The sequence below is a fragment of the Podarcis raffonei genome, chromosome 6 (assembly GCF_027172205.1).
Source record: "Podarcis raffonei isolate rPodRaf1 chromosome 6, rPodRaf1.pri, whole genome shotgun sequence".
In the NCBI taxonomy this organism is placed as follows: Eukaryota; Metazoa; Chordata; class Lepidosauria; order Squamata; family Lacertidae; genus Podarcis; species Podarcis raffonei.
In genome coordinates, this window is record NC_070607.1 from 51,515,130 (window position 1) to 51,587,218 (window position 72,089).

Genomic DNA, 72,089 nt, shown 5'->3' on the forward strand with positions numbered 1-72,089 from the left:
GAAAGAGGGAGACACCGTGGACATTCATTATTAACACTCTGCAAGCTGAGCCCTACGTACCAGCTCATGCTAGTATTTATTCATGTGCAGAAGAAAACCTTCCTGAACACTATGTGGATCTTATCACTTTTACCTTCAGCTTGTTTAATCTTTTAATGAGCTGATTTTTTAACAAAAAACAACAACCTGTAGTAGGGTAGTTGTAAGGACCTTAATAAAAGCACTGTACAATCTTACCTTATCAAAAACATTGGCAAAAGCCACAAATGCTTGAAGTATACACATGTGATAGCATCACTGGTATATCTGTGATGTAGCACTGGTGGGATAGCCTTTCACTTGCCTGCTACTTGAGAATATTGGGGACCACCAACTAGTATGCACATGACCAGGCTACTAAAGTATTAGTAGCCATATAGAAGCAGAACAGAAAGGTGTGGTCGCAATAGGAACATCTGAGATTGAGGGAGTCCAACGGAATCAGGGATGGCCCATTGAAGGAAAGGATTGTAGATAATTGTAGAATGCTTTAGGCCATATTCAACAATTTAACAAATAGAAAGCATTAAAGATGTGAAATGTGTTCATGAGGGAACAATATGAACTGCCTCTGCCTACCCCAATGAGAAGAGTTTCTTGGACTACAGCAAGCAAGATCAAGATGTCTGGTATATCCATACACTCTTTTACCGACTGTGGACTTGTAGGGATAGAAATAATGTTACGTACCATTTATTTATTTTAAAAAACCAAATAGTTCAGTGTAGGTTGTGTTAATGTGAACTCAACAACTAAAGCTTGCATGGAAAGCCTAACACCATCACTATTTTATTAGCAATGGGAACAAGCTTAGGTTTGTTTTGCATCCAGTGTGGCTAAGCCATAGAAGTGTGTTTGCTTCTGGAAGCTTGGATATAGGATTCTATTTCAACAGAGTTTCTAATGCTAACTTAATGGCAGTTATTCCCTTCCTGAAAAGTAGGGCTGGGGCCATATCAACACACCAATCACACATTCTTAACATATACAGAGGCATACAAAATGGTATTTCCTATGAAAACAAGGGGCTTTTTTCTTAGCAACTCCACTCAAATTTACATTTTCTTTCCATTTTCTTTCCATTTTCTCCATAAGCTTTTAAAAAAAGTTTTAAAAGTGTAAAGCTCCTAATCACTGTTGTCTCTATGCTAATTGTGCAAAAGGCAAAGAGTAATCAGTAATTCCATCAGAGAAATGCAAGCAATATTAAAGTACAGAGGAACTGCAAAGCTGTGTCTTACAGCTGTTTGAAATCTAAAATTTAAAAATGCATCTGCATCCTGAAAATTGCATGCGTGCAACTGCAGATTGCCTGGACATTTTTTGCATCTTTGCAAGGAACAGTAATCTACCTTTCTGCTAAAACACTTTTAAAATTTATTTTGATCTTCTTCCAACAGATCTTACTTCAGAGGAACATTTTGAAAGTGTGCATTTCACCCAACAAAAGCATTTACCCTAGTTAATTTATACAGAATTTTGTTTTCTCATAAAGATTGATAACATTTTATTAGGACTTACTCATATTTGCATGGTGTATATTTTTGGTATGTTTTGTTATGTTTTAAAAAGCCATGGCATTTCCCCCCTCAGCTGCTTCCCACTGAGCACCCCTGAAGGGCCAACTACTGGCCACATCTAACTCACAGAGTAGGGTTTCTCCATTCCTGCTGTAAAGTCTACTTCGGGGAGAAAGAGAAGCAGGGATACCAAGCTCTTCCTTGAGCTCTGACATCAAGGATTTGTATATCTTCTAAACCCATAGACATCCTATGAGATAAATGATTTGCTTTGTGGATGGAATAAAACTGGCATCTTGCAGTTGAAAGTGTGCTGGCACTTGTTTCCTTGGACAGCACAAACTGTGGCACTGATTATTTAGAAGATTATTTAAAAACTCAAGCCAGAGGTATTTTTCTAATCATTTTATTTAGATTTTGCGTAATGATTTATTGCTCATCTGCAAGGAATAATATTGCATTCATTAAAAATCATTCATATACAAAATAAACCTATCCCCACCTGGGTTGATGCTATAACATGCTCCCTCTGACTGAACTGAGGTGTTGCCAGGCATGAGAATTTATTCCATGGCTTATACAGAGATGAAGCCCTTAGCTAAGGTATCTATTGACACTGCAACACAGAGGCAGACAAATGGAATGAAGAGGCCCTCCCTGAGCTTCATGGAGGACATTTGGGAGCGCACTCTGTTTGGCTTAGAAGGATCCAAGCCAATCCCGGGATCAGAACTTGTAGTATTAGAGCTGTGAAATTGAGAAACAAAATACTAAGATGCTATCCTGATGAAGGAACTGAGAGGAAGCACATATGCTCAGTTCTGAGATCACTTCAACAAAAAGGAAGAACAGAGTTCATTTGGCCTGGCCAAATGTAAGTCAGATTCTGGAAAAGGGGGTGGGCAGGAGGAGCTGGAGGCAAAGGGATCTCCCACATTCAAGTCAATCAATGGCCTGCAGCCTTTCTGCAAGGCCAAGTGGCCACCCTGTAGCTGCCAGAGAGGAACCAGACAGCTATATGGGGCCAAAGGTACAAGAGAAAGGTCGCCTAGGGCTCTGAGAAAGAGAGAGCAAGCATGAACGTGCAAAGGTTTGGTGGCTCAGACTCCTCATCAAATCACAGTTAAATTATTCTCCTCAGTGAAGGATATCAGGAAGGACCACAGCCAATGCCATACAATAGTGGAATAGATTTCAAGAAGATGGAACTAGGAATGTAATCTGTATTTACATCAAGTTTTCTGCAAAGGTTACATAAAAAGCCACAGAAATTCAAGGTTGATCATATATTCACTATGATTCACAGTAGTCTCTAGCTTTTCATCACTGCCCCTTGAGACTTCAGCACAAGTCTGAAGTGATCAGATGCAGGCAGCATTTGCCTGAACCACCTTCCTTAGCCTGATGTTTGCCTCTCTAAAGATGAGCTCCCTCCTCTTTCATGGCACTAAAATGTGAAATCTGGCTGCACCGTGGTTTCGCAGGAGAGGTACCAGTGCATCAAGGTAACCAGACAGAATAGGCTAGCCTAAGCCAAGGTAATTAAAGCAGCAGAGCACTTAAAACAGCAGTGCCAATGGGAAGGGATTCCACCTTCAATATTCATTTGCTACAAATGGAGCCTGAAGATGGAGGGAAGGTGCTTTACACAATGAATAATTCTTTATAGCAGGTGTGGGCAGCAGTAGAGGGAGGACATTTGGCCCTCCAGTTGTTTGCTGAACTACAACTCACACCATCCCTTGCAGGGGCTGATAGGAGTTGTAGTACAGCAACATCTGGAGGGCCAAAGGTCCCCCACACTGGCTTTGTAAGATATGAAAAGCTAAGCTACTACATCATCCAAATATCCCCGGTGCTGGACAAATGAAAGGATGGAGCACAGGAGATACCCATCTCAGCTCAGAAGGACTGATTTGGTTCTTAGTGGCCCCTACCAATTCTGCAATGTATTACTGATATCTTCATAGAATTCTATGATTCTACCTTAAAAATGTCCAAACTCGAAGGAAAAGGAATTCTCACCCATTGCCTTTTAAAATATGGTTCTGGTACATCTTCACTTAAAGAAAGAAAAAACATAACATATAAAAGCTATGGAAAAGTGAAGACATTGGATAATCAATAGCCATTTCAATTCAGATTAGCACCCTAGCAACTTAAAAAGAATGTTAAAGTCTACCTAGGATTGGTGTAATCAGGCATGCAGCTACATATTTCATGTAGGAAAAATAGCCTAACTAAAAATAAATAGTATTTGAAATTGTCCCACTGTTTCTTCACAACACAATATTAGGCATTTGTTGAATATACACCTAACTGGCCACAAGATATAACTCTGTTCCAGTACAGGAAAAGGAGCACTGATCTAGCAGCTAATAAATTGGGGCTCGTTAAGGCAATTTAGAATTTGTAGATAATTCCACACAGAAAAAATAGTACTCTTAATATTTTGCAGTTCTACCAACTACAACTAAGGTGCTCCAGAAAGTTTTAAATTAAAAAATAAAATGAACAGAGGACAGGAATGCCCTTCATTACCCAGGGAAATCCTTTCCTTAGTAATAGAGCTGAGGAGCTGAAACTGTACTATTTTAGTGGTGATGCAGCAGGGAAATCCCAGGTTGTCTGTAAAGTCAGACACAAAGACAGAGGAATATTCAAGAGAATAAGAGAGGGCAGTAAAATCACATGAATAAAATAAAAAATAAAAAAGTTTTTAGAAGTAACACAAAAAATATGTTCTTTAAAAATATTCTTGCTAAAGCTCTTGTGTAGATTATGTAGTCTGGTCCTTCAGCATTATGGTCCATCAGTACCTGCAGTAAAGGAGAAAGAAAGCCAAAGTCAAGCCCTGGGCGCCCACCAAGACACAGGATCAAGTGGAGGCACTCCTGCCTTAGGTTATCAGAACTGCCAGTCCAATTCTAGTCTTCCCTTGCCTGGTGTATAAATCCATCATTAGCTGGCACTAGATGTTTGTATTTCCATTCAAGACAATTAAGCTAGAAGGGTTTTCTATTTTGCCTGTATTTATTACTATTATCTGAACCCCAATCTTCCATCCAGGATGTTCAGAGAAGCCTCACAACTACCCTGCTCATCACACTAACAAAACTATTCAAAAAATTACAATTCATGTTGTCGTATCTGAATAATAGGCAAGTCCCTATATGTTTCCCAGTTTCCCCCAATGGAGAAGGTTACCTATAATAGTTTGGTTTAAAGGGTCCATTTTTATTAAGCCCCAGATACTTCGCTTGATCATCTGTTAGCTCTGTCAGATGGGCATCAAATGAAGGCAGGTGCAAGCTGGCAACATACTCATCTAGAAAGAATACAGGAAGACGTGTTAGAATCTCTAAGGTCCTGTTTATAGCGCCTAGACATATTTAACCAGTTACTCCTGAAAGCTTTCCCCACCAATTCTAGGCTCAATAAGGAAGGCCACTTGCAGGTCTAGCAAAGCTCATCTATAATTATTTCACACTATGGACAAATATCAGTGATTACATGAATACTGATGCAGAGACAGTCAATAGGTGGCGTATATTTTTGGCTGTGTGTTGTCCCACAGCATTCAGTCTGGAACTTTGGCTTTTAACATTTTTACCCTGAATTCAATCATGAGACAAGTTATAACCTAAGAGGTGAAATGGCCTTGGAATCTCTCATTCTCAACTCAATCTTTAACAGTTGTTTTTCATTTAACAATTCTTGCCAGAGGGTACAGTAGATGCTTCTGCCTTGTATTTTTCATATTCAAGACATTCAATAAATGTACATGTAGAAAGAAATAACAAATATATGTCCCCTGAAAAGTATATACCATATGATGTAGAAGAATGTTAAAATTCAATGTAGTCCTTTTAGTGGATTTTGTATTTTGATACTGGCAGACCCCTGGCATTTTTAATTTTATTTCAAAGGTTTATTTTCCTATCTTTTGATAGTATTATCCCAAAAATGGGACATCCCTAGCTTATATACCCAGGATTACAATCACAGCAAACAGACTAATAAAAATATAGCTATTTCAGACAAAGAGGAAAGTTATCTAAAAACATCTAAATTTCAACTCTGAAGCCTGACATGAAATGGATGGGCATTGCCCAAAAGGCCTCAATATACTAAAATTCTCGATATACTAAAGTTCTTTAAATTCCTTCCGATTCTCAAAGCATGGCTGGGCCCAGCACAAACATGTGGTGAAGAAACTAGGTTTATTACAGTGGTACATGCTGTGCTAGCCTGGTGTTCCAAGAGAGGAGGCTACCGCTCACTGATCAACAAGCAGCAGCTAACAATTCTACCATTGTTTGCTCACCCATCTTTTTAGGCAGAAGGTACACATCTTGTTTGTATCGTCCCTCAGGAGCATTGTAAAGCTCAATCAAAGCCAGAGCCTGTGAAGATCAGAGAGATGCTGGAAGTAACAACTGCAGGCTTTATCAATTCTTTCCAGCACACTCTGAAAAGTTATCATTGTAGTTTTGACACGCCGGGTGGCTAACCTATTAGTCTATGTTCAGCACCGGTACTTTAGACATTGAGCTTAGAGGTGGTTGTCCAAGCTTTTGGGATAAATGACACAACAGTTCTGTGGATCTAGCTTCTTTTTTGAAACTGCAGCGAGGAGTTTGTTGGTACAGAATACACCGAGTTAGTGAAAAGGAAATCTATGTGTTGCATCTTTGCTGAGCCAGTAGGAAAAAAAATAGGGAATGTAAACATGCTAAAATGTTATTAAGACTCACCCTAGTGCCTAAACAAACTAAGGTACATAGAGGCATTTTACTGAGGGGAAAGGCCAATCTCCCCTGTATGTGTGTAACACTATTCAGCTGAACAAACAATTCATCTGCTCTGTTTCCTTAGTTTTTAACCTCTCCAGACTGCAAACTCTGTTTTCAAAGGCATAAACAGATACCAAAACAGTGGACAGTTATGCTGCTTTTTTAAAACTGAAGAAGGCATAATAATAAGTGAGAAGCAGCAATTCTAAGTATTTCATTCATTTATAGGTTCACTATGAAAGGACACTGGATTTGGTGATCTTGAGAACCTTGATCTTTCATTGTGGGGGGAAACCTGAAACACATGTAGGGCCATAAGAGAGGAAAAGTTCCGAAACGAATGGGAGATCTAGGCAGGGCTTCAAGTTGTAAAGGGGTGTGGCTTCAGCAATCGACACAACTTCCTCCCACGGTGAACCGTTTGCTCAATTGATCATTTGGCTCAGTTCTCCATGTCATTCCCTTATAGTTGAGCCTTTGCTTCAAAATCCACATTTTATTTAATTTCATCTATGATGAATACTTCAAATAAATATGCAAGTTCATATGCTCTGCATTATCTGTCTTGAGCGCATAATATTCTCTAGAACTCTAGCTGACAATATTTTTCAATGCCTCTATTTAAAGATCAGAACTAACAGGCAAAATGCAGTTCAAATAAATCCTCTAACTAGGCTTTTACTCAGACTTGAGTTGGAAAACTAATATAAATATGGTATCTTATATTTTCCATCCCTACAAACACATTATAAATACAGCATCAAGCAAGGCAGGGGAACCTGCAGGCTAAATCATGTACCTGAGTGGTAGCAGTAATGGACAGAACAAAGGTTGGAACTGTTGAACAGCTCAGATTCAGAAGTCTTCCCTAGAATGACAGGGAAACAACAACAAAAAAACTTTTTGAGAAATCACCTCTTGTGCACAGAGAGCACCATCAAACAGAAATGCAATATTTCAGATTCAAGTGCAATGCTAAACTCTTCAGGTCCAGCAAACTTGGGATATAACTGCACAGTTTGAACCAGAAGCAATGTGGCCTGACCAGGACTAATAACCACTGATGTATTTAGGTAGTTAATGTTTCCTTTCCTGGTGAAAAGTTAAGATCTATGATGAACTGAAAAGCACAGGCATGATTTAGCAGTGAGGAGGATAAAATCTGTTTAGCAAAAACTTTTGAGATCTTCATATTCCCACTGGTCTGGCTAGCTTTGGAACTCTGCTATAAAGCTCAAGTCAGACAACAACTCTGAACTACCCAAATGACACCTGCATCATCTTCTCTTCTCAGCAGAACAGCTTCTCCTTGATACATAGCTAGCCGCCCATTCGATTAGCCTTCCAATACCCTGGGAACCTGAAAATAAGAGATACAATTCCTTATGATGAACCCTATAAAGCCCTCTGTTTAGGCTTTTGCCAACATACCTCAGCTAGCAGAACAACTCGTTTGCCATCAGGCCAGATTATATGATCCACTTGAGAACGTACACGCTCCCAGGTTAGCTCAGGGGTACGAAGACTAGCCTAGGAGAGATTGAGGCAGGGATCAACTACTAGGACTTATTAAGATGACTGAAAGCATAATTAAGATTAACAGACACTCACCACATCAATTTCAGTGTTGGAATGGCCCATGTTACATACAATGCAGCTATTTTTCATTCGGTCCAAGTGCTCTCTAGTCACCACATTTTTGTTTCCTGCAGTAAAAAGAGGCAGCTAAAGCAAGCTTCAGCCAGGTGAGCCATCAAATTTCCCCTTATCTATAGCTACAACTTTAATCCCAACACAGTGAGTTGAATCCCACCAAGTAATTGCATGAGTTACTTGCACAGTGTAATTTTCCCTCCCTCTTCTCGCCCGTGCAAATGTTGCCTTCCTCCAAATCTGCTCCAGAGGGTTCATGGGGAGGAACTCAGAGCAGCTATGGTAAAGGTGCAGGGGGTTACATGAGCAGAACTCATTCCACTTGTATAATTACTTATTTGGATATACAACCTACAATAGAAAGCGATACAACTTATGTCCTCTTTATATCCTTTGCAGGTTTCCAGTTTGAGTGGGGAAATACTACTACTTGTTACTGAGCAAAAAGACAAAATTGGAAGGATTTCAGCATGTGGGGTGGGTAGGAATAATATGAATAATACATGTGCACAGTCCTTCCCAGATTGGTTTACCTGTGCAAGTTATGACAACATCCACTTGGCGAATGATTTCATTGAGTTTCACTACCCGAAACCCATCCATGCTGCCAAAGAGAAGGTAAGAGATTAAAGGGACATCAAACATGGCAACGTGAAACTGAACAAGCTGCTCTGGCTATTTAAGTTTTAAACCTCAAACTCTGTTCCCCAACATTTGATTGATGCTTAGAGAATCCACTGACAATGTCACACTGTAGTTATGTACATGCATTCATATATAGCTGTTTGACTAAAACTGCTGCAATAGTTTATTTTCATGAATAACAATAATTGCAGTTTTCACCAATACATTTTTCAGAAGTGTTTTTTCAGCTAAGCTTTGAACAGATATTAGGTGTGAAGATTTTGAAGAAAGGGGTCATTAATGTGCATTTTCATTTTATTGAACTACAAGTTATATTGTTAATAATAAAACTTGCTAGATACCCATTCTACAATAATTGAACCTCTGCTTCTTTAAAAGCAAGACACAGTTAAAATGGAGATCATTATCTCCTTGTCTATATTTGGAAGAAACAGAGGGAGAAACACATGATTTATTTAAGGTTCATACTTTCAAACATTTCATATAGATGTTTCACTTATACCTCACCCTTCTTTTTACCCACTGCCAATAAATTAATCCTTTTCACATGTATTATTGAAATAACTGACACTGCCTGAAACAACAGTAGCAACAGAAGAAATAAAGAGAAACAGGATATGCCATTTTACTAGTTGAGAGCAGCTGATCTTAGGGTAAGTTACAGAAGATTGACTTATTGGACACCGAAGCTCTTCCTATGCTCAGTAGGCAGGGACCAGAGAAATAACTTCGACATTTCCTGATATCTGTAGCAGTTCTGAAAAAGGACAAGTTGTGTGGGGCATTCTGAAGAGAAATGGGCTTTCTGGAGAAAGATCAGAGTGTTCAGAGGTAAAAAGGAAAGTTCTGCAAGATCTATTAAAAGCAGCATGCTATTAATCTTTATGAGTTCAAAATTTAAAGTAGACATTCTATCCTACTTTTTAGAAAAACCCTGCAAAGTAGTCAAATGGCTTATCCAGTTAAATTTTACTGCTTCTATTCATCTTACTGGAGTTTCACATGTTTATTTCCTCCCCCCCCCCCAATATTCTTCTTATTGACAAATGCATTTCGGCACACTATTCATGAGCCATTATTAACAGATCAGTGTCAAACTTATGAAGGAAAGGACTCTTACATATGGAGGTACAAGGTCACAATCAATTGTGGAACCCTCAAATAAAATGGAAGGAAATGGAAGATTCCCTGAAGCTTTATGCCTTCTTGCGTATATAGCCTCAGAATGTGAAGTTTTGGGTAGGGAGAGGCTCTTCTTTAGTAGGCTAATTAATTTTAACCTTTTGAAGTAGCCCAAAAAAGAACAGCAAGCAATACAAGAAAAGGCTTGTTCTCTCAGACAGCAGCATTTCTAACACCTCATTTCTCACCAGGCTTGAAGAGCACAGATAGGATCAATCTCTGTGATGCAAACTATGGCTCCCAGGGCCTTCAGAGCTGCACAGCATCCCTTTCCAACCTGGAATACACAAAAACAACTACAAAATCTAAGCAAATACAAGTGTTTTAAAAACACAGGATTTATTGAGAAACATTGTTGGATTACAGCCCATCTCTGTCTTCTCTCTCCCCCCCCCCCGCACTTCTACATACACACAAGTGTAAAGAGAGAGAAAATGTAAGCAATGCAGCCAAAGGACCCAGAAGTGTGGTACAGTGGTACCTCTGGTTACCTACTTAATTTGTTCCAGAGGTCCGTTCTTAACCTGAAACTGTTCTTAACCTGAAGCACCACTTTAGCTAATGGGGCCTCCTGCTGCTGCCGTGCCGCCAGAGCATGATTTCTGTTCTCATCCTGAAGCAAAGTTCCTAACCCGAGGTACTATTTCTGGGTTAGCGGAGTCTGTAACCTGAAGCATATGTAACCCAAGGTACCACTGTATATGATATCTGTATGCAAAAATTAAAATATATACAATCAGTTGATTCACTGATGGACAGGGTGAATTCAGACCAGTTTATCACATGGGAAATTGCTGGAAAGTTTGCTGACTTCTGTATATACTCAACTATAGTAATACAGTCACCAGTGACTAGCTTTGTAGTATTCTGGTTTTAGGTTTGCTCTTCCTCCACCCTTGTTTGCTTCCCCCACTGCTTCTATGGCAGGGTTGGCTAACCCACAGCCCAGATCCAGCCTGGCAAGCTGTGGGAAGCGGCCCACCAGCTCCTGCAGCTGTAGCTTTAAGCTATAGCTTAGCACTGAGAATAAAACTTAAGTTTACCAAGCTTTTCTGGTCCCTGAGCCTTACTAAATTTTTAAATCCATGTTTTGTATAATGCTCAGTTTTATTTGTGATATATATACTTTTCTTTTTATCCTGTCTGTCTAGCTTTCATGCAATATTACCATATTGCCTTTTTTTCTTATTTAAATGCGTGGAGGAATAAATAAACAAGCCAACAAATAAATACAGCGCTCTGCCTGCTCTTTGGAGAGTAATCTCCAAGGGCAGACATAGCCCTTTATCTCCTGATCTCAGAACTGTGGCAATCAGCTCTGAGATCAGGAAACAAAATCTCTGCTGCCTGCTCTTTAGAATCGCAGGCAGAAATCCTAGTGCTCAGATTGGGAGATAAAAGCTATCTGTCTTCTTTTTAGAGATGCAGAGTGAAAAGGCAGCATTTCTCCCCTCTCCTATCTCAGAGCCAAATAGGCAGGAATGGAAATGCTGTCTTTTTCTCTTCACAGAGTAAAATATAGCATTTCCTCCAGCTGTAAAGAAAGAGAACGATTTGTGCATGTATGTAACAGAGCGAATGTATGTGTGTGAGGACTGCATGCATGCATTTGTATGTGTAATGGGGATGACTTTGTAAGAGCTTTTATCCTTCCAGGGTGGTTGGGTGGGGAAATGGTGTGTGCACGCACACTTGAATGTAAGTGTGTGGGGGCATGTATGACACTGTGTGGATGTAGTGAGTGTGCATCTTTAACTACACACTGATCATGCCCACCTGCGGTCCTCAAAGGGCTGGTTGACTGTTAATGAGGCCCTAAGGCCGAAAAAAGGCACACCTGCAATGTGGACTGAATAGATTTGTTCTATGTATCCCTACATGCATACGGCACCAGTGTTTTATCTCTAATTCCTGGTTTGTTCTTCATGGAAGCTGGTGGTTTTGGGAATTGACAGATAATGTTGCTTGGTTTCTAAATGTATATTTTAAAACAGTATATTCCTATTTATTTTAATTGGAGTATCCACTGTCTTCAGATCTCCTCAACTGAGGCATTTAAAAAAACAAAAAAACAAAAACCTGAGAAACCAACTCCCACCTTCAATCACTTTATAGTCAATATTAATAGCATACAGACACAGTCTCTTAACTTCAGAGGCATCATAGCACTATTTCTCTGTTTTAAAAAAATTCCTCTCAACCATACCAGAACAGCAAATACTTGAAGTATATAAATCCTCTGAATTATGAGATTTGAACAAAATGGGGGGGGGGACAGGAAGCTAAAATATTCATTTTAACAAAATGTCTCCATTCAACTCTCATCACTCAGATAAATGCCGTTTGTTTGTTTTGCTCACAGACAGCAGCCACCATGGTTTACTACATTCTAATATGTGAAAACTTTTGCCACAGGAGAGGGGCAACCTTTACTACATTAAGAATGCATGGCAAAAAAATGTATACTATGTTTCTCTAGTAATGCAGTGAAACACATGATAGGAAACTCTGCCATGTGTTAAGACAGCCATCTGTACTGGTTTAGTTTGTCCACATATGAACACTAGAAAAAAAATTATAGCCTAATCTTTTTTTTTTTAATTTGGATAATAGCTCCATTGCTCCTGTCTCTCTGTATGAAAAGTTGGGAAAGAATCAGATAAGCACTAATAAGAAAAAGAGGAGTTCAGAACTCTCCCTAATATCCCTTTACACAATCCTGCCCCCTAAGTACTTTTCTTCCAGACAAGGTAACTTCAATACTGAGCTTCAGCTGCAAATATAGGAGCTGCGCAAAGATTCTCCACTCCACACTAGAGAACTCATTTTGCCATTAAAATCAGACTTCCCTCCATCCCCATAGGCCTATTAACATGACTAGAGCAGCTCCAATCAGGTTAGCATAGAAAGCTGCCGCAGCACATGTAGTTTAGCCCTAAAATGTACATAATTCAACTTGTGCTATTCATACATTGCTGGAAGCACCCATGTTGAAGCACTGTTATCTGCGCAAATTTCAGCACACTTAAACCATAATGTGTGCCCTAATCACCTCTTAAATTCTTTCCAGATTTTACTGTACAAATACAGCTGAGAGTAGAGACTCTTCTAATGATGTGAAAACACTTGCTAGTATCATCAGCTTGCAATTACTGTGAGAGCCATTACAATTGGATGCATAATCTTCTGATGCAACACAAGTTGTTCCTAATGCTCCTTATAGTAATCACATAAGGAGTCATTACTAGTAAAAGGTAGATCATGAATACAGAAGGTAATGAATGCTAAAGCAAAGGTAACTGTACTGTACTGTACTGTACTGTACACTAATGAGAGCTGCTGAATCAGCCGGGCTACAACTCACCTCACCATAGCCACACACCACCACTTGCTTTCCTCCAAACATCACATCCGTTGTTCGCTTTAGGCTGTGGGAGAGAAAGAGACTCTTTTTGAGAAGCTAACCACATGCAAAATACATGCTTGACTCAATACAATGGCTTTGCTTAGCTGTCTCGATAAACACTAACGTGCACAAGCCACGGAAAATCTGGAGCTTGCCTCTCTTTGTCCTGCATGGGCCAGAGGACTTCAGAAGCATTTGCATACTTTTGATTTTAACTAACTGAGCCTTCCTGTTTCATCTGAACTGGGAACTGTGGTTTATGGAACTATGGCTGGCAAGAATAAGCCAGTTTCAAGCCATAGTTCATGAAACAGGCTGGTGTAAACAAACTATCCTGAGTGTAAACCAGATTTTTGGGTTAAACGGGAAGCTGCAATTAGCTGAAACCAAAAGCAAATGCTTTCAAAGTCCTCCTCCCAGTCATAAAGGAGTAGGAGAGGGTGGAGAATGCGAGCTGAAGACTTGCCGAAGTTCATTGAGTGGTTTATTGAGATGCCCTAATGTGGTCAATGTTTCTTAATTCCACAGTAGTATGACCCTATGTGGCCACCAGATAATACGATCACAGCAGTATTCAACTCTACAACACAAGGAGCTGAATAGGAAAAATATGGAAGCTGGGGGCTGATTCTGAGGGTTTTAACTCCCAACTCCCAAAGCTGAGTGCCAGACTCACCCATCCAAGATGGATTCTCTGCAACAATATAAGTTATCAAATTTCTGTTTGGTGACAGAGTCATTTACATTCATAGCTGGAACACAAAGTTTCCCAGCCTTTGATAACTGGTATAACCTAAAAGAGAAAAAGAGAAGATTTCAGAACTGAATAGTGTGAGAAAAAACAGGATAATCATCAGAACATTAAATTGTTCACTGGGCTAACACCCAAGCTCCATATTTGTGGTTAATCTGCAGCCTTCCAGATGTTGCTAGATGACAATCCCAATCATCTCTGACCACTGGCTATTCTGGCAAGGCTGACAGGTGTTAAGAGTTCAATAACAGCCTGAAGACCACATATTAATCAGCTCTGTATCTTGTCTTCAAGCAACAGCAGAAGTACCAATTCTTATAATATACACTTGAGTCCCCCAAACATCTTCTGCTTCCAGTAAACATATAGTTCTATTTAAAAAATAAAAAATAAAATAGGTGAATTTAGCTGTATTTAGGGCTGATGTACATAGCACCCTTAGTATCTTCCTACAGCCATCATATGTGTAATTAGCAAAATAAAAATAAAATGCTTCACATCAGTGAGTAAGCCAAAGTGATTAATGGACTACGCCTCTCGATTTCTGGAGAGAGAGAAACATGTTCCTCCCCCGTATTATATTCAACTGTGAAATATAGTTCAGTGGTAAACTATACAAAACAGTAAATGATCTAATAAATAAAAAGTCCCAAGTTCAATCCTTGGCATTTGTAGGTAGGACTGGGAAAATACTCCTATCAGAAACCATGAAGAGCCACTGTAACTCAGTATAGAGAATATGGAACTGGAAGGAGCAATCGTCTGACTCAAAAGCCAGTTTCTTTTAAACCATACTGAAAATCATGACCACTGGTAACTTAGCACTGAATGCGTCTGTACCAAGTACTGGGTACTGAAATACCCATGGGGGAAGGAGGAAAGGAGAAAAAAGAACAAGCAGCAGCTCATGCAGTTTCTACGAGTAGCCAAAGTATAGGGAAGAATAGTCGGGCCAAAGAGAATGGTCAGTGGGACATTAAAATGCATTCCTCCTTCTTTATAAACATAAGATGTGGCAAAGGGGAACCAGAGGAATGTTGCATGAAGAACATGTCAATTTTTGAGCTTAAACTTGAGAAGCCCCATGGCTCAACAGTGTGGGAACTAAAATAGTAGAAAAGGCCCTAGGTTCTGCCTTACCTCAGCCATACCTCTTTTATGGCGTTATTTATTCCTCCTGCATCCTTATTACCATCCCGCAGGGTCATCATGATTAAAAGTGAGCTTTAATTTTTAGATGCTTGCTTACCAGATATGGCCAAGGCTCTACAACTTCCCAAAGCTTCATATTGAAGGAGGACAGACAAAGGTTTGCAGGATCCTTTGGGGTTGATTACCTGTGCACACCTGTCACACTCTCTTCTACAATGCCTCTGATCTTCTTAAATACATTTGGATATTTCTTATAAACCCAATGGGTCAGGTCTCCCCCATCATCCAAGATCTGAAAATAAGATAAATATAATTAGCTCAAAGATATTCTGCTATTTATACTGCATGCCACATTTAACTTCACTTTAAGGCACAAAGCAGGATTACTTCTAGGCAATTAAACTGTTAAGTCACATAACCATTAAGGGATCAGAACTCTGATATCGCTTCACAAACCATTATTATCATGCACGATGTTGTCCAAGCAACAAACCTGGCCTGGTTTTCTAACATATAAATAGAAATATACGAATTCTACAAGGTATACTTCCAGAGAACCAGTACTAGATTTTATCGCACAAATTCAAGTGGAAGCTGGAAAACTGGTTCAAGCTGTATACTCAGAGTAAGGATAATCTACCCTTTTCATAACTGACCTGACAGAAAAAGAAATAGGGGATGCTCATCTATAGCCACTTATCTTAAAAACAAAACAAAACCTGGAACAACAATCAATCGCTAAGGGGTTTGCTATACAGTAACTACAAAGTTTATTAACAAAAAGCTTTTTCCTGAGCTAGTGTAGATACATGAAACAGAGAAGTCATTGCTTATACTAATACAGTGGTACCTCGCAAGACGAATGCCTCGGAAGACGAAAAACTCGCAAGACAAAAGAGTTTTTCGTTTTTTGAGCTGCTTCGCAAGACGAATTTCCCTATGGGCTTGCTTCGCAAGACGAAAACGGCTTGCAAGTTTGTTTCCTTTTTCTTAAAACTGCTTGAAGAGGTGCAGTTGCGACTTGACCGTGCTTCGCAAGACGAAAAACTCGCAAGACGAAAAGACTCGCGGAACGAATTAATTTCGTCTTGCGAGGTACCACTGTACTTTATTAGGAAGGGAAAACCACAGCAGAATTTCCCCTTAAAAATGAAATGGCATTGTTTCAGTACAGATTTATGCTTATCTGGTATATCAAGCACACCAAGTCAAAGGGTATGGGGTCCTGCTGATAGTACTCTAAAAGACACACAGAGTTGTAACCAATGCTACACATGTGGAATTCTGCTCATGCAGTAGCACTCCCCTTTCCTCTTCTTGCATGCACCCCAAATCTGCTCTGAAGTGTCCCCCAACACTCTGGAACAGATTTTGAGGGTGCTCAGGGGACTGCAGGGGAGAGGACAAGACGCTGTGTTGCATAAGAAAATATATGTTGGGCAAGCATAATGGCAGCAATGGACACAAGTCATGCAATTAATTTCATGGGAAGTGATTCTTCTAGTAGATGCAAAGGACATATGACAGACAATTCTCACGTTCTCTTAAAAATAGATAATCTAAGACAGATGAGCCACCATTTATTATACTATGAAGTGAGCAATCCCTAGTTTATTTTTTAATGTGAATGATTCTATCGTGTGTAAACATTCAGTTGGTTTCTAGTGACTCTGATCAATCATTTAGCTATATGGCAATTAACAGAATCTACATAAGGGGGGGAGCCATTTTCTTTTCTTTTTTAATGATTCAACTTTGTGCAAGAAGTGTGATAACTGAGAGCTAGGGAACATTAGGCAGCATCCTCCTTTCAGAAAATCTCATTTTCTATATATCTGTCTATTATCACGACTGCCTTGCCACAGTGAAATTCTGCCCTTCTTCTAACATAGCTCTGTTTATCTCTGATCTTCACAACAACCCTCAGAGATAAGTTAGACTGCAATAGAGTGACTTGCTCAAAACCAACAAGTGTGCTTCATTCCCCTGGTTCACCAGGCACAGTCACAGTATACATTTAAAGCACAGGTCTTCCACCCAAAGAAGACTGGGAACTTTATTTTAAGGATATTGGGAATTGTAGCTTTGTAGGGAGTAAACAACATTTTCCAGGATTGTTTTGGGGAAAGAGATGTGCTTTAAATAGAGTATGAATGTGACAATTATTGAGACTTGCAAATTTGCACCAACAAATTAAATACCCCATTTATAGGTGGTAAATTTAGGAGTGGCATTTCACAGATTTGATACATGTGAAATTCACCGCCATGCTTGTGGAGGGTAGGCGCTGACCATGAGCAGAAGGTTTTTCTTTACTTATTTCATTATACTTATAAACCCACCCTTCACCATACTGATCCCAGGACAGGTTTTTTGTGACAGAAAAAGCTGAGTTCCTTTCCCAGCCATTCACCCTCAAGAATGCAGCTGCCATGAGCCACCAATCTCCCACCTGCCCCCTGCAGAAAACACACACACAAACACACACACACAGTGTGCCCAAGGCATTCTGGGGGAAACAAAATGGCTGCAGGGTTGAAAGAGGAGCTGTTGTAACTGGGAGGAACAAAATAATAAAGAAGCAGCAGCCCACTCCAGGACCCTGCTGGTAATTTTGCTGCAATCCCCATCATATCACCCAAACCGGCTGCCTGTTTTCGGAGGGTGAATTTCACATTACCCCTCCAATTTGAGCTGCAAATGGACATAAATTAACTAGTTTTGAGTCATAATACACTTTCCCATTCTTTCAGCTAAGCCCCACTGAATGGAGAAGAGAGAAGGGAGGATAAAACTTGAAAAGGGGTTGAATGTGGCTGGACAATGAACACTAAATACAGTGTGATCCAGTAGACTAGATCCAAAGAACCACTGAACTAGTTCTGCATGTCCAAAAAATGTCTTTCCTAAACATTAGCTCCACACCCATGTGAAAAACCTCTTTTGAAACTGAAAAATACACAGTGGTCTGCTGAAAGGGATGAAGTCGTTCCAATGGGCATGTCAAAACCCTTGGATGTGCCTAAAGTACCTCTTTGGATGCCACCAAATACAATTCCAAAGGAGAAGTTAACAAATGTATGAGAATATGGGAAACCTGGGAGAATGTTCCATTACCATGTTGGCCTGCCAGGTATCCACATTAACACAGCGATCGATGCACCACCAAAAGTCATCCTCGGATTCTCCTTTCCAGGCAAATACAGCAACACCTAGTGAAAGAAAATGAATTTGCTGGATCATTCTTATAGCAGTGCTGCTTGAAGCAGACTCAAAATAAGCACAGTTCTGGCACAAAGCAGCTCTCACCCTCATTTTAACTAACCAATGCTGAAAGCTGCCCCACTGTTTTCTTCCGGATTGCCTTTTTTGTCATCTGTTTAGCATATTAAGTGACCAGGCTATTTGAAAAGACTTTATCTTTATACAGCACATAAATAACAAGACACTTATCTCTGGAGGCTTTCTCTGGTCACTGAATTGTAACTAAGTTAAAGCACATCCTAGTTAAGAATTATATTGTATTAAATGGACTACATTAAAGCAATTTTTTCTGTACAATCTAAAATCTGCTTTGGGATCTCTTGAAACTATACATGTAATAGCAGTTGTAGCTAGCTTGCTAGTTCTAAACTGTCTATCACAGTGGATTCTTGGCAGAATATGCAGGAACAGAGCCAGTATAAGACAAAGTCCTGTGGCACTTTCAGCATAAGAAATGAATTGTGATAGAAGTTTCATTAGATAAGAGATGCATATAGAACATAATAAAGTAAAGCAAAGCAAAGCCAAACAAGCTCTCTTAGCATAATCTAGGTTCTCCCAGCAGGTTCAATGGAGTCCATCTGGCTATGGAATGTCTCTCTGACAAGGGTTTGCAAAATACCCAACAACTCAGGTATGCAGAGAATTTACAGAAATATTAGGACAGTGAAGTTGGCAACAGTATTTTCCCCCTCAAAGTCTGTACAAACTGACATACGGGTTAGAGTTATACAAGCTTATAATATTCAGCAGTGACAGAAAAATGCTAGAAATCTTTTTTGAAAAAACAGTAAATTTGTCTTCATTCTATTGTCTGAACCAGTTTTTGTATTTTATTTCCACATAATTATGTACTTAAACCACTCATTTGCAATAAGTCTTTGTGTCAATTTCTAACATGAAGCAAGTGCAACTGATACAACATGGCTACTTCCATACATTTAGATCTAATAAAATACAGTATGTCTACTAGCAGACTAACTGATGGCTCCACAGATAAAGCATGAACTTGTGATTTTACAAACAACCAAAAATCTTTCCACAAGGCCACCGTGTGCATAAAGATAGACTACATCCAACTACAATTCTTTCAAATGAGATTGCATTTATTCTATTGCTGAAGAATTTTGCTTCAAAATTTCTGCTTATTAAGTAATTTGGTCCTTCTTTCAAAAGTAATGCTTCCACCAATGGCTGCTAGGCATGATGACTATGTTCTTGCTCCACCATCAGTGGCAGTGTGCCTCTGAATGCCAGCTGCCTGGAATGTGGGCTTCCTATAGGCCTTTGGTTGGCCGCTGTGATCAAGCAGGGCTTTTCTTATGTAATTACCTGAAACAAAGACGGTCTTATTTTGTTTTAAATGAATTCTTCAGAAGCTTGCATCGTTAGTGACAAGCTGTACAAATCTGATAGCAGAGCTTCAAACACAGCCAAATTTTCTCGGTACATCATGTATTCATCTGTACTGAATAGTCTGACAGAAGTAGTAAGTGCTACCCTAATAAAAACAGAATTTGCATTTCTAATTCTGATACTGAATCTCTGTGCCGCTGCCGTGTACTCACCAGCTTCAGCCAAGGCAGCAGCTACCTCATTCTGAGTCGAATAAATGTTGCAAGCAGACCAACGACACTGAGCTCCCAGTGCACACAGCGTCTCAATCAAGACCTGGGGGCGATGCAAGCATAATCAACCAAAAACGCAGCAGAAATAGCTGGCTCGATTTGGCCAATACCAGCCCAGAGTTACAACCCAACCCCCAATCAAATCAGGCATACCCAAGTCCATGCAAGACATTGCAGCCATCAGCCAACCCCAGCGGATACTGCTGACAACTTGAATCCTGGAACTGCCATAACAGCAAATGTCTTTGCCGAACACTATTATGTACAGACACATCAGGATGGTTGAGAAACAACAACAACAACAAAAATGCTCTTGTTTAAACAACAGAGTCACTTTTCCACTCATCTCTTTATTCAGAAAGGGACAAAGGTGAGTGGCATAGGTAGCAGTTAAGATGAAAGGCAGCTGGTGTGCAAATTGCAGAGCACTCACCGCAGTCTGTGCTGTAATGTGCGTGCATCCCACAATTTTAGCTCCAGCCAAAGGCTTCTCCCCCTGAGCTCGTTTTCTAAGTGAAATCAGTGCAGACATGTCTACAAAAGCAGAAGAGAAGTTTTCAATGAAACTTTTGCCATCCACTGGCTGGTCATCCTCTTGGGTTCCCATAGTAAGGCAGCTCAAAGACATTTATATATGTGAGAAGGTCTAGAAACGCAAAGATCAGTAATGGCAACTGTCTTGAATGTCAGATTGGATGTCAGTGAAGGATGCTGGCAACCTAACACTGCAGTCAGAAAAGGCTGGAAGTTGTCAAGGCTGCAACCTAAATGAAAAGGAATATAAGGAATATAAAGGCCTTTTAATTTGTCCCTAACACAGAAGTGGTAAAAAAGGACTGTTCATGTATTGACCATCAGCTATTGTTCACAAGACTGAGTACATAGACAGTTGCAACTGGCATCATTAGCAACACCTGTTGAAACAATCCTGAGAGGTTTTGTTTTTGTTTTACGTTTACATTGCTTGCTGACATTTTGACACAGCTAATCTACTACCAAGGGGGTTTGCTGACGAACAGGATATAATTTGTGGTACCCAAAGGAGAAGGAAGCTTCAGCAGCTCACTCTTTACCTTGCTCAGCAATCTCTATCTCTCGGCGGCCAAACTCTGCCTGCTTGATATTCTTAACGCAGAAATTGCTACTGCCCTTCGAATTAGTTTGCTGTTTTTCTCTTGGGGAAACTTCATCATCAGAGCTATCTGTGTAGGATGCCGCTAGAGAACAAAACAGAGGTGTTTGGTAAGAAAGGAGCATACGCGAAAGAAATAAAGACAATTCGTATTTCTTACTAAGGGCTGACATTTTACCATCTGTGCTATTTTAACTTCATTCTGATCATTCATCTTAAAACAGTGGAAGTGTCCTGGTCAATCTGGTTTCCTGTTGCAAATTTTTCACTTCTTGGCTTATACACACTAGCATAAGGAGGCACCGTGTGTGCTTCAAATACTGCAGGATATCAACATCCTTTGAAGATTATTGGCAGGCAGATTTTTATTTTTTATTTATTAAAAAATAGGCTTCCTTTCTAATATACCAAGTCCTTAAAACACCTTACAAGGATGCTTTACAGTAAAGGTAGAGCAGTGCATAAATACATGGGGTGATATTTATCGAAGTCATATTTGAAGTAGATCTACTGAAATCAATGGAATTAAATTTCTTAAATCCATGTCAACTACCATAGAACACGACAGAACTAAAAGGCTAGTATTGTATACATGCACAAGGGATGCTACAAGGGATACAACAGGACTCTTTCAAGCTTTACGTGCAACTGAACAGGAAAAGGTGATGACTTGTAATCACTAAAACCAGAGGTTTACAAAGGGGCTTTGCTTTCCAAGAGACCATGAAAGGGTACAAAAGATGGCAGCCACTATGCCTCATAGCTGAATGTGCCAAAGTTTTGAGAAAGAATGGTGTTTTTGCTAAGAGATGCATCCCTAACTATAAGGCTAGCACTGCCAACTGTCATGTATTCCAGTATTTTGCAATACTTTTGAAAATCTTGAATGAGGTTGTCAGAAAGAAAGTTAGCAATTGCCTTTAAGTCTGGGGTCAGGATTAATGCTCAAAATATCAGCTAAACAGGAAATAAAAGGTCTGGAAAAGAAAAACACCTACCAGAGCTATAGCTGTCAGTGGAAGACTGTGAAATGGACCGAGAAAGAGACCTGCGACCAGTCTTGGTTGGAAATTTGCTGAACTCTTGCATATCATCCGCAAACTGGATTTGCTAAATGAAAAGACATACATAGTTATACCACTTTATTTTATTTATTTTATTCAGCAGGCTCACTTCTCCACACATTCCACAAAGACAAACAACTAAGCAATCCAGAGAAGAATGTTGCTTGCTAAAATTCAAACTCATTAGGAGAAAAGGTTGCTCTTTTATTCCAGTTTCTCTGCGCAAAAGGTGAATTTCCCTCCCCTGCCCCCATATACTTGCGCTATTAGAAGCTTACATTAGACACAACAAACTTCATGCTACTTTCTTGATGAATACCATCTTTAGCCTCCTCCCCCCCCCCCCCCAGTAACCCAAAGATACAGGGGTTTAAGAACAGTTAAAACATTTAGATCATTAAACTACAGCCAAGTCATATGCCAACAACAATACTGCTATTCAAGTCAATCAATCATGTATTTGAAGTGTGTAATGAAAACCAATGTGATCATAAGAAACCAAATATACTAGCTATTCCACATTAAAATCCCTAGATTAATTTAGATAAACCAGGAAAGAGCTGTGGGCTTAGAACATCTTGACAATGGCATACAGTCAGGAACTGAGCTCACAACTGACAGCACAAGACACGTCTTGGAAAAACCTGGTTCCTGTTCTCTTACAATACCTTGGCTTTTCTGTGAGAAGAGAACTGTTTGGATTGTACCACCTGCAACTAAGATAAACTAAACACATGCATCACCTTGGCTGGGAGCAAGAGAAAAATCTGTAGCGTTAGGCTGAGGAGAAACATGTAATATTAGAATGGCACTGTGGAAAAACTATTGAAAATGTGAATTTGAATGCAAAGAAAGAATTACTGCTGCAATTTGCTTACTATTATGAAAATTCTAGAACAAGTGGTCAAACTTCCAAGTACTTCTAAGACTCAAGAAAACAAAGAATTTGTACCAGGGAACACCTCCTCCCAGGAGTAAATGGCTCAACAACAACAACAACAACAACAACTATTATTATTATTATTATTATTATTATTATTATTATTATTATTTACCGGTATACCCCGCCCATCTGGCTGAGTTTCCCCAGCCACTCTGGGCGGCTCCCAATCAAGTGTTAAAAACAATAGAATAAGAGAAAACAGAACCAGAGAGGCTGAGAGAAGGAAACAAAGTGGAGTGACATTATCTTGGACCCCACACACTACTGACAATTCAAATATTTGCTGCAAAACTTTCCTGTATTGTTTTTGACATAGCCCTTGTCATTCACCAAGATACAAATAAAAAAAAAAAGGTCATCTAGCAATTCTATTAAAAAGGCTTGTTTTATACATTTATAGTTTAGTTAATTCATAGAGCAAGTTACATCAAACTATAACAGAACCTGAAAACTCCAACTGATTCAAAATATAGAACCTGCCCTGAATTCTACAAAGCACATAGTTCAAGGATCATAACAGTTCTCACCATGTGATTTGATTATTTCAACAAACCAGCCCCATGTGCTGCTTGTGTGGCCTTAAGAACAGCATGATAGCAATGGGATTGCCAAGAACCAGAACTGGAAAAACAGAAGTCTTGGATATCATGGAAAAGGCTTGCCTCTTATCTTTCAACCATTATGGCCTGAAGGGTGCTTTTTTAAGCTCTGAACTTCATAATGCACAAAAATTATTTCAATAATAAAATTTATGGCAGCCCCCCCCCCCATTTTTCTCTCTTATATTCAAACGCAGGCTTTAACAATGTCTTTGGCAAAAATTAATGGATTCCCATCATAGCTTAGTGTCCTATCTGAAACAATTCACTAATGTCAAGCAGCAAAATAACTAGTGACAATTCAAAAACAAAAAGGGAGGTCATTAACTAAAACCTAATAGTAAAAAATAGGCTAGTAAGTTAGTAAAAAGTAAACCCCCCTTTGCTGAAAAGAGTGCTACCAAGAGCCTACTTTAACCTTGCCCTCTGATTTCATCCAGGTCTAGGAACAAAAACAAGTGAACTTTGAACAAACCAATCCCTACAGACTGTGTCCAATGCTATTTTAAGTCCTAGAGGAACAGCACATTGTTCACCATGTCAGGAAGTATGTTTATGAGTGAGATTTAGAAAGCAATTCATTGGGCTGAACTCCCTTCTTCATAAACCTGTTCGCTTTATTTCAGTCTAATCCTTATTTAATAAATGCCTAGCATAGATCTTTATAACTTTCACTGATAAGACCAACCAATAAAAACTAGGTTCAAAAGTATTTCCCGTGCTAAACACCAATCTATCATACTTAGCTGGTGAGTTACCAGAGACTCTGAACTGCATTCAGATCTTATCAATGAATGATACTCAGCAAATCAAATCCTGGATGAGAAACCCAAAGGGAGAAGTATTCCAGCTTGAACAAAGTTTAATGTTTCGGCCCTTTCAGCTGTTGAAAGAATTAGTGCAATGAAGAATGAAAGCCAAATCCAGTAGAGGACAATGCTCCACATGTCTTCAGAATGTATAAAACTCAAATCTAGTGTCTCTGAAAATGAAATCTGATTATAATACAAACAAAAGTTCACATAACCTTTTAAAATAGAATCCATTAATTACTACAACAGGAAGAATTAAAGTTTGCTTTCCATTTAAGAAGGGCGGCGGCCTCTGATCAAGAATTATACTGATGCAGTAGTATATGTATTAACTGTGGCAGAGTGTGAGCATTGAAGAATGTCAACTAAACAGGACAACCAAGTTTTAAGTCCCATTAACTTAAAAAAGGGAGAGTATTAATTCAATGATTTACTCTTCCATAAAATTAAATGAGAATTAAGTTTTGCTGGACAATTCTCTTACTTTTCACCTCACAGAGAAACACTAATCTGCTCAGTAATTACTAACCCCAGCCTCTGAAAAGTTATTTGGCATTTAGCCATTACTCAAGTGTTCTTTCTTAGGGTCTATGCATACGTACAACTGTGTTTATTTCACAATTGCCCAAATTTGCCCCTAAGGAGATGATCCTGTAGTTCACAAAGCATGTGTGCTAAACACCCAACTGTTTTGGATTATTCTTCTAGGTTTATATAAGGAGTATGCTACAGCAACTAGTTAGTTTGATTTATACAATAGGACAAAATAAAGAAAGTCTATTTTCTTTTGTGATTTAAAATAATCTGTTTACATTGGCTTGATTGAATTCAATCTACCATGTTTCCCCCCTCCCCTGCCTGGCAGGCCCCTTGAGCTGTTTTCACTAGCCCAATAAAGGTGCATGTTCTTTGCCACAGCTGATGTGTAGGAGCCATGCTTCCCTCAGAACAAAAGCATGACGAATAGGATTAATGAAGTGCTGTGACATTCAAAAATGAAAAAAGCACAGTAAGTAGATACCAAAATGGATGAAAGAGCATTCAAAATTATCCGTCTAAATTAGGCGTCCCTCACATCACATCACCTACCATTGCTATCACCATAAGGGTACCACCACAGGGAGCAAAAGAATTTGTTCTTGTGAAGGCAGAGCTTCACTGGCCTCTGACATTTTAAGTACTGCATTGTCAAGTCCCATTAATTGCATGTTATATGGCAGTATTCAAGGCTTCAGTAGAAGTCAGCAACTGTAAATGTTGAGCAGTCACAATTGTGAAGATCTTTAGACCAAAAGGGATATATTGGTAAATTAATACAATTTCCTTCAGTCAGAAAAGCACAGGAATACAATCTCTACTCTATAGCACTACCAGACAAGCCATCAGCTATAACATGAAGGTTAGCAATCAACAATTGGAGGCCACACAGAAAAGCCATTTCTCCTCTGAGAAAGCGGAGAGTGGCCCAAAGTAAAGAATAGGCTCACAAGGGCTTTAATTGTTACAGCTTCCTTTTTATTCAGAAGAGCGTCTACGTAATATCTTTACATTATTCCACTACTGCCATGACCAACTAGAGTGGAATTTCAGCTGCTATACTAGCACAAAACTATGAAGCATCTTTGACAATCTAAAAAACAACTTAGGCATCTCAACCACCATGAAATCACTCACAATTTAAGCACAAACACAAACTTCACTTCATTTCAATTGTAGTGGTATCAGAAGATGGATTTTCCTCCCAAGACTGCTATTCTTCAAACTATTTAATCAAAATGGACAGAACAAATGTGTGGTTAGTTTAAAATGAAAACTGCTGTTTCTGGTTTCCTCTTTGCCACTGCACCAGAGGCAGAGAGTGGAGGGTGGAGCAGACGTCTGCATTAGGTCTGAGAGCTCAAATAACCACTTGGGGCCACCAAGAAGTCCTTAGAAATTTAGCTGCTGAAAGAATCAAGGAGTACAGTGAGTATAAAATAAGTACACACAAGTTGAGAGAGATACAGATTTATTTTGTAGATAACTTTAATGTCTGCTTTATTTTTCAAACCACTTAGAAGTTTTATTTATTATCAAGTGGTATATAAAGTTTGCTAAATAAATAAATATGCAAATGAGATTTCAACAAGATTTTACAGGCTAGGTAAAGCTGCACTTTGGTCCTGTGAACTCTATGTAACACAGACCACAAAGCTTTGAGCAATTAAGAAGGAACTGTGAACTGATGCCAAAGGCTCTTTTGCCTGCCCCAAGAGCCACAAAGCCTCCCTTCTGCAACCACCTAATCAGACAAGCAATAGCTGTGCATGTGAGGAAAATACCCTCTCCTCCTAAGAAAAAGGGGGCTACAGAACTATGTCAGAAAAGGAGTGCCCTCAACTGGCAGAGCAGCTACATCCATTCTCAGCATAGGTGATAGGATGTCTGCTGTATGCATGCATGCTTGTTTGTTTGTGTTTGTGTGTCTGTGTCTCTGTGTGTATACCACCTCTTCTCAGCTATACCTCAAGTGCTTTTGTTCTGTGGCATCCAAGCAAAGACCTTTTAATCAGCATATCTATAAGGAAACTTGATCATTAGCCAGTAACTCAGTGTGGTGTAGCAGTCTGCAGTTACAGCAAGACCTAGATTCAATTCCTTGCTTAGCCACAAAACTTACTAGTGACCTTCGGGCAGTCTGCTTCATGAAGTTGGTGTCAAGATACAATGGCAGGAAGACTGGCTATACTACTATAAGCAGTTTGAGAAATGGTAGCTTAAATATGAAATTTCATAATAAACCTATGTGCACCATAATTGTCCCAATCCTATAAGGCAGAATAACTGTTCCGATCCTATAAAGCAACAAAGAAGTGTCTGAAGGGATCTACCGCTGATTATGTTCTGTACTATTGGTAGTACAGCTGACCTAGAAGTGAGTGAAAGCTATCTTCAAGTGACTGGATGGACAACACAATGTGTGATGCAGGCTTGCTGATTTTTGGTGGTCAGTAGAAGACCTGAAGTTGAAAATCCAGACTCCTCTATTTGCTACAAATCAAGATGTTAATCTAGGCTTAGATGGGGCCTCCGTACAATGAATGTGTTTATATATGTGGCAATACATCAAAGGGGGTTTCCTTAAAAGCAGAACAGAAACTTTGAGAACTGAGAAAAGCACAAGGAAAGGGCAACAAACTAAGGTGGGTGGCAGAGGTAACAATGTTATTGTTAATCTGAAGTTCCAGCAAGAAGCATTTGGTATATGTTAGGCTTGCCATACTCTAGGAAAATTCCTGACATGTCCTGGTTTTTGGGTGTAAAAATGGCGCCGGGGGAATTTTGCTGAATTGGCAAAATGTCAGGAAAAATCCAGATGTATGGCAACGTGGTGGGAAAAGCAGCGGAAACACCTCCAAAAGCTTAAAATCACTATTTTGGGGAGAGGCTTCCCCAAAAAAGTTCAACAACTTTGTGGGTGTCAGGAAGTTTACTTTTTGAAATATGGCAACCCTAGTATATGTGCAAGTCCTAACAGGTGGTTAGAATGTCAGACATCTGTCATACCCCAGTGGAAGGGCATCTACTTTGCATACAGGTCTCAGGTTCAATAACCAGCGTCTTCAGGTATGTCCTCAGAAACTGCCTCATTTGAAAGTGCCAGTCAGTGTAGACAATACTGAGTGAGACAGACCAATGATCTGACTGAATACAAGGCAGCTTCCTATGTCTTTGCTGTAAACCATAAATGTAACATTTATTTAAAAACAAATCAGGGAAACTTTAAAAAAAAAAATTCAGGAGAGCCACCATAAGTCAAACTTCTAATTCAAAACCCAAGAGACATCATGCAAAAATAACCAATAATCCAGGTTACAGTTTGTCATATTGGTAACAAACTAACTTTAAAGTTTGCAAATGCTGTATGTCAAAACAAATTCCCACTATGTTGAGAAAGCATAGAAACTATAAGCATACCTTTTCCCAATGCTCCAGACGAACAGTGGATTCCCATTTACTCCCAAGAAAAGTCCCTGTTTATCCAGAGCAAAGATTCATTTGCTAAAAATTGGCCAGTGCTCCCATTTGTCACCACTATTTCTTCAGAATACAAAGAGGAACAAACAAGTTGCATTTGGATCTGGCTTTTAAGTTCTAAAAAGGACAATTTGGATATAGGAAACTGCTTGCTAATGAAATCAACTGCTGAATTTACCACTGTAATCCCTGAACCGGCTTTAAGGGCGCTCATCTGAACTCTGCAGCTTAGTAAAATCTGTCCTGTCTAAAAATATTATCAAACATGGCAAGCAGCTTACTAATGAAGTGAATTACTCCAGCATTAAATCAATTTCAAACTTAGCCTGAAACCAAAATGGTGTATGACACGGGGCTGGAATACAACCCTGGGAAAAAGACAGGACCCAACTGCAATCTCAACAGTTGACCTCACAATATCATCTTCTTTGTTCATGTGCTGTGATCTCTAGATGACATTAAAAGGAAAATCCTCTCTCAAATCTCTCTGACACCAATATTGACTGGTACAGAGTGTCTCCTGCACACACAGCTGTGGAATGTAGACGTCCAAGCACGTGTTTTGGGGAAGGTCTGGACAGCTTGCTATATTCAAAGCCTGCTAGTTTGACTTCACCCAGGAAAGCAGAAAACTGCCCCTTTTCACCATGGGCAGAGACTTAATTTTTCCCAAAGCCAAAAGCAATCTTCACAATGTCATATTTTCATTGGAACTCACACGTGTTTCGCTGCTGGAATTTGCTTTCCTAACCGGGTGTGGCACAGTATTTAGCAGCAAAGAAAATATTTTAGATCCCAATACTTCAACACCATGTAGGGGGAAACAGTTTAGATTCTCTCTCGACCTTTAATCCATGAAGCTCATACATACTTAAGTCAGCATCGCCCTTACTTTGTAAACAAAGGTTAACTGTAAGACTAATACCAAACCAAGCATTATTACTATTAAAACATACTATCCCCAATATCAACTGAGAGATACTAACATGATCAATATAAAATGAGTTTCTATTGTGAAACCTGAATTGTTAAATGCATTTGTTAATATTAGGAAGACTATTGGCTCTCAAGTCTATAAGATGGCATCAGGACCTACTTACCCCAGTTTGACCTCTGGGGTGTGCCTGCATGGGCTTATGACATATAGACCTGACAACTGAACTTTTACAAAATTAAGGTTCTAAGGTTCTACAGGTTCATCTACAAGCCATGCAACAGGACTTTAAGTACCCATTCACTTCAGGGAGTTTGAAAAAGATTAAACACATTCCAGCTGAATACTGAAAAATAAGAGGTAAAGGAGTGGGGAAGCAGAAGACAACAAAGAAGACTGAAATAGGAAAAGCTCAAGAACATGTTTAAAAAATGATGATTGTAAAGCCATTAGGGACAAGCAAAGAATGTTTATCTTGTGGAAGAGTGGTATGATTTTATCCCCTTTGTTAGTTATAAAACTATTTCTCTCCTTCTTCACATTATATGAGGGTGTGGCCATCTTGACCCAAACTGCTCTTTTCGTATGTATTATTGTTTGCATGTAAATTCCTATTTCTTTGCTACACTTACCTGTTGAGGGGTAACGGAACATTTCTAAGATACTTGGAACCAAAAAGCCTGTTAGTTGGGGGGAAGTGGGATTTATTTTTGCCTCAATTAAACTAATTAATTGAATTTTTGTTATAATAGCTCTGTGTATGTTTGTTTGCTGAGTGAGGGAAATACTATAGTGCAATGCAATTGTATCGGCATTCAACAGCGAACTTATTCTACTTATGTATTCAATTTTTCTTGAAAACCTAATAAAGATTATTTTAAAAAGAAAAAACAAATAAGGAATTGGATCTGCACTGAATGATTGACTGAATTTATATACCACCCTTTACCTGCAATTTTTTAAAGTTCATATCTAGCATGAACACTTGCAAGAACAGTTCGAAAATACCCATGCTATGTCTGGTGACAATTCAGAAGCCAAGAGAGCTGGACAAAACTCCCACTGGGCTCACTTAGCCCCCAACCCCTCTTCTTAGTGACCATTATTAGTCCCCCTGCCTCTCATACTCCAACCCCAATATTAATTCACCTTGCATTTGTTGTATGTAACACCTTGAAAAAAATTCAAGTTTGAAGGCCTTAATCCTGAAAGCAAGATTGACAGTGACAGTGCATTCCACCAACATTCTCAGTTAAACCACATATAAAAAAACTAAAACCAAAGCTAAACCTTATAGTCTCCACTGCAACACAAAAAAATGCAATATCTGACTGGCCTAGATCTCAGGTACTCGGTGTTCCAAAAAGCTACTCCTGGGGCTATTTAGACTAACTTCTTTAATAACTAACTACTTCATGAGTCTCTTCCTACAGAAAGAAAGAATGATACGTGTTTACTGCAGGGGGAAATGTTATAATTACCACATTCTGCTGCAATAATTTTAATTGCAGACTATTTGAATGGCTCAATATTTATTACTCTACAGCCTTTAATTGCTTTTGTGGGGGAAAGGGGGGGAAACTAATCAATGATTATTTATAGCACAATCCTAACCATACTCACTTAGAAGTTAGTCCTACTGAATTCAGTTGGGCTTGTTCTCAGGTAGGTGGATTAAGATTCCAGCATTAATATGTAGCTGGCCAACTGATGCAATGGATTTGCTGCAGCTACCATATTTGTCCTAAGGCCCAATTTGCTTCCCAAGAACTAAGCTACAACACTCCGGAGACAAGGAAAGATAGTATATCTCAAATCCTAACTTATGAGTTAATTTCCTACACTGAAAAGCTTTTTTTAACATTGAGTACATTTAATCATGTTATCCACACCTTCGTTCTGAATTGGTACAATTGCAGGAGAGCTGTACCATATTATATGCATCAGTAAATAGAACAGCCCTTACCCTAGTACATTATGTCAAGAGGAAGAGATTGTGTTCCTCCTTTAAGGTGAGGAAGATGGATTCTAAGGAGCAATGTCAAGTGCTACTCAACCCAAAGAGGTGATAAGCTAGTATTGTTGGCACTACTGCCATTATTGCAGCATGGTAATGTGTTAATATGGTAGACCAACATTTATAAACCACTTGTGTTACAAATAGAGTCAAGGAAACACAACTGTAATTACAACCCTTTCTCACGGACAGACTTTCCTTAAGATGGACACTTCCTTCTGTTTTAGAAAGTTATGGCTGCAGTTTTATGGCTGCAATCCACATGTTTTAGTTTTATTACCTCAGGTAGGACCAACATCACAATTTAACAAAGGGTTTTTTTAGTGTGTAGTTGGCACAAAATCTAGAGTTGGAAAAATGTGCTGCTGGAAAGCTGATAATGTGCAGTTGGAAAAATGAGGGGAGAGGAAGTAGACATCATAGGCATATGTGTTTTATTAATCCCTTAAATGATAGGTAGTGTCACCGATGGCATGTATGCCAAATATATATGTATAGAATGTGCTCAGTTTCCATATTTAAAACAAACTGCTCAAACTCAATTTAAAATTCCCTTCTTTTGGGGGGGGGGCAGAACTTCCTCTTCTTCACTTTCATCTTTGGGCAGGAAATACTTTGTCACATCCTTGTATATACCCTTAAAATACTCCTGTTTTTGCACCTGTTAGTCTAGGGCAAATAAAAAAAATAAATCATCAATGTATAGTAGATAATAGCTAGTGATTTCTATGGCAAAAACTTCACCGATAAAGGGTGTAAGCCAGGAACAGAGTGCCTTTGAGTTCATTTGCCTTCTTCTAGGGGTGGGGATTTGTACAGCTGGAAAAACCTGCATTTTAAAAGAACCAACCATTTAATTGGAAGTATTCTCCGTTAAAATGGTTTGGGGAATCACAGCCCAAATTTCTCATTATTTTAATAAATTTACCTGAGAGTAAAATATTACTTACAAGAACAATTCTTCTACAGGTTTTTCCATGACCATGATAAAGATGGGGAAGAAGAATTTACATTCTAGAGCTTGGATCCTTCTACTATTGACCTGCACTGCAGCACAAAAAGAGCAACTTCTACATGGACATCTCAAGGCCTGCATCGACATTATTCCTATCCCAGCCTTTGGATGAGGTATCCTCCAAGAATGAAATGAATTAGGCCTCAGTCTTGCACAGGCTCTTGCATTCCCTTACCTCAGGGGAAAGTGAGCAATAAATTGGGAGGTCCCCATTTTGGAATGTAGAATAGTTCTTGATGAAAGAGAATGAAACCCTCAGAATAAAATCTCACTTCTTTTAATGTTTAAAAGGGTGCACAAACCTAAGGCCCAACTCCTGATCTTTTCCTGAAGATTATCCTTGGCTAAGAACCGAGGGAATAAAATAAAACATTCACAGGCCTCCAGATCCTTTAAAAACACGAACTGAAGAAAAAGCTCTGTAGGGTGCAAATTATTGCTGCTCAGCACAAAAATTGTTCTCTGCATACCTGAGATTACTATACTCATTTAAGCACATTAAATTGCTTTTTATAGAAAAAAATAGAACACGTAGCTTTTTGTGGCTTATTTGTTCAGCACATATGGTTTTTATGAAATAAACTAGAGCAGCCAGTCGCTTTGCTCAGAATTAGAGACTGGAATAAACTAATCTTGAATAAACATATAAGCCCATAAAAATTTGCAATTGGAGCTATTTTGTCATTCTGATTTCTAAGCAACCTTATGTGAAATGCAGCCATATGAACAGCAGTTGGTTTTACTGAAGTTAAGCTTTACCTGAAACACACCCAAGGGGGTGGTGGGAGAACCATGTGGGAATAAATTCAACAATGGAGTAAGGATATCACCCAAAATAGAAGTCGTCAAAATTCTTGATCCTGTAAAGTGGCAGATACCAAACAGAAGTGAAGAGGCATGAGGATGTCAAAAGCTAAACCTAACATCCCATGGTTGTAGCCTCAGCTGTACTCTCTAAACCAGCCTTCCTCAGCCCACTCTCCAGATGTCCCTGACCACAGGCCATGCTGATGGGAATTAGTGTAAAACAGCCTTTCTCAATATTGAGTCCCCTTATGCTGCTAGACTACAACTCCCATCATCCCTAGGTAGCAGGTCCAGTGGTGAAGGGAGTTGTAGTACAACAACATATAGAGTGCCAAGGTTGAGAAAGGCTGGTCTGAAACATCTGGGGGGCACCAGATTGGGGAAGGCTGTTCCACATGGTGCCATATAATGTTATCCTACCACACATTGCAACATGTGCCCCACAAAGGACATGGGTAGGCTGCTCCTGTAACCCCAATCACTTTCTTCTGTACTCATCACAGCTGAGTGACAGATCCTCTGGCTTTATGAAGATAAGCACACAACATTCCTCAATTGAACTTTCTTGGATTATTCTTGCCCCACAGCCATGACTCGAATTTCATTCTCACAAAACAAGCTTGTAGTTTGATTACCGTCTGGTCACTCAAGGTGACTAAATATTGCCTCCAGCAGAGGTACAATCCCACCTACAGAGCACTAAGATCTGTTGTTCCCACAATACAGACACACACCAGGATGTTCTAAAACTGCTAGTGCAATTTTGTGACAGTCTTTCCTGTCTAGCACATTTGGCAAAGACATGGAGATTGCTCAACATGCCAGTGTCCTTCCTTAAGAGGAAAAAACTTTTGTGGCGTAAGGTTTTTGTTTTTTTAATTGTGTCACCATGTTCTATGCTTTTAAGTTGCTTCCAGACACTCTGTTGAGGGAAGCAATTTATAAGTGAACTAACTTGTTCTGCAATCTCATCCAAATTGGGAGAGCCAATCCCAGTTGCCAGCTGACTTAAGACAAGAAGGTAGGGGTGGACCTGTCAGATCAGCCACCATTCATAATAAAAAGAAAAAGCAACTTGGGCAAATAGACAGTGTGTGACTGAAGACTGCTTTGAAGGTTGGTGTCGGAATCTAAATAAATACTCATGAACAGTGAAGAAGTAATTGGGTTGCAAAGCCGGACAGAAATGAAATTTGCAGGCATGGTATCTCCTTGTGCAGATCCTCTATATTTTTGCTGAATGGCACTCCTCTCCACCTCTAGAGTTCCTAAATCAAACAAACATTTCATTCATGTTACCAACTGCTGCAAACAGGAAACAGTGTCTTCACAACATCCCCAAAGATACAACTCTAGAAGCAATAATATTGCTTGTCAGAAGGTTTGAACAGTTTATTGGCATATCCCAAGCTTTAACATACTCACTCTGGAGAATCTGGACAGTAAGAGGTAAGGAGTCGGGATTATTTCAATTTATGCCAATTTGTTTCCTTCCCCCTTATAAGCACATCTTACATGTCAGCAGACTATAAGTACCAGCATGTTTGTTTCTGAGGTATGTGAAGAGCATTTGGCTGGACGTAAATGTCAAAACAATATGGACATGCAAAGTACCCGGGCCATCACCTCTCTGTCCCTTACATTAGTATATGGCAATTTAAAGGGTGGGGGAGCTACTAAATTGAGTGTTCACTGTAGTGAAAGTCAAGATCGACAGTTTAGAATACATCTATTAAAAATAATTAAAAGACCTGATATGACAGCAGTTTACGACTGGAGGCAGGGGGGAAATGAGACCAGATAATAAACTCTCCGCTACCATCCCTCATACAGGATTGACTGAAGTCCAAAAACAACAAAGTGCTTTCTCCTTTTCCCCAGGAAACATCAGGCAAAGCCACCAGCCTGGAGTCTTTGTGCTAATCACATGTAGCATCCCCTCCAAGGTACTTGGAAGGGGAGACACCGACTCTCTTTGCCCAGGGCCCAGAGTGGGAGCCAGAGTGATCCCTAACAAGAGCTCACTTGCACTGAGGGGATACTAAATTTGCACACTGCGCTTTTGCTTCCACAGAAATTAAATGCCGCAGCACGTCCTAATATGACCTGTTCTTTTTGCTCATAACAGCATATTCATTCTGACACAAGACTTCTACATTTTATCAGAACAGAGCCAGCAATTGTCCCAAGACAGAGCCCAAGTAAATGATGGTTTTGCCACTTATATGACAGCTTTTTGTGGGTGCAATATATGAGTAGTTGAAATGGAACTTTAAAGAGTCTTATCTAAAGTTGCATGCACACTGCCTTACATAACCACATGAGAAGCCACAGCTGCTAAAATCTGACTTCTCCTTAAAGTTACATTATTAAAAATGGAGGAAAGGGTGAGAATTTCCAATCCCAGAAATTGCAGCACAGAAGCTACCAAGTTAAAAAATATGTCTATAGCAGTCAGTGAGATGAATAAATTGACGTGAACATAAATGCTGCACCCTGCTTCCCAGAGTACAAAATGTAAGGTCCCATGTGCATTATACATTTAAAGAAGTATTGTGCTATTTTAAACATTTCTCCTCACACAACTACAATTTCCAGAATGCTTTAACAATAAATTCCTCTTCACAGGGAACTCTTTGCACGATTGGCTTGAAAGTTTCATTTATGTAAGTCTACCCAGACAAATAGATGCTGACACATTTTAATCTTTTGAACTGTTAATTCTAATTATTTTTTAATCTTTTAATTGCATTTATCTGCTTTTATTGATGATTTTATTGATGAGAAGAGAAGACACCCTGGAAAAGACCCTGATGTTAGGAAAGATTGAGGGCACAAGGAGAAGGGGATGACAGAGGACGAGATGGTTGTACAGTGTTCTCGAAGCTACAAACATGAGTTTGACCAAACTGCTGGAGGCAGTGGAAGACAGAAGTGCCTGGCATGCTCTGGTTCATGGGGTCACGAAGAGTCGGACATGACTAACGACTAAACAACAACAACAATTGATGATTTTACTATTTCTTATAAACTGCATAGAGATTTTACTACAATCTAGAAGTATATGAAACTATATTATGAAGCAGCATGCCTATGTTGGTTAAAAGAATGGATAAAATTAGAAAATAAGAAATTATTAGATCTTGAAGGTTTTGATAACAGATTTGGTTGGCACACGTATTTATGGTGTGATAAGAAGAAAGTTCATAAAGGCTTTGGAAACCACATCTTCAAGAGTTCTTTAATAGAAGTATGGGATAGATACAAAAATATATTGGAGCCAAAAGTCCCACATTGGTTGTCTCCGTTGGAGGTAATGAGTGTTAAGAAAATTAATATGAGAGGTAATTCACATATGGTGAATTGGTAATTAAAGAAGGAGGAAAATGGAAACTGAAACCATTTGAACAAGTCAAAGATCATGTATATGATTGGCTGCATTATTTTCAAGTAAATGAAATGTTTAAAGAAGATTTGAAAGAAAAGGGTTATGTAGAAAAAGAATCTAATTTTCAAAGAGACATAATAAACAATGAATATAAAACTCTGTCAAAAATGTATAAGATACTGTTGGAATGGCATACGAAAGACGAAGAGGTTAAATCAGTAATGATACAGTGGGCAAAAATTTTTGGGTATAATATCCAATTTGATGAATGGGAAAAATTGTGGAAAGAGAATATAAAATTTACTGCATGCACGATATTGAAAGAAAATGTTATGAAAATGTTTTACAGATGGTACATCACACCTGTAAAGTTAGCAAAGATGTATAAGATGTGTAACAAATGTTGGAAATGTAAAGAAAAAGAAGGGACGTTTTTTCATGTGTGGTGGGAATGTAAGAAAGTGAAAAGCTTTTGGGAAATGATATATAATGAAATGAAAAAAATGTTAAGATATACTTTTGTAAAAAAAACGGAGGCTTTTCTTTTAGGGATTGTAGGAAAGGATATAAGAAGAAAAGACTGTAAACTCTTCCAATATGCAGTAACGGCAGCCAGAATCTTGATGGCCCAGAAATGGAAACAAGAGGAAATACCGACGATAGAAGAATGGAGACTGAAAATGACAGACTATGCGGAATTGGATAAATTAACTGGGAAAATCAGATACACCAAAGACCAAAAGTTCATCGAAGACTGGGGAAAGTTTGTAGATTATCTGAAAAACATATGTGGCGTGAACACAACGCTAGTGGGATTTCAAGAGGCACTGTAAAAATGGAGAATTATTGTTAATATGAAATAGTGGGAGAAGGGAAGTATAATGGCAATACGAAAGAAGGGAATGTGTAACTAAAGTTATAAATACGGATGATTGTCAGAGACGCTGAAGGAAGTTCAAAAAAGAAACAATTTGTTGTATTTTGGATAAAATTGTATAACTGTTTGGAAAATCAATAAATGTATTTATATATAAAAAAAACAATCTAGAAGTATATAATTTTTTTAAAGTACAAATAAAATACCGTAAGTACTTTTCACACAGTCTTTCTAACCAGAGAAAGATTTTTTTTAATGTGATCCTTACTACTACAATTTAGGCTGCAGACCCAAACTACTTTGAATGACTATTGCCATCAGTAAAGATTGGTTACCCCATAGAAAAGACCATTATCTCAGCAGAATTTCCTCTTAGGAGCCTAGACCTGTTTTCTTGTAAGCTCCTGTAACATTTCTAAGTTTAGAGGCTTTGGGATGGTAATTGTTTTAATTCATTTATTTTTGAAAGCAAGTTGTCATATTTAATAAAAAGCAGATTTAAGAGAGAGGGGGAAAAATGCATCAGTTCTGCTTGTGTCAGTCATACAAAAGCATGAAAGCTCCTCTGACATCCTGGAACTGCAGGGCATTATCCCCCAGGGTCAAATTGGAGATGACTGACAGGAGTTAGCTTAGACCACATATTTTAGGCTGCATTGTGATACTTTTCTGTAGAGCAATGGGTGCAAATCTCCCCTTTACTATTACTGTAACCCAAGCCTTGTTCAGCAATTGCAATAATGGAAGTTGGAGGGGAAGGAGAAAGAGAATGCCTGCCCCCAATTTCTAATTCCAGTCACTTACTTGAGCCCTGTACTAGTCAATGACTTGTGAAATTGACCAGACGGCATCAGAAGCAGCTTCTGGTCTAAAAATATCCACCCCTAATTAAGTTTTAAAGGGGAAAAGTGTTCTTAAATGAGGTGGAGAGGGAAACTGGGGGACTGCCTTATAAAAAATATTTTAATATTATTATTGTGGCAGTACTGATCATGGTGCTCAGAGCCAGTTTTGGCTCTTTCAAAGTATTTCTTGAAGCACTTCAAAAACCTGCAAAACATGTTTGACCAGAAATAATGTTTGTGTGTGCTATGGGCAATGATAGCAACGTCAAGTCTTTGAAGTTACTATCGTTAAACAGTCTTGGATTGCCTATTATCAAAAGAGAACCCACCAAAAATCCCAGTTAGTACTGACAGATGCTACAAACCCACACATTTACAAAGGGAGGTCCACAGATGACACAGAACAGTCTTGCCTTACGGCAGCAGTTAAGCACCTACTTCTGAAGAATTCTTTGTGTGGCTTAAAGAGAATTTTCTGATAAGGCATGATTCTACTTTGAAAGAAACATGGAGAAAACGGATGGCTATAAGAAGGCCAATATCATCATATAACCACATTTGTACCATTTTGAACCTATAAAGTTTCCCAAGATACAAAATTTCTAAAACAAAGAACCATTACATGTTCCTGGCTGCTTAGGCACATTAGGCCAGGCAGAGGCAGAGTAGGCCCTCCAGCTGTTTTGGGACTACTACTCCCATCATCCCTGACCACTGGTCCTGTTATCTAGGGATGATAGGAGTTGTAGTCCCAAAACAGCTGGAGGGCCTACTCTGCCTATGCCTGCATTAGGCTATAAGCAAAATGGTGCTGGGAGAGGGGATATTTGTCATGCAATGGGGAGAAGATGGGAAAAGTTACCTTCAAGAGCTTCACAAAAGCTGCATGTCTAGGAGAAGCTCTTTGAAAGTATCAGGGGTTGGAAGGGGGTGGGGGGAGACTTTTAGATCTCCCTTATGCAGAAATTCTATCCCAAATATTACAGTGTCCAGCCCAAATACAACAAAGAGAATGGCTGCTGCTCCCTATTCTTATAACCTTGATTTGTCCAGGCCCTTGAAAATGGAATCAAAGTATTGGCAGCAATGCAATTTCAGTGCTGCAGCATGAAAACGACTCATGCTCTGTATGTGATTACTAGGGGAGCCGCTAGAGGATAATGTAATGATTAGTGGGGGAGTTGCACAGTTGCTATGGGAGTAGTAATTCCTGTTGCTGCATTTATTCTTTCAGTGCTGTTACTGCATTAATACACCAGCAATTTATTAGGGTAGAATACTGATAAGTTTCAGCCAAGAATTCTAGCAGGGCTACTTAGAAGCTGATTTGCCCATGTCCAGCAGCTGAACATTACAGCCTTACAAATACTGCTGGGCAAAGGTGAATCGTTTCTGCAACTCATTAACTCCCACTTTTTTTAAAAAAATAATGCCAAAGGCTACCTATAAAAGGGAAGCACTTAGGAACAGAAAGACTGCAGAATCCAGAACTGGAGTTTCCAAGGCCTTGAATGAATTCACAGTGGTATTCTCCTATCCGTGACAGTTCCTTTTTTGGTTGTTGTTCCTGTTTGTTTGTTTGTTTGTTGTTGTTGGTTTGTTTGTTTTTCTATTACGTTTTATTGTAATTCATATTTGGTGTTAGCCGCCCTGAGCCTGGCCCTGGCTGGGGAGGACAGTGTATAATATATATATATATATATATATATATATATATATATATATATATATACACACACACACACACACACACACACACACCCAGTACATGGCCAGTAAAGGTAAAGGACCCCTGGACAGTTAAGTCCAGTCAAACTTAGTCTATGGGGTGTGGCGTTCAAATCACTTCAGGCCGAGGGAGCCAGCGTTTGTCTACAGACAGCTTTCTAGGTTATGTGGCCAGCATAACTAAACTGCTTCTGGCGCGATGGAAGCCAGAGCACATGGAAACGCCCTTTATCTTCCCATCGCAGTGGTATCTAGTTATCTACTCGTGCTGGTATGCTTTCGAACTACTAGGTTGGCAGGAGCTGCGAAAGAGCAATGGGAGCTCACCCCATCACGCTTGGTACATGGCACCACTAGCTTAGTCAACTTAAACATCAAATGAATTTAAGCTATCTTGATGTGTCAGTTGCAGAGCTTCAACATGAAATTATATGTTCAGTTCCTCAGACTACTTATTTAGCAGAGTTCCAAAGTTCCCTTCCCTTTTGAGAGTAAAGTTTACACATCAATAGTTACATATGAGGATTTTTTCCTTAACAATATAAAGCGGCATAGAAATGAAATAAATATTAATAATAGTTCATTTTGCAGTACCCGATAGTTTGCAAGAAAAAAGGGGAGGTAATGATTTCCCATCCATGTCAATGATTTTACTCTCTCTTTTTGGCCTAGCATCATTTAAAAGCAGGGGCAATACCAAACAGGAACAAGTTTAGGAATGGGACACAGATAAAGACAGTGTTTGACACAGGGCGGATAGGTAGGAAGCTAGTTTGGTTGTTCTAAAGGTGCAGTGGCAGCCATGTCATTTTGCGCGAAACACAAAATACATTTGGACACACTAAAGGTGCATACTAATTGATTACCCAAGGGCAGCACCTGGAAGAGTCAAGAGGGGATCCAGACTGCCATTATTTCCAGCATATCCAACCCTTGGGCCACATTATAAATTAACATACTAATATTAAGTGTACTGATGCATGGACAGCAATTACCCCAAGGTCTTAAATAAAAACCAGCTAATTGCTTTTAAAATGAGGAAAATATAAAGTTGTTTCTTGGCAAAGATCTTAATGAAGGTTATATATTCAGCCACAGGTTGTAAAGCAGGTAACAAGGTTTAAGAAAAACTCGGTGAGCACCAAACACAAAGCAAAACATCCTTTATGGTTGAAAAGATCACAACTCCTGCACACTGGAGGAACTTACCCCTTTCAGCATATACTAAAAGTTATGGACCTCATGAACAAATCCAAATAAAAATGACAGAAGGGATGTTCTGTGATCTTCTAAACCACCATTTGTTGGTTTTGGATGACACAACAAGCTGTGCTCAATCAAAAAATGGAAGAGTCAAAATGTTTGAAAGTAGAGGAGAGCTGAAATGGAGGAGGCAGATTTTGCAAAAATTTTCACCACTGTGAGACGCTTCCCTCCTCCTTTTGGTGATTTTTGGCACTTCTTTTCAAAAGGGTGCCAAACTGTTTATGAGAGGTGGTTGTCCTGTCTCTGTTGCATTAAGGGTGGCACATGGGAGTTAGTTGGGATGCAAGGAGCTGAGGCACCTTTCATGGCCAAAACTCCATTCCTGGAACGAACCTCCAGCCAATTTTAAGTGACTCCCCCTTCCTTCTTAGCCTCTCTGCACCAGAGCTCACCCCATTCAGTAGGGTCCCCAACACTTGGGGGGAGGTTTGCCAGGGGAACATGTACAGGAAAGTCACCTTCCACCATACCCCTTTGCTCTTGCTTCTCAGCATCCAGGCAAGAGTTAATTAGTTAGTTAGTTAGTTAGTTAGTTAATTAATTAATTAATTCTTTCATTTCAGATTTGCACATTTGCATTAGAGCTATTGTAGAAAATGGTTCAACCCTGTCTGCTACAGTATATAACCATCCTAAAAAAGAAATGAAAACCTGCAGCAAATACTTAGGCAGCTTAAATTCAGGGAAACTTACAGCAAAATGTGGCAAATGGTATGGTTTTAATGTATTGCCTAATGTGGCAACTATTCAGTCATATTTATACATATCAGATAGTCGGGAAAGGAAGTATCTGCACAGAATTAGTCAACATATGCTTAATTTTTATATGCCAATGGCCCATCCAGTCCAGCATCCTGTTCTCACAGTGGCTAACCACATGCCTGTGGGAAACCGGCAAGCAGGATTCAAGCACAACTTTAAATCTCTCAACTGTAATCTGTTTTAACTAATTTTAATAACCTTTTTAAAAATCATTCTAACCTGCCCTAGGACCTCATGGTAAAGTGAGTGTAAGAAATCTAATGAATAATAATAATTTTTCAAAACCCAATCCCTAAAATGCATTTTTGGTTGGTCTCATATAAAGTATTTTCAATCATGCCCTAGCTTAATTGCAAAATACAATATTCAGCCCACACAGCTGCAGCAATGAGAACACAGGAGAATTAGCTTCATCGAGACAGAGGAAGGTCATGCTTTGTTATGTATACAGTCATTCAATCCAACTTTAATAAGAATTGGCAATACCCTCTTATTTAGAGCTTGCCTGGATCCAAATTAATCCTCTCCCCGTGGGGCTGGAAAAGAATGCACAAAATTCTGACCAGGATTCTTGTGTGTGTGGGATGAATGGCTGAAGATGAAAGCTTCCAGAATACAGGTTCAAATTATATAAAGAATTTTGCAAGAAGGTGAAGAAGGAATTCCCACTGATTCAACAAGAAGTCTGATTCTGCCCATTTCTAACAGCAAACTCCCAAGTTCTAGTTCTGATATCTATGAACGACAGCCCTCCCACCTCTAGTGCCAGGAGAGCAATGGTACCAGATATTTAGCTCAAGATCATCCGCCTGTATGCAGAAATAGAGCACCCTCTCCCACCCTCACACCTGGATTCTCAGCATACACCACCATGCTTCCAACTTGATTAGAATACCCAATCCATGGCCAGCTAGTTGATTCCCACCCCCACCCCACCCCGTTACAAGCCTAAAGTGAACAGATTCTGCAGCAGCAATAAGCCTGTTACCAAGGGCACAGTATTGATCACAACACATAATATAGTTCAACTAGCTCACTATGAAAGGGAAAAGGCAGTTCCTGAGCTCTAAGACTTGAACCATGTCAACAGGAAATATCCTTTCTAAAAAGCTGCTCACTAGATTCTTTTTAAAAAAGGATTGGCTAACGTTTTAAGCAAGTTGTGTGACCACAAGTCAACCTTGTGCTGTCATTCCTTCAAAATCACTTTCATGTTGTCACCATCAGGGACAGTTTTGAGTAGCATGCTGAACTGCGTACATCCTAAGGAAAAGGTTTTTAAGTTGTGCTTCAAGACTACAGACGAACCTTTCAGTGTTTCACTAAAACAAACATTTAAAGCTACTTGGCCTCTGGTTGAGGAAACTTCACAATGGAACAGCACAAAGGGCAGCCAAAGATAGCAAGTTCAGTGCTGGTAAGCCCTGAAGGCTGCTATGTCCCCAAGAACTAATGGATTCAAACATAAACTAGTACTTTTGGTAAATAATATGCAATGACTTTAGAAGAAATTCAGCAACTTATGAGGCATCAGCAAAAATTCAATCAAGTAATTGAAATATAACTTCTTAAAAATCCATTCAATGAAAGCAACCTTGAAAATAACTGCAAAATTGCTAACCTACAACAGCAACACTACTACTACTATGACTACAACTACGATATTTTACAAGCCCTTCTGCTCACACATCTGCATCAGTCATTTATGCCACACATTTCTCACCTGGAATGGAAAAAAAGTGACATTCTTAAAGCTTACAATAGATTATCCACCTGAGGAGTATACTGCCAGTGTAAGGGGGTCTCTCAAATCAGACAAAACTATTTTGAGCTAATGGATCCCAAGAACACCTAGTAGTTTATTTTTTGTTGTTGTCATGTTCTTGTTTGGTTACTGAATAGATCACAAATAATTTACAACTAGAGTTTCTATATGCATAAACAAGACTGATGTGTTCCAACCACACTCTGTGAGGTGGTTACCATAGCAATATTCAGAATAAATCAGGAAAGGATCTTTAAGTTTACACAAACTGGAACCCCCAAAAATGATTATCATAAGCCCAAAGGAAGCATTAGAACCTACTCTATAATGCAAAAGGGGGGGGGAAGAGATTTATAAGGCTGTTTCAAAATCTACAGCCCTCCAGCATCCCCCAGTATGTCTTTCACAGACTTCACAACCGACAAAATAATCACATCTCCATTGTTGCTATGAGGACACACAACAACAATGAGAAGGAGATATGCAAACTTGAGAATTTCTAGAGCTGATCATTTCATCAACAACTGAAGCACTTATCATAATGAGACTCTTGGGAAACCAATCAGAGTTGCTCCAAAGAATCTGAATGACAAAACTTTCTTCTATTAAGGGATGTTGAATGACTATTATCAACTCAAGCGCTAGTAAGTCCATTTTAAGTCTGCACATCTGTCCACCTGTATAACTCCTTGGATTATCTACCATATGCCAGGGTGTGCTATCAGGAAGTTGAAAGGGGAGCATAGTAGGTCTTTCCCTTTCTAACAACTATTTGCATTACTACAAACATTTTAGCACTAAGTGGCAAGCAAGTAGCATGTACACTGGTACCTCGGGTTATGAACTTAATTCGTTCTTAACCCGAAACCGTTCTTATCCTCAGGCGCGCTTTCGCTAATTGGGCCTCTCATTCAGTGGCGTAGCGTGGGTTGTCAGCACCCGGGGCAAGGCAAGTAATTTGCGCCCCCTAACCCGTGGATTTTAGGTAGGGGCAGAGAGCTGCGAGTGCCAGCGCCCCCCCCCAGATGTTGCGCCAGGTGCGGCCGGCCCCCCCGCACCCCCACGCTACGCCACTGCTCTCACTGCCGCCGGTGCGCAATTTCCGTTCTCATCCTGGGGCAAAGTTCTCAACCTGAGGTACTACTTCCGGGTTAGTGGAGTTTGTAACCTGAAGTGTTTGTAACCCAAGGTACCACTGTATGCTACTTCTAAAGGTTGCCTAGCTATCTTCTAGGATGAACAACCCTGTCAGCAGCAGCTTTTGGCCAATTCTGAAAGACACAGAACCAATGCTTTTTTTCTGGGGGGACACATACCCCTAAACATTTTGTGAATCTCTGTACTTTTGTCCATTCACTGTATTTATTTTTCCCAATTTGAACTATAAAATGGTGATTTTTCTTGAGTCAAAATGAGAGTACCCCTAAACAGTTTTTAAGAAAAAAAGCACTGCTTAGAACCAAACAATGTTGAACACACACACAAAAATGTGCTGAGAGATTAGGACCAGGAAAACTAGAGACCCATACACACTGCAAATCGTTCTGAGCAACAATTTCTATGCATAACAAAAATGAAAATGAATGGTCAGAAATCAATGTGGGTCTGCAGGGGCGAGCAACAATCTCATGGGCAACACTAGCACAGCTACTTCTTAGATATATAATTGAAAGGCAATGTAGGATTGGGAAACAATGGGCATACAGTGGTACCTCAAGTTACAGACGCTTCAGGTTACAGACTCTGCCAACCCAGAAATAGTACCTCAGGTTAAGAACTTTGCTTCAGGATGAGAACAGAAATTGTGCGACGGCAGCAGGAGGCCCCATTAGCTAAAGTGATACCTCAGGTTAAGAACAGTTTCAGGTTAAGAACGAATTAAGTTCTTAACCCGAGGTACCACTGTATAGGGTTTGGCCAAACTAAGGCAGGGGGGAAATCTTTTCCCAAGCAATTTGGCTGAGAATATTGCTTCTAGTCAATATATAAATAAGCTATTGGTCAAGAACCAATGAAAACTGGAGAAGTTTATTGCATGTTAAGAGGAAATCTATCTGTTTCTGAGGTTGGCATATGTAGATTTGAAAAAAGATGATTTTTCATATCCATTCATGCAGGGAAGGGAAAAGGAAGGAGTTTCTTGTGTTAAGTGGACTGTGTTATACAAAATATATCCATGTTCTGTATTAATGTGGAGAAGACATCAGAGCTTGAATTCTGCAAATTTATGCAAAATAAATACATGCAATTTATTCAAACTGCAACATTTCTGCAGAATTGGGACTTTGACAAATCATGTATGGAACATATGCTAGAAAAATAGAAAGGAACAGGGAAATATACAAATATGCATTGTCACATTCTGATTCCTGATTATTCAGCACAACAAACTGTACATTTTCTAATTTCTTATTGTTCGTTTAAGAAAAATAAGAAAAATAGTTTGAGTTTTCTGTTGCAGTTGTAGTGCACATATAGCAGTAGAGAAATACCATTTAGGGTAAATTAACCGGCATATAAAATTCTTTTTTTATTAATATCTTTTTTATTGATACTTGTCCATTATATACAAAAGTTCATACCCAATACAAAGTAACTTTTTATGATACACCATAATAAATGAAATGCTTTAAAAATATAATCTTAAAAGGAACAGAAGAAAAAAGAAGAAAAGGGGCAAAGAGAAAGAAAAGAAAATGAAAAAGACTTCCAGTTCTCTGTCCTGCAGACAAATACAGTATTCACTCATTAACACTGAAGTAGTCTATTTTCTATGGGACACGGGTAGCGCTGTGGTCTAAACCACAGAGCCTAGGGCTTGCTGATCAGAAGGTTGGCGGTTCGAATTCCCGCTCCTGCACGTCAAAGTGCAAGTAGATAAATAGGTACCGCTCCGGCGGGAAGGTAAATGGCGTTTCTGTGCGCTGCTCTGGTTCGCCAGAAGCGGCTTAGTCATGCTGGCCACATGACCCAGAAGCTGTCTGCGGACAAATGCCGGCTCCCTCAGCCAGTAAAGCGAGATGAGTGCCACAACCCCACATTTGTCCATGACTGGACTTAACAGTCAGGAGTCCATTTACCTAGTCTATTTTCTATTAGCTAATTTTTTCAATCTTCAGATCCAGATATTATAAGTTCATTTTCTCTTTCATGCAAAAAGTGCATAAGAAGTTTCCAATCCTTAAAAAATGCCAATAACGATTTTTCTCTAATTAAACACATTAATTTGGCATCTCAATTAAGTCCAATAATTTTATCAACCATTCATTTATAGTAGGTAGGGCTGTATCTTTCCATCTTTGTGCCTATAGCAATCTTGCCGCTAAAATTCTTCACCTAAGATTCTGAAACCCAAAAGTATATTTACAAAATTGACAGTATACAATTGTAAAGCAAAAAAACAAAAACAAAAAACACATCACTGTGGAAAGTGTCAGTCCAATGTGTATATGTAAGCATAAGGAACGTACTGGAGGGAGCTACAATGAGCAATGAAGCTGAGAAGCAGAAATACTGATTGCTGAGAAGCACAAAAAAGAAGTAGGCAGAGAGGAAGAGTAACACTTTTTTATACTTGTTAATATGTTGTCACTGGAAGGGATTCTGTAGAGTGGGAGTACATGACTCCACTTGCCTCAGTCTGCTACCTACATGAGTGGCACGATTTGGGGTGTGTGTGTGGAAATCCAAGGAGTGACTAAAACTTAAAGCTGTTTTTGAATGTTAATCTCTCTTTTATAACTCCTAACCTCTCTTTGTTTTCTTTTATTACATGCTATTAACATTTTTTTAAAGCTGTGATTAGTATTCAACGCTAGACCTACTTAGATTAATGGACATGACTAACTTAGGCTTATTAACTTCAATGGGTCTACTCTGAGTATGACAGTAAAACACAACCCTGTGTCCTAATCACAGAGTTGTAGAGACTCTGAGTAAGACAGTAAAACACAACCCTGTGTCCTAATCACAGAGTTGTAGAGACTCTGAGTAAGACAGTAAAACACAACCCTGTGTCCTAATCACAGAGTTGTAGAGATGGAAGAGACCCTGAGGATCGTCTAGTCCAACCCCCTGCAATGAAGGAATATGCAGCTGTCCCATACAGAGATCAAACTTGCAACCTTGGCTTTATCAGCACCATGCTCTAACCAACTGAGCTATCCAGGCTGACAATGGTAAGGTTGGTTTTTTAAAAAAAGCAAACAATGAAACACAAATTTGCATAGAGGGATTGATTAATATTGATGCAACTAAGAAGATCTATGAGCCACTTGTAAATATCTGAAGAAGGAGTTATTCATGATATGAATGTACAAAGACTCAAGGGGAGATTTTAGCACTGTGGTAAGAGCTTTGAGGCGGGGGAATAGGCCACAGCTTGAAGCATTTTAACGGATTATATAGGAGTGCTAGAATATGACAGTACAATGAAAGGAAACAATCCTATATTTGGTATGGGTGGAAGAGCAAAATATGCTTGACCTTCTACTTTCTTTGACCAGCTGCTAGGAAGATGGAGAGAGGAGATAGAAAGAAATGCAAGAACATATTCTTCTTGAATCTATCAAAGCAGCCATGAGGGAGCTTTGTGGCATCCATAGCAACCCAGGAACTCTCTTTTAATGGGGGTGGGGGGTGTTGTTGTACTCTGCTGTAGACTTATAGTGACTAAGATACTACCCTCTCTCCTCAGTCTGTATGTAGGAACTCAAGCTGTACTATGGTAAAGCTGCAGCACTATACTATTAGCATTCTAACTGCTGTAATATAAAAAGTGTGCCTTAGCCCATTGGCTAAACAAGTCTTCTCAATTACACCCTTGGCAGTTTAAGTGGCCTGCACCCGTAAGTCTTGGCTTATTTATTTTATGAAAAGCAAAATATAATTTAAGCACTAGTTTTCACTCATTTAAATTTGTAAAAGCAGAGTTCAAAGGAGTCAGAAGCAAAAACTCTTGCCTACTACAGAGCATTGCACCCACGAAACGCCCATTCCCTGAACATGGACAAACCCCCTTAAATGAGCCTTTTGAAAATAAAGAAAGGGCCATCCATACTACCAATCCGACATCCTAGCTGGAGTCATCACTGATCCTCTGGGCAGGCTAACAATGTATGGGCAATAATCCATCCTGATGCCAATCGACACAAATTAGGTGACACAATAGTCACAAGAATCACAGTAGGAGCAATGCTAGCAGCTGGAACACCTGGAAGGATTGGCAAGAGGGGTTACATCACTGATACTCTCCCAGTAAGTCCCTTTTACTGATGCCAGCCTCCTCTGGAGGAGAGGTGGCCAAGCTGACTTTGAACTATTTGATGGGGGTGGGGGGAACACAGCCCCACCCACTCTGAACTGTATTTAAGCCAGGCTGCTGTGGCCCCTTGGGAAGGCAGCAAGACTATAACTACTAGCACTGGTTAGTCCTATTATTACTAGCCTGTAAATACATATATACAGGGCAATATCAAAATTAAGTCTAGACTATTCTACTGCAACACTAACTTATCAGGTTAATTAACTGCTTTTAGTTTTCCTGATATGTTTTCTAATAAACTGTTTTCAAATTGCAGACCACTTTGGGCATATGTTTACAGTGGGGAAATGGCATATAAATAAACTATGCTTAAACTTAAAAAGATACCTTATGTACACCTTCTTAAATAAACAGACAAGGTTCTGGGAATAGATGAGGGCAAAGAAATTCACAGATCCAATTAAACCTCCTTTCTGTTACATTTAAAAACATTGATAAGGAAACTGTGTAACAGGAACTCCACTATTAACATTACATAGCGGATAAGATTTGAATAAACGGTAGCTGAAAACATTAATTTATGTCCAGATCAACCAAGATTTAACGGTCTTTTCTGATTTATGAGTCTCAGACATTAGCTGCACATTCTATATTTCTCTAAGCAATATTTCAATCAAACTGTTCTTGAGACCCATATAAGTAGCATAAATGATGACATTGGAGTTAAATACAGGCTTAAAGTTAAAGCAACTTTAAAGAGCAACTATTTGCAACCAGAAATTTGAGAACTTCTTTCCCTGCAGTGTTCTTCTAAACCACTCGAACCAACAACATAGCACGTTATACTTCAATGGGATATTGAGGCCACACATATACAACTAAATACAATACAATGCAGTACTAAATACACTCAAATAAGCAAACTGGCTGTAATAGTGTATACCAGTGGCATAACTATATCTGGATAAAGAACGTTTATGCAGGCATGGCCAAACTTGGCCCTCTAGATGTTTTGGGACTACAACTCCCATCATCCCTAGCTAACAGGACCAGTGGTCAGAGATGATGGGAATTGTAGTCCAAAAACATCTAGAGGGCCAAGTTTGGCCATGCCTAGTATAGCATTGATGCCAACCCCTTCACAGCACTTTTTAATGGGGGAACACTCATGAGGTAGGTTTGGATGTCTTTTCCATAATCTGAGAACACAGATCAAAGGGAGCGTGTGTCCAGGGCTGGCCCAAGTTACCTTAAGGGCAAGGCCCCTGCCCCAGCCTCATTTCATGTACAGAAACTGAACAGGTTGGCTAGGGACAGGACAGCATCATCCACCACAGCCGAGGATAGCAGGTTAGTTTAGAAGGTGTAGTTAAGTTCATGTGGCACCTACAGCTTTGTACTCCAACAAAAGGGTACAACTGGAGGGCTGCTGACACCATCCCCCCAGCATCTGCCACCTGAGGTCGTCCTCCCTCTGCCAACCTAATATATGCAGTTCTCCATCCATGTTTGGATCATCAAAAGTACAAGGTCACAGAAACAGTCCTGATAGGTACCCCAACCACCAACTCCACACAAATTACAGAAACATTATCAGAGATGATGTGTGTCTGGAATAGGTGACCATATCCCTTTTCTGACAGTTGATTTTGGAGGACAGGAATGCTTCCTGCTGGAGTTCATGGGCACAGCAAAATAAGTATGTGTGTATATTTTTATTAACACACTTGTGATTATTTTGTAACTTAGAATTTGCCAAAGCCAAAAGGAATAACATCTCTAGTTTCTCAAATTTCACTTTCTAAGGTGGAACTAATGGTTTTGCATTATAGTCAGGTGGAGCAAACTGGAATGTTATAGGCGTGGTCCTTGGGCACCTGCTAAGCATGAAGTTTGATCTTCCAGCTAGCACCAAAATGTTTCTGCTAGTCATTGAAAGGTTGGGCTGTACAAAAGGTTTCACAAAAGGTTTCAAATGTGAGTTTAAGGAAATAAACTTTCTTCACAAGTTTAATTCTGCTTCAGTTCAGCCATCAAAAGGAAAATGACCATTCTCCCAAGAAAAGCTTTTGCGCCATACTCCATTCAGGTTTAAGTTCAGAGCCATGCAACACAAAGCTAGGGAGAACGCAATGTTCAGCCCAGAAGGACTTCCCACAGGAAATCTAAGCCGAGAATTCTGGCTATATCTGCCCATGCATAACTGAAGAGTTCACAGTTACAGCTCCACTAACAGCAATGATTACTAACAGTTACAATCACTGAGGCTGCAGGAAGATGGTTTTTGAAAATCCTAAACCAGGTAGGAATACAAAGCAAAAATAGCCCTTCCCACTAAACAGCACTTAGGAATAGCACGAAGGCGTTTTCTGATCTCTGGATTGACATTCTCAATGACGAACAAAAAGTTGAGAGCATATTCCAGGTAGCACAAGACACCATGCCTCTATCTGAAGGTACATTCGCACAAGTCAAGCAATAACTCTTGTGGGAGCTCCCACAAGACTGCCTGGATTAAGCCTGTACTGCTATGCTAGGACCGATAATATACTGGAAGAATATACTGAGGACTTGTGAAAGAGAGAGAGAGAGAGAGACATAATGATATGGAAAAAGCTACAGGCCACTTTTAGCTTGCACAGCATCCATAGCACCTCGTTCCCAGGGGCAGTCTTGACAGACAGCATCAGATATCACATATGCATGCTGGGCTCCACACTGTTCCTAGCTAGCCAGGTGGATGGAGGAAACCAGAGTCCAATCTCCTCTGCGACTGCTAGACGGAAATGCTTTCCACTGGCAGACATGGGGATAGAGACCTTCGAGGCAGACGGTCCAGCCTTTCAGCTGCAAAGAAAAGTGTTCGCACGAACACCGCCCAGGCCTGCCAAGCTGAGGATCCGTGTCCTAAAGGACCTTCCTTCCCAGTTCTTACAGCTGCCCAAAGCTGCCACAGCTGAACCACAGCTGCAGACTCCTCCACATCTCCTCCTCTCCCTGGAGTTTCCCCCCTATTTCCCAGTCCCCGCTCCCTGCCGGAGGGGGTCACGTCTACATGCCTTAAGCCCCGGAACCAGTTTTCAGGGTCAGGTCTCAGCGCCGGGACACGAGAAACGCCGACGCAGAAAAGAGTTCCCCTGGGCATGTGCAGAGCGCCCGTTGAACCTGCAAGCGCGTCAGGGGTCAAGGGGAAGGAAAGGCTTTTCCCCACTCAGAGGGCGTGACTTTCAGGGGTGGGGGGCTCAAGCCCCGGCCCCTCTCGCGCCGGAGGGCCTGAGGCGCCGAGCCCCGTCGCTGCCGCCCCGCCCCGCGAGCGCCCCCCGAGCTCCCCGCTCCTCCGGCCACCGGCCCGCACCTTCTTGGGCGCCTTGGTGAGCGTGGACATGAAGGAGTACTTCTCGGCGTCCTCCATCTCCTTCGTCTGCTTCAGCTCGTCGCCGGCGGCGGCGTCCGGCACAGAAGACATCGTGAGGGCGAGCGCGGAAGCGTCCGGGCGCCGAGGCCGAAGGCAGCTGCTGCTTCTCACCGGCTCCGCCGCGACCTCCCTCTACAACCGCCAAGACTGCGGCCGCCGCGCTTCAGCAAGGGGCGGGGCCAAGGGGCCTAACACGTCACCACGCACGCTCGGAGTCGCCCGCGAGCCGCTCGCACACGCACAGGTCGGGCACGCGACGCCTTCGCGCAGGATCTGGCGGAGGAGTCTCCCTTGCGGGGGCTGCAGCGCCACCTGGCGGAAAGCGACGCGAAATGGCCGTAGCCTGAGCTTCGGTGATTGCAGCCAGTCGTTGCGCATTGTGCCTCCCTAAGAGCAGGGCCGGCCCAAGGCATCTTGGACCCCAAAATGGCATTCCCCTCGCCACCGCAGGAAAAAGGGCTGAGGGGAGATCTACATCAGGAACAAGGGGAGAAGTAACATCAACATAAGGATCTGTTGCTTCATGGATCCTGCCGCTTAAAGCGATTGCCTCATGTGGTTTCATGGGTGGGCTGGCCCTGCTAATACTGTAGTGTATTATTAATTTATTTGTTGCTTTAAGGAGCAACAAAAGCACTCTCAAAGCAACTTACAAAAATGTAAATATTAAATAACACTTAAAATGTAATAGCGTTTAAAATATTAAATAGCGCTGGTCCTGGTGGCTGTTGGATGACTGTTTCAAGCGGCTGGAAGAGCTGTCAGATTTTTTCCTCAAGCTGGTACAGTCACATTGGGAATTTTGCACTTTCGGAGGCATATCAGTCTGACTCCTGGTCAAGCATAACCCCAATGCCTTTGAAAGGACACAGTTCCATTTTATCTCTTTTATTTACGATTTGTATTTATTTCATTAAATGTATACACCATTTGATTGTAATAAAGTTCAAAGCGGTTTACAAAAAAGATAAAACAATAAAATTGGGGGACATTCACAACTATACTTTAAAACATACAAAAGTTAAAATACAGGTTAGAATTACCTCAACTTTCTAAGCATCTGCATAAAGGTAAAGGTAAAGGAACCCCTGACCATTAGGTCCAGTCAAGGACGACTCTGGGGTTCCAGCGCTCATCTCGCTTTATTGATCGAGGGAGCCGGCGTTTGTCCACAGACAGCTTCCAGGTCCTGTGGCCAGCATGACTAAGCCGCTTCTGGCGAACCAGAGCAGCACATGGAAATGCCGTTTACCTTCCTGCTGGAGCGGTACCTATTTATCTACTTGCACTTTGACGTGCTTTTGAATTGCTAGGTTGGCAGGAGCAGGGACCAAGCAATGGGAGCTCACCCCGTCGCAGGGATTCGAACCGCCGACTGCATCTGCATAGGCTTCTCTAAACATGGTTTTTAGCAGGCACCATAAAGAGTACCATGAAGGCGGCAGCTTGATCTCATCGGGCAGGAAGTTCCAAAGTGCAGGTGTTGCCACACTTTTTATGAACTCATCTGCCAAAGGCATCTGTGCTCTGTTTGGAAGGACTCACTAAGGAGAACTCTGCTCTCACCTTCCCAGCATTTTGGGTGCTGTTCCCTTTCCTGCCAGCACCAACTCCTTACACATATATGCGACCAGATGTATTGTTTTAGACTCTTCCAGTTTAATCATTTCTCTTTGATATCCCCATGCTTGTTCATGGTCTAAAAGGTATAAAATAAATAATGAGGATCATACAAAAAGTGATCATACACTATTTATACATATTAATTTATTCATAGTTTATTAAATTTGTCAGTTGCTTTCTCTTGCCCAGGGCAACCCAAAGTAACTTACAACCAACCAAACAGACCCCACATAAACCCCACATGGATACATTGCAACTGAGAGGGAAGAGAAACCCATTAAAAACATCCCACCCACTTCTAAAAGGCCACAGTCAAAGGCCAAAGACCTGCTTATAGAAGGAAGTTTTTGCTTGGCCCCTAAAGATATATAATGATGCTGCCAGGCGAACCTCCCTGGGGAGAACATTCTACAGACGGGGAGCCACTGCAGAAAAGGCCCATTCTTGTGTTGCCACCCTCCGGACCTCTCACGGAGGAGTCACACAAAGAAGGGCCTTGGATGATAACTGTAGGGTCCAGGCTGGTTCATATGGGGAGGTGTGGTCCTTGAGGTATTGTGGTCCCAAGCTGTCGGGCCAGGAATCACATTATACAGTATGTTCAAGCTGCCTGCTGAATTCTGCAACAGCTGAAGTTTCCCAATCTTCTTCGGAGGCAGCCCCATGTATAATGGGTTGCAGTAATCTAGAGGTTAGAGGTTACCAGAGCATAGGCAACAGAAGCTAGACTATCCCTGTCCAGGTAGCAACAGGGCCACCAGCCAAAGCTGATGCCCCCGAGGCCACCTGAGCCTCAAGTGACAGCAAAGGACCCAGAAGTAACCCCCAAGCTACATACCCACTCATTCACAGGAAGTGCAGACCCTCCAAGGGTCCCTATTTTCCAGGGGTGTCCCTGATTTAGAGAAGCCGTCCTGGTTTCTGATTTGATCCCAGAATGTCCCGCTTTTCCTTAAGGTGTCCCTATTTTGTGGCTTAGGGCCCTTGTATTTACGGGCCCGCCTCTCCTGGTATGCCCCACAGAAGACCTTAAGGTCCATGAATAATCATAGTTTAGAGGTCCCGGGCCCTAAGGAAGTTATATTATCCTCCACCAGGGCCTTCTCAGTGATGGCTCCGACCTGGTGGAATGCTCTGTCCCATGAGACCAGGGCCCTGCAGGATTTAACTTCCTTCTGCAGGGCCTGTAAGACAGAACTATTCCGCCTGGCTTTCAATTTGAACTTAGCCTGATCTTTTATTCCCCTTCCTTCCCTCCCCCTCCCCTTTTTATGAAGATTCCCCGCTCTGGGATCCCACAGCTAATTCTCCCCTGGTCTCCTTGCTGGCCCAAGTAGGACTAATTTAGCCAGCTAGCCCTGGTGATCATCTAATGTTTACTGGATGGATTTCCCCCCTAAATTGATTTTTGATTTTTGATTTTATTGTTATTCACGTTTTATACCGTATTTTATGCTTTTTTTGTAACATCAATTAAGTGTTTTAAATTTGTTGTTAGCCACCCTGAGCCCGATTTTCTGAACTGGGAAGGGCGGGGTATAAATAAAAAATTATTATTATTATTATTATTATTATTATTATTATTATTATTATTATTTTCATTGGAGAAATGTTGGGGGTATGGTAGGATGCCCCTATTTGCATTGGATAAATGTTGGAGGGTATGGAGTGTTTCGACTCCCAAGCCGCCTGAAGGCAATTATGTATAAAGAAGGGGTTTTTTAATGTTTAATATTTTATTATGTTTTTATAGATGTTGGAAGCTGCCCAGAGTGGATGGGGCAACCCAATAAGATGTGTGGGGTATAAATAGTAAAAGTATCATTATGGAACGGGACGTCCCTATTTTCATTGGAGAAATGTTGGAGGGTATGGCAGTGTAACCCTATCAAGAGCAGCAACCTCCCATCAAGTCTAGGAAACTGTCCACTAACAGTACCTCAGTCTTATCTTATTGGCTCTCATCCAGTCCATTACTGAGGCAAAACATTGGTCCAGCACATCCACTGTGTGTCATCAGCCACAATCCTATGCATATTTATTCAGAAGCAATTTACACTGAGGCTTTCTCCCTTGTAAGGGTTGTAACCTGAGGTAACATAATATTTTGGGTCAGTCCTGAGGGCAGAAGCATCTGGTCTTGAGAAGAAAGAGAAGATGTAGTCAAGAGCAAACAGATCACAATATACTGAAATAAACATCTACTTGGACATTACATTGCTGACCTTAAGATGGCAATGTTGCACTTCTCTATACAGTTTCTGTCAAGTGTTGGTCCTTTAGAAGCCACAGATGCTCCCAGAGACCTCTTGGTCCCTAATAAGACATCTAGATTCCAGGTCTTGAAAATGAAGTGGACACATGAGCTTCCTTGAGCATGGTTCTACTCTTCAGTGCCTTCACTCACTGCTTTATGACTTTTCAAATTTTCTCCCAGTAAAGGTGGATACAATGGCACCCTTTTCAGGTTTTGATTTATGCAAAGAAGCCTTTGCATTTGGTCTCATGAAGGCCCAGGTACCATTTATGCTCCTGATCCTGAAGACATTTGTGTTAACATTAGTTTCAGTTAAGAAGGATTTATGTTCATCAATAAAAACCATTCAGTTGTACAGATTTCCTACACAAAGTTATTTCTCTGGGGTGGATCAATCACTTAAATCTTTTCAGGATCAACCTGACTTGCAGGGATGTTATGTCATGTGCAACCGAATCTCTGAGTGGTAAGAGATTCCGAGCATCCCTACAGAAAACCTTGCATTTGATTTCTTGAAATTAGTGTCACTGGAGGTGGATAGCATTTTCTGTGATATGAGGTTTATTTACACATATGGAAGATTCACAGCACCAGTGCTTTAACTGAACCTGCTTCACCATTAATTTTCTAGGAGGTGGCACCAAAGCCACAGCTTTGCAATCTCAAAGAAAGCAAATCAGGCCTCTATGTCTTTCCAGCTCCAGGACTGGCAGCTCTTTGTCTTTTTGATCCATTTTACACACACACACACACACACACACACACACACACACCCTCTCCAGCAAGGGGACTTGCCCACTTCAGCTCATCTTCCAGAAATATCTTCAGCTTACATAATGAAACCAAACAGTTTATTTACTGTATTTTGACAGTGTTAGCAGCCTCTTTTTCTACTGTATCCCATCTTACAGTTAATAGAAGCACAGAAGGGGACCCCAAAAGCCCATTTAGTATGTCCCCCACACTAGAATTGTAGAATTGGCCTGAGGGTCATCTCATCCAACCGCCTGCAATGAATTAAATCACTGGTCCTTTAAGGGAATGCAAAGTATTTATTTCTTTATCTGCACTTCCCATGAACTTATTCAGAGGCACACCTAGGCTCCCTTGCACCCTTGGCAAGGAGCTGAATAGGTGCCTCTGAGCCAGGAGAGACCATGGACCAAATACTCTTAAAGTTTGCTTTTTGTCACCTTTCACACTCCACCAGTGACTTTCTACATGGCCATTGGGGTCGGGTTTGCTCTGCTCCACCTCGCTCTGAACCTGTTAAAAAATTAAGCAGCGAGGGAAAGGAAAAGGGAGGAGAACATAGCATGAATTCAGAGGTTGAAATGTAAGGGAATTACATTCAAGATGGCCTGTGAGGTCAAAACCATTCATGTATGGAAACAAGCTTATGGATGTTTCTGAAAAAAAGGACCCAGCTATGGGTTATTTCCCGCCCCCCTCCAACCCCAAAGTAAGCCCTGAGACCTCAGCTGATAGCACCTTAAAAACAAATAACTAAGTGTAAAGCCACAGAGAGTCTCCAGAGGAAACCACAGAGCTGTATTCTTGGAAACAGCTTGTCACAGCTACTCAGAATCTGCTGTGATCATTATCATGGACCAGTGTCATGATGTGCAAGCCTGGCTGTTTCAAGCTTTCAAGCTTTCTTGTCAGCTGTGCAAGGCTTTTTAAGGTGTCCAAGGGGATCACCTTATGGAAACAGCCAATATTCACTTATTTCGTAAATGTTTAGGTGCTAGAATCCCAGGGCAGTGAACAATAAAACAATAAAAGTCAGTACAATAAAAACTATATTAGGTCAGTGTTGTTACAGATCTGGGGTAACAGCATTTAGAGGTGAATGTTATAAGTTAATAAATGGTAGAATTTAGATAATATTGGTTTAGAGTATTGAAGGGAAGGTTCCAGGCCACTGAAAAATACAGGCTGAGCTGCGTTTCCAGGCCAGGGCCTCACCTGGGATAGAAGAAGTCATTAAAAATGACAAAAACGGTCCTGGAAGCAAGTCAATAACCCATCCATGAAAACCATCATCAGGGCAGAGAGGGCAGTTCCCATGGTTACCGTGGACAGAGAAAGGTCTAGGATTTCAGCTTCCATGACTACAGGGGAGAGGGAGGCTGTGCCCACAGGAGAAAGGTGTCTCGTGGTTTTTCTGGCAAGGGTCTTTGGAAAGGAGAAGGGTGGAGGCAGAACTGTGTGAGCTGCTGCTACGAAGGCCAGAAACATATTGGCAAGTTGGCACAGAGATGGCGTGCAGGATGCCTTGGACTCCAATGCTGCACTGCTGTGGGGAACAAGCCCTTCTTGAGATGTGATGCCAGGGCCGTCTTAAGCATATCCGGCGCCATGGTGCAAAGATCCCTCCAGCGCCCCCCCCTTTCCAGAGTTGTCGACCTTTTTAAGGGGGGGCGGACCCCAAAGTTGTTGACCTTTTTAAGGAAAGGTTCCCCAGAGTTGTTGAGCTGAACTTGGGAATTCCACAAGATTTCACTACAGGGAAGGAGAGGCAAGAGCTGGGGGTGGGGTGGGGAACCTACCCCTTCCTTTACTGGATAGAAAGTGGGACAGAGGAAAGCAGGAAGGAGAGGGCATTTAACCCACCGACGGAGAGGAGAGGAGGGTGGGGGTCAGGAAGGTCAGCATCCCCATCGAAACCGTTCCCACCCGCCTCTTCGGGGCTCCCCTCCCGCACTCCGGCCATGCACAGGAGGCTTGGGAGGCAAGCTGCACGCCCGGACCACACGACTGAGCGAAGGAGAGAGCAGCTAGGAAAGAGGGAGGAGCAGGAGGGCAAAAGCAAGCCGACCAGATGACTGAGAGAGTGAGTGCAGCACAGGGGAAAGGAGGAGGAGGAGCCTCATGTGTGCCTCCTTTCGTTTCGTTAGGTCGGCGCTATGTATGTTAGCAGACCTTACCATTAGGCAGAAAGAGGCAGCCTGCTCAGGCAGTTTAATTTGGGTGTCATGAGGAATTGTTAGTAATTTAATTTATCATTATATGCTTGCTGCCAGGAAAGGGAGAGGCCCTTGTGGAATTCTGTCTCAGGTGCCAGAATAACGATGACTTCATTCATTGGCTGAAAAGACTGAAAGGTGCGAGCGAGCTCATATCCCACAAAGCAGTTGCTTTGAATGCTGCCTACATATTTTGCTTTATAACTTTCATTCTAAAGGGATAGGGCCAGACCTGGAGGTCTGGCAAACCTATTCCTCTGCAAACTAGAAAGCACTTGAAATAAACCACCAGATAGGGTCCAGATAAACCAAGAACTTCATTATTACAAAGTAGGCTAACTGTATGGAGTTTTAAAGATTTATGGCTCTGGTGTAGATCTTGATTCAAGATCTTGTAAGCAGGAGAAAAGGAAGCACAATGAGGTCTGATTGCTGAGAAGTCGGGGACTGTGGCAAGAACAGGCAGTTAGTGGCTTAGCAGAGTGGGATAGTAGAAAGGAACGGTACAGGGCCAAGAAATGTGAAATGGTTACAAAAAGGAGAATACCAAGCACAGGGAATGAAAGAGCGATGGAAACAGGGAATGAGGAAGTGGAGAGAGGCGGATGCCCTTTGGAGAACTGGGGCCATAAGGGAGAAGTAGGTCAGGTTTACTTAATGTGCCCCAAAGTCTGGTGCTAAACATGGTATCACTTCCTCAGTGTAGGAAGCGATCCATTGTTGTGTGAGGAAATGAGAGATGCAATTAAAATTCAGTGTGATTGTGCCACATCCACACTATGCATTTACAGCACTGTGGTGCCATTTTAGCGGTCATTACTTCCACCACTAACCCCTCCCAATCCTGGGAACTGTAGTTTGCCTGGCCTGCACCACCACCAGTTGCTGCTCCTCCACCTCCAACTCAAGGGCTCATATGAAAGACATGCGCCTTTTGGTGCTGAGTTCCTGCAGGAACCAGTTGACTTGCACAAGAGCTTGGCACTGAAAGCGGGACATGCAATCAGAAACCAGGGTGGCTTCTGTCATGCCGGGGTGTCCCATTCAAATTAGGACTGTTGATGGGTGTGCAATCCTAGACCCACTCACCAGGGCCAAGCTATTTATTTATTACCTTTCTGCACTACCCATATATATTGTTATAATATAATAATTATAATAATAATCTATTATTTATACCCCACCCATCTGGCTGGGTTACCCCAATCACTCTGGGCAGCTTCCAGCAAAAGACAATAATTCATCAAATATTAAAAGCTTCCCTAAACAGAGCTGCCCTAAACATGTTTTATATATATATATTGTTACAGATATGAGGTAACAGAGTCTATTAGTGAATAGTAGAAAATAATAAATGATTTGATTATTTCGGATCTGAAAGGAAAATACAAGCTGCAGAGGAATTCCTGGGTTAGCCTATGCAAAAAATGACCTGGACAAGCTGCACCACACATCAGTAGACCAGTTTAAAACATCAACATCACTGGATGACCCCTCAGGGGAAAACTGGGTGGTGATGATAAAATTAGAGGTGGTGGTGGCAGTCCCTGCGTTTTGTATAGGTACAAAATCTTCTCTCCCAGGCTGAACTCAAGGGAGTTTTTCAGCAGATGCCACGAGCACATAGCACTCATTGGCTGGAGAACCACCTCTTTCCCAAAGTGCCTTTTCCATGCTTATTATTTTTAAAGATTGCATTTTTTAGAAAGGGGTGAGGAATTGATACACATTAGATTAAGTGTAAACATGGTACTTTAGTTAAAAAAATTAAAAGGCAGACTGACACACACACCCCACATACTCTCTGGAAAGGAAAGGGAAGACAGACTACAGAATCTGCAGTCCATTTGCGGACTAATATGTCAGTCAGTCAAAGAAATTTGCAAATGGAGACAGAAGCCAGGCTCAAGCAGCAGGAGAAATTTTAAATACGCAGCTACTCCTGATTTGCATGTATATTGCTGGCAAGTGAAAGCTTGGAATCCAGGTTTTTGGATTGAAATATGTGAGAGGCAGAAGCCCACAAAGAAAAGAAAACACTTGATATCCATCTTGAAGGCAGGGAGCCATATCTGTCTTCCCAAGTCACTTGCGGCAGAAGCTTAGCCTATGGCAGCCCTCCCAACACGGGCCATGTAGAAAATGAGAGAAAGGAAATCATTCCACTTCAGGCTCCAGGCAGGCCCAGGTGGCTGCCCAGATCCACTCCAGAACACACCAGGAGGGAGTTTAAATAAAGACAGCGTGAGAGAAGGCCATTCTCTACGTTGAAAGGATGTGCAATTGTGAAACGGACATAGAACATGAAAATTATGGCATCTTTAACTGAATCGTCGGTCTTTAATTTTAATAGTTGAGGCTTTTATTTACTTATTTGTTTTGTTTACGAATTGCTTCCTATGAAACATCTCAAAGCGATCTCACAATACAATAAAAGTACATGTAGAAGGACTGCATAAATAAGATGAAACAAGTGCAGATATAAAAACCACCTCAAATCCAACACAGATACCCACTGGCACAAGAATTTCCATTCAGAAAGCTTGTTGAAAGAGGGGAGTCTTCAGCAGATGCCAAAGAGACAATAGAGACAGGGCTTGTCTGATATGCAATGGGAGGAAGTTCCATGGCATAGGTGGCACCATGATAGTGGGCCAATTCTGGCGTTGCACAGATTGGATCTACTGATCAGATACCCTCTCCTGCAAAGTGCAGTGATTGGTTGGGTGTATAAGGAGCGAGATGATCATTTAGGTAACTTGATTCCAAGATTTATAGGGCTTTGCACACCAGGACCAGGACCTCAAACTTAGCCTGGAAGCTAGTGCAATTATTTTAACAACAGTGTAACATGATGGTGGAGACACACCTTTCTGTCCTGGCCTTTGCCCCTGAGAGATGTATTTTCAGCCTGTTTTGGGGACTGTTATCTGTTTTAATTGTTTTTAGTTCTGAATTTAAAACTGTTGTAACCCACCCAATGAATTGCTGATGAAGGGTGGGTAATAATGAATAAAATAGATCATAATTATAGTTATTATTAGCCCCAGTGAGCAGCTGAGGTGCTGCATTCTGCACTCGCTGCAGCTTCTGGGTCAACTTCGGATAGCCCCACAGAGAACGTATTGCAATAATCCAATCTGGACAAAAGTGGCCAAGCTTCCAACTCGACAATTCTATGAAAGCTGGTAAAAGGGCACTCCTGGGCACTGAGGTCACGCAGCTATCTAGTGGCAGAGATTGAATTATGGGGACTGCATTGAATACCTTGTCATTGCTTTCTATCAGAATAGTTTCCTGTGATTCATTCAGGTTTCCTGACCCTTATCCGATGCTACAACAACTTATCTGCACCTGACTCAGCACTACTCTTAAACTGCTCTTAAGATTTTCAAACCATTACTGCCACACTGATTACAGAAAAAAAACCCTGTAAGGAAGTGGTATAAGCCTCAGAGAAAGAGAATGCCTGCTATATCTTTGCAAATGCTACTTGGAAATATAATTTACTTCCTTAATTGTTGTAGTTTGTGAAGGACTGAAGCTCTGACGAATCCCAATGAACACTTAATTTCCTTTCCTTTCCTGTTGGGCAGAATTTGCTCTATAGACACTCCTTAGAGCTTACAAGGAGAAACCAGAGAACTCACAAGCTTGAACTAGGTCTTGAAGATAACATCTCAGTGTTGCTGCCAGATGCACAAGGTACTGTGCTTCAGGGAATGAGGGTGTGCAGCTATGCTCATTTCCCATAGATTATCAGCTTCTCTGGGTTCCAGGAATTCATCTGGAGAAATCTGATCCACTTGTTTCAGAAAAGCTCCACAACCACTTTCCCTCTCTAGCTTAGCCATGCCCACAGGCAGCAAAGGGCCTTCCTACATAATAATCGTCAGCTATGAGTCTCTTTTCTCTCCGCTTGGTAAGCTAATTTGCTTGCTTTGAATAATCAAAGAATGGATGCCGCTACAATTATTTGTCTTGGTGCCAAAAAAGCATTTGACAAGATTTATTGTCAATTTATGTTTATTACTTTAGAGAGATTTGGATTTCCCTGAAGAATTTATAAAGCTAAAACTCCAGTAAGGACAAGTAGAATCCTTTTGGGTCCATTATATTTAGAGAAAGGCACAAGACAGGAACACCCTCTTTCTCCATTGATGTTTGATTTATGTTTGGAACCACTGGCATGTCCAATTAGCCAGAACAGAGAGATGCATGGCTTTGTGCATGTGAAAGTGGAATTTCAGAGCATACAATAAATTGGCCAAAATCTGAACTATAGTCAGTGGGCAAGTGTAATTTTTCTGCTTTGTATACTGGTTGGTGTTTTCATTGGTGCTCCTTTTTAGGAATTTAGGAATTTGGGTTTAAATCAGATTAAAATTTAAATCAGATTAAAACAAGATGGTAATGGAAATCTCTAGGGACTTAGAAAGAGGAGCATTATTTAGAATCATAGAATCATAGAATCATAGAGTTGGAAGAGACCACAAGGGCCATCAAGTCCAACCCCCTGCCAAGCAGGAAACACCATCAGAGCACTCCTGACATATGGTTGTCAAGCCTCTGCTTATAGACCTCCAAAGAAGGAGACTCCACCACACTCCTTGGCAGCAAATTCCACTGTCGAACAGCTCTTACTGTCAGGAAGTTCTTCCTAATGTTTAGGTGGAATCTTCTTTCTTGTAGTTTGGAACCATTGCTCCGTGTCCGCTTCTCTGGAGCAGCAGAAAACAACCTTTCTCCCTCCTCTATGTAAACTTACTATTTTAGTTTAGGTTAATACACTTAAGATGACTGTTCCATCATGAATAATAAGTGTGCTGCATGGCATTTCTTCCTATATACATAAAAATGTAAGGTGTCAGCATGCTGCAAGTAGCACAGCCACCAATAGGTGGCCATGCCACCTGTAGTGTGAGGGATGGCAGGCAGGCAGGCAGGCAGGTGAGCAAGAGAGCATGCAGCCTGGGTGACAGACAGTCCAGATGAGCTGTTTCATGGAGTCCAGGGTGGGGAGTTGCTGTGAAGTGTCTTCATTAAACACACCTGAGTAAGGCTTAACAGAAGGAGACACTTCACCCAGCCATGTAGCAAACTGCTCTGTGAAGCACCTCCCTCCTCCTTTCAGGTCCTGTGGGCACAATTGCAAGCTGCATAAACTGTCTTCGGCACCATACATACACAAGCACACAACACAACCTTATTCTGTTAGCTACAATATGCTTCTTTTAAGTGTAATTTCAACAGGGGGAGGGGACCCTGTGGGTGCCAGGGAAGGCCTCTGTGGGCACATGTGCACCCATTGGCAACCCTTGTCCTAACAAGTGCTAACACTGCCAACAATGTTCAGCATGGGTATCGCAACCATCTGCCCAAACAATCCTTGTATAGTGCATGTTGCTCAGTCACCATGTCAGGTTGTGGGAATACACATTTAGTTTCCCATCTACCACACCCATTGCAAGTGTGGAGGGGCATTTTGCTGGAGTCTCCACATATTTCTCCGGTCTTCCCAAAACAAAACTGCAAACAGATCCCTGCCTCACAGCAAGGCTTTACAACAGGGGGATAGAATCTAGCGCTGCCGGCTTTTTAATCTGAAAGGGTCCCAAAAATCATTCTGGCATTAAAAAAAAAGAAAAAAAATGTACAGCCTACATTTACATAGGATCAAACTACCGTACTTTCTTCAAGTTAGGCTGTGTTTCAGGCTAGTTCCAAGTTGACTCTGCCTCCAGTCAGGGCCGGATTTAGGTTTGATGAGGCCTTAAGCTACTGAAGGTAATGGGGCCCTTTATATGTCCAGCTGTCCTTTGTCAACAACAAATTGTCACTGTTTTGTATGTTGAATATATGGTAATTTATGGACCTAATAGGTATCTAAAGCCATTTGCACATAACAAAATATGTATTTTACTAAAGTAATTGTTGAACTGAAATACAATTAAGAAGTAGTATATTAATAGTGAAATAATTATTAAGCTCTTAACTGTATGCAGGTTTTATTTTATTTGGTTTTATTTTATATTTTGAAATGTACATCCAGGTTTTTCCCCCCCTTTAATTTTTGGGGGGACCCCCAAGAGAGTGGGGCCTTAAGATAGCTTGTTTAGCGTATATGTAAATTCGGCACTGCCTCCAGTTCTCGTTTTGCAACTCCAGCTTGTTATAAATGAATTGTCAGTTTCTTTCTGTTGCATTCTGGAAAAGTGTGTTGCAATGTTCACATTCTATGCCCCACCCTGCGTTGACACACAGAGCAATAAGCTCCGTCTGGAAGCAGGCTGCCCACATCACTGGCCTCAATATAAGCTAGGATTGCAGTTGTCAGCCCGCTTACCATGAAGTGGCCAAGTTACACACAGTGCCATTCTCGTCAAGTAACACGCATAGGACTGGGATACACACTTTTATGTCTTTGTGTTGTTGTGGCCTTTCTCTGAGCATCTGATCCGGTAAAGGCAGTTTTCTCTCAGCAAGCAAAGTACTTGCTGTTGCGGTTGGTGCTGGAGACCAGGGTTCAAATCCCCACTCAGGGACAAGGGCCAATGGATGACTTTGGGCTAGTTCCTATCTCTCAATCCTACCTGACAGGGCTGCTCTGTAAAGATGAAAGGGAGCGGAAAACCATATACACCACCTTGAGCTCCCCAGAAGAAAGGTGGACTATAAACCTAATGATTTTACAAGCTCATTTGTTTCAAGAGGTTAAAGGAGGATGGAAACTACTTTGAAAGCATGTCATTTGACATTCTGCACTGCAGCATAGCAGCGGCTAAACGCTGGGCAAGATTCACCCCTATCTCCTCACTCAGCCGTGAGGTTTTTAGACTGAGTTTGGGCCAGACAACTTCTCAGGCTAACCTGCCTCACAGGGTTGTTTTGAGGACAACATGGAAGTGGGAGGGAGGGAAAGAAGAGCCCATACACCCCCGCAGGGAATTGTAATAAATTTCTCAACTGATGAGGTATGCTTTAGGCGTGTTCACTTTTAAAATCAGAATGTTTTCTGGCAAATATGACAAAATTGCAGCCCAGTATTGTGTATTTTGCCCCCACCCCCCCAAAAAAGCACAAATGTTTAAAATGCCTCACACCTGATACAAGGCAGATGGCCTTTTTCTTACTCTGTTTCAAAAGGCAAAATAAAAATTGTTATGGGGGGGAGGAACCACCCCCCCAAAGCTCCTTATCTGTGCTTCCCATTCCTGAGCAAGAACTTAATTTGTTCATAAAGTGAGAACATATGTTCAAGGAGCGAGGAAGATATGTTTCGCAAGTCTTCAAGTCACTAACATGCCTTTTCTTTTAACAGCAATGTTTGCTACTACAAAGCTGAATGTTGTTAACATATGCCATATTAAAATGCCCAGGTGCTGACTTACTCATCCCAGAGGCATCTGGCTGCTGTGGGGATAGGATGCTGCACAATCCATCAGGGCTCTTCCTTATCTCCACTTCTTGTTCCCGGAAAGTTGCCTTTTCCCCTACTAACCGTGATTTTCTATTAGTGCATACCTGAACTCACCCTCTGCATGCCTCGTCCATCTCTATGTGGTGCTATATCCCTAGAACTTCTTGTTCCATCTTAGGATTCATGTAGTTTCTGCTAGGTAGCACAGAAAATATGGCAGTACAAGATGCTTGGATGCTTAAGCTATGCAGCTCTGGCCCTGTACAATGTCTGGATGACTGACCGCCTCCAAGCTGCTAAGGAGCATGACTTAATAATTTACCCCAATAAATTCCTTGTAAACCCCTCCTCTCCAATTGTAAAAAGGACAACGTCACACAGAACTTTAAAAAGTGTTACACACATTCGTGTTTTTATTATTAAATACAAACTTTCCTATTTTTAAATAAACATTTAAACAGCTTTTTTAAAAAAGTCTTTAATATAAAATATTTCATTGTTTGTAAAAATATATATATAAAAAGAACACAGTCTGAACCAGAATTGCAACTCCATTTTTAAAAAAGGAACTCCTCTTCATTGGTTTTTCCCTATATTAATAAAAAGAGGCAAGGGAAAGGTGGCTGTTAAGGCATTAAGGCCAGATCCTAAGTTTTGCCATGCTGGTGAATAAGTGTGCAAGATGGAACATACTGACTGCTGCATCCAAACGCCACTGCAAACCTGGCCACAGGGTGCTAAAACAAACAGGGACTGTTCTTCATCTGATGCATGTCAAAAGGTAGTCCTATGCCATGGCTCATTGACCTATACAAGTAGCTAATGCTTGGTCTCTGCCAAAAACAGAGAGGGAACTTGTCTGCCTCTGAGGTGTGAGCAAGCTGCCCATGAGCACTGCAGCTAAACTAGGAGCAAAGAAGGGGTGGCAAATGATGTTTCACTGAAGGCCCCTTTGCTGCAATGCAAGTGCAAGCAGAAATAAAATAAGGCAACTTTTACCAATTTTGCAGTGATCATTGAATTAGCGAGATCAAAATTAGTGTGTGCAAGCCCTGAACACCAACCAGGCCATATACCCTCAGGGTCTCAGAACACTGCACACAAACACACACACACTATAAGGCATAATATGATGCACTGGCATGTTGAATAAGAGAGTCACCAGCATTTGGTGCAAACATGGAGGCCTGCTCACATCAATGGAGCAACATACATGGCAGGATCAGCCCCATACAGAGCCTGGGTAGTTGCACCCACACCTTCCTCCAATACAGTTTATCAACATTTCATCCATTACATTAAAGCACAAATGGGGAAAGGCAGCGTCGTTACCCTGAGGCCAGCTCAGCGTCGCAGCTACAAGCAGAGATGGAGAACGCAGGGAGGGCAAGAGGTGAGGCAGATAAGGGCTGCTGGTTGTGGCAAGGATGGATGGAGAAGAGGCATGGAATGGCAAGAGGCTGGACCAGATGCACTCACTCATCGACACTCACTCATTCAATCCAGGGTGGGAATGTTCTCAGCACACGGGAGGCAAAACATGTTAAGTATACAAAGTGCAAGAGCTTCGCTTCACTTCAGAGCTGGGCTGCGGCAACTCCCGTTGGCCCTCTACGCATCAGCTCTCCACTACAACATGGAAAGAGATGCACAGGGGAGCAAGGAAAGTGTGGGTCCTTGCAGCTCCCGGGTCAGCAATTATTAAGCTTCAGAGCAGAAATACACAATAAACACAGGATGGTCCTCAAACCCATGATACATTTGGCATCCTAAATTGAGGGTGTAGCACTGCAGGGGATAGGCAGTGGGTACGGTGGCGGGTAGGCCCCATTAGATTCTCCCCTGAAAATGCCTTCACTCCGTTAAAACAACAACAACAACTTAACCCTTGCCCGCCACCCATCTTCTCAAATTCTAAGTAAACCCAGCAGGGAGGAATAGAGCTCGCAGGGGCATCTGGAGGAGAAACAGCAAGTTTATGTTGTTGTTATGTACACCCCAACTTTCCAATGTTTCCCTGCAAGTTCCCCCCACCATTCTGCTTTAACTTGGAAAATGTAGGCATGGGAGCACAGATTACCAAAGCCCCCAAGTTTCCTAAATTAATTTGTGGAAGATGAGAGGGGTGGGTCTTAACACTTTCCTTCCATTGGTACAAGAGATCAAGGGTGCGGGGGGGGGGAGGGAATCAATCTCTGTAAAATGGCATAGCTTTGGCAATTCCAAGGGCCAAGCTCACCTTAATGGGGAGGCGGGTAACTGAACAGGGCCAATATATTTAACTTCTGTACTGCTGAACTTCCCTGCAGTGCCTTGCATTGTTCAGCAGGCTCTGGGAAGTGGATAATCTAAACACAGCTGGAAGAGGCTGCATCTCTCCTATGGATATAGTTACAGCTGCAGCCACTTCAGTGCCAGATCTGCTCATGTCCTGACTTACAAGGCATCACTTCCTCTCTGGGTCAAGACACAATGCAGGTGGGGTATGGGGAACTGGGAGTAGTGCTATATTCTACATTTTCTGACAATATTACCCGAGTGTGTAACGCACTGGATTTCAGTTGATGGGTTGCATCAGTGATATAAACACATCACTTTTTCCAGGCAGATAAAGGTTGTGGTTATATATCACCCCCAGTAACAGAGGCACTATGCCAGATGCTGGGTAGCAGCAGGAAAGGACTACTCTGCTCACAGCCTACTTGCCAGCTTCCCGTGGGCATCTGGTTGTCTTCTCGGGTCTGATCCAGCAGGGCTCTGCTTATCTGATAAAGACAGAGAGATCCATTCATAAAGCCCTGCTAGAACAGAGATGGGGCAGAATCCCAACAGAACAAGGATTTCTATTTGTGCAATTAACTACCCACCCTTCTCTCCCTTATTCTGCACTGGAGAGTTGGGAGATCCCCAAAACAGATTTTTTTGGGGGGGTGCCATTGCACAAGCAGAAATCTTTCCACTGATGGGACAGTTGCTTGGTGCTACATTTATCTAACCCCATTTTTTAAAAAGCCATCTTAAGCTAGGAGTCGTCATCATAAGACTGTGCTGTATTCCTTAACTAGTCTGCCCGAAAGTGCAACTAAAATCTAATTTTATTAAGTGACCCCTGCTAGTCCTGGTAAAAAGTTAAAAAGTTAAAAGCGGGTCCCATTTTGTAGATTGGGATTAATAAAAGGGGGTCCCCTGGAGTGAAGACATAGAAGGCCACTGGGATAGCAAACTCTCAGATTAATGCATTAGGCTATTTGGGGAGTTAAAAATGGAGGATGTTTTGCAGGGGAGGAGGGAAAATGGATGTCCTTCCTTGGGCTACATTATACACATGGCTTAAAGGCAGGTGGGGAGAGAGTGCCCATTCTCTCTACAGAACGTGCCATTATTCATATCTATGGGGAGTTATGCCTAGGAAAATATATAGATATAAGTCTCAAGATCCTATCTCTTCTCCAAAGGAGCTGGAAGCCCTGGAAGAGAGTCTTCTTTCCCAGATACATAGCTGTTCAAACGGCAGACTCAACATCCATCTCTGGAGAGGATGTCACCCTTTCCACTCTGGAAGGCAGTAGGGCACAGTGGTTCTTAGAAACTCCCTCTCTCACCATCAGAAGAGGCCTTTTGAAGTCCAAAGTCAGCTTCCAAACAGTTTCCATCCTTCCCACCAAGCTCCAGCTTGTTGTCTGACTGGCAGAAAGAGGGCAGCTTGCAGTTAAGTGTGAAAGCCAACCTTGAATGACAGGAATAAATATAGCGTCCATTTCCCGATGAATTCCCTTTCCGTCGCAAAAAAATTAAAACATGTCTGGGAAGAGAAAACACTCTTCGTGAGAAGGGACTGCAATTGATTCAGTTCCCAGAGTCCAGTTTGTGTTAATTTCTCCCAGTAGTAACAAGAGGGCTGTCCTTTTAAAAAAGAGGGGCTTACTGCCCAGTCCCCACGTGGCTTGTCATCCCAGAGGGAAAGGGGTCCAGCTGGAAAGAAGAAGACAAACATTACAATGACACAATGTCTAACCACAAAGGGGGCATGTGTGGCTCAAGCATAGGCCAAGCCACTTTGCAGGACTTGGCCAAGGCAGATTTCCATTTTAATCATTTTCTCTTCAGGGAATATTAAAGCAACTTATGAACAGAACACAGTTCATATTTACAATATAACAACAACAAAAATGCAACAATATTATTAAAAATCCATTCTCAGCCGACAATCACAACAACAGTAGCACCATAGGAAGGAGCAAAGCACTAAGACAGACTACCAAAAGTTTGTTTTGTTTTTAAATAGAGCCCGATTTTTGAAAGCAATATTGCCAAATACACATTTCAAAACTAAGCTAGTTTACTTGCCAAATTTTGCTTGCTTAGAGAGCTGACTCAGTGTTTCTATGAAATGGAGGACTAACTCATAGGATTTTTCTTATTTTGCCTCTTGACAGGTATGAAATTTTCTTACCTTCCCCCCAGTGGGAAGGCAGTTTTAGGAGTGCACTTTTAAACAGAAGAGGAGAAAGTTGAGCAGTTATACCTCCCCCCCCCCAAGCCTTGAGCTGAGCCTAGTGTCATGTGGGGCTGATCTAAATGAAGCCATTGGAAGCAAATCACAGAACTTCAGGGAAATGTATTCTAAAATCCATATTAGAGCTATACCTTTATTAGGTCAACCAAAGTATGTTGACCTAATAAAGGTATAGTTTTCCCCCAGAACTTTCTTTGGGAAAGGAGAGAGGATTTGGCTATCTATCTATCTATCTATCTATCTATCTATCTATCATCTATCTAATTAGTATACCGCCCTTCATCCATAGATCTCAGATGCAACAACAAAAGTCTGCATCTGGCCAAGAGCCTTAAAACGGAATGTGGGGAGGAGGAGGCAGCAGACCTTCAAATGAGACTTATTTAGTCTTTGAAGCAGGGCAGGTTTTAATGACCAGCAGCTTTGACTCCGGTACATCCTACGAGGGCCACTTTCTGCTCCCACATTTTACACAAGGGTTACAGCAGCAACAACAACAACAACAAAAGGAAAGTCCTGCAAGCAAGTGGTAGTTCTCTAAGCCATTCCTCAGTCCCCACCCCCAAACCAAGAATGCACCACAAATTGCATAGATCCTTATCTGCGGCTGCCCCCA

At 41.0% G+C, this 72,089-nt stretch overlaps 2 protein-coding genes across 4 annotated transcripts in view; both read right to left on the minus strand.

Moving 5' to 3' along the window:
• Positions 1 to 1,949: 1,949 nt before the first annotated feature.
• Positions 1,950 to 52,865, minus strand: AHCYL1 (adenosylhomocysteinase like 1). 2 transcript variants are annotated; one of them, XM_053392813.1, is made up of 17 exons: positions 52,629 to 52,865; positions 22,170 to 22,281; positions 21,113 to 21,256; positions 20,473 to 20,573; positions 19,980 to 20,082; positions 18,265 to 18,359; positions 15,333 to 15,439; positions 13,918 to 14,034; positions 13,200 to 13,263; positions 10,024 to 10,112; positions 8,542 to 8,612; positions 7,967 to 8,061; positions 7,787 to 7,885; positions 7,155 to 7,223; positions 5,887 to 5,965; positions 4,767 to 4,887; positions 1,950 to 4,378 (listed from the first exon to the last, which is right to left on the minus strand). In XM_053392813.1, the coding sequence occupies exons 1-17, from the start codon at positions 52,737 to 52,739 to the stop codon at positions 4,372 to 4,374; spliced, it is 1,584 nt and encodes a 527-aa protein (XP_053248788.1). In that variant the 5' UTR covers positions 52,740 to 52,865; the 3' UTR covers positions 1,950 to 4,371. The 2 variants fall into 2 exon arrangements, with proteins under 2 accessions (XP_053248788.1, XP_053248789.1); XM_053392814.1 differs by lacking the exon at positions 1,950 to 4,378 and having other exon boundaries at positions 4,763 to 4,887.
• Positions 52,866 to 68,642: 15,777 nt separating this feature from the next.
• Positions 68,643 to 72,089, minus strand: part of CSF1 (colony stimulating factor 1) — a 24,214-nt gene continuing 20,767 nt past the window's right edge. For both annotated transcript variants that reach the window (XM_053392817.1, XM_053392818.1), the window contains exon 9: positions 68,643 to 70,929. The gene's annotated coding sequence lies outside the window, so the exon portion shown is untranslated. The remainder of the gene's footprint in view (positions 70,930 to 72,089) is intronic.

Excerpts from the sequence above, each read along its gene's own strand:
- AHCYL1 (XM_053392813.1), bottom strand. The coding sequence starts at position 52,739 with ATGTCTTCTGTGCCGGACGCCGCCGCCGGCGACGAGCTGAAGCAGACG. Across the intron at positions 20,083-20,472 it reads ACATTACAGCACAGACTGCG|GTCTTGATTGAGACGCTGTG; the intron begins GTGAGTGCTCTG and ends CATCGCCCCCAG. Across the intron at positions 14,035-15,332 it reads AGTGTGACAGGTGTGCACAG|GTTATACCAGTTATCAAAGG; the intron begins GTAATCAACCCC and ends TTTCTCTTTTAG.